At 36.5% G+C, this 72089-nt stretch overlaps 5 protein-coding genes across 5 annotated transcripts; 3 read left to right on the top strand and 2 right to left on the bottom strand.

Moving 5' to 3' along the window:
• The first annotated feature begins 17891 nt into the window (after positions 1–17891).
• On the top strand, positions 17892–18281 carry LOC113291623. Its single transcript, XM_026541135.1, has one exon. The coding sequence runs from the start codon at positions 17892–17894 to the stop codon at positions 18279–18281; it is 390 nt and encodes a 129-aa protein (XP_026396920.1).
• Positions 18282–18969: 688 nt separating this feature from the next.
• LOC113289693 (AT-rich interactive domain-containing protein 6-like) lies at positions 18970–24399 on the top strand. Its single transcript, XM_026539026.1, has 12 exons — positions 18970–20094; positions 20181–20220; positions 20742–20794; positions 20904–20949; positions 21694–21786; positions 21899–21997; positions 22096–22144; positions 22225–22324; positions 22734–22806; positions 22910–22960; positions 23478–23570; positions 23853–24399. The coding sequence occupies exons 1-12, from the start codon at positions 19256–19258 to the stop codon at positions 23955–23957; spliced, it is 1641 nt and encodes a 546-aa protein (XP_026394811.1). The 5' UTR covers positions 18970–19255; the 3' UTR covers positions 23958–24399.
• Positions 24400–24579: 180 nt separating this feature from the next.
• LOC113289692 (cellulose synthase-like protein D4) lies at positions 24580–29050 on the bottom strand. Its single transcript, XM_026539025.1, has 5 exons — positions 28259–29050; positions 27778–28173; positions 26404–27619; positions 25973–26313; positions 24580–25871 (listed from the first exon to the last, which is right to left on the bottom strand). Exons 1-5 carry the CDS (start codon positions 28714–28716, stop codon positions 24908–24910), a joined length of 3375 nt encoding a protein of 1124 aa, XP_026394810.1. The 5' UTR covers positions 28717–29050; the 3' UTR covers positions 24580–24907.
• Positions 29051–59281: 30231 nt separating this feature from the next.
• LOC113289691 (thioredoxin reductase NTRB-like) lies at positions 59282–62962 on the top strand. Its single transcript, XM_026539024.1, has 2 exons — positions 59282–60429; positions 62589–62962. Exons 1-2 carry the CDS (start codon positions 59394–59396, stop codon positions 62657–62659), a joined length of 1107 nt encoding a protein of 368 aa, XP_026394809.1. The 5' UTR covers positions 59282–59393; the 3' UTR covers positions 62660–62962.
• A 682-nt stretch (positions 62963–63644) lies between these two features.
• Positions 63645–65882, bottom strand: LOC113289690 (AT-hook motif nuclear-localized protein 25-like). Its single transcript, XM_026539023.1, has 2 exons — positions 65510–65882; positions 63645–65354 (listed from the first exon to the last, which is right to left on the bottom strand). The coding sequence occupies exon 2, from the start codon at positions 65078–65080 to the stop codon at positions 64106–64108; it is 975 nt and encodes a 324-aa protein (XP_026394808.1). The 5' UTR covers positions 65081–65354; positions 65510–65882; the 3' UTR covers positions 63645–64105.
• Between the last annotated feature and the right edge of the window lie 6207 nt (positions 65883–72089).

Raw genomic sequence — 72089 nt, 5'->3', positions numbered from 1 at the left:
CTGCACTGGTTCAGAAAAATGAACAGAAGGAGCACATCCTCATCTAAGGTTTCTTGCAAGACAACCGGATCTATCCAGAGCCTCCAGTTGGGCTTCATAAGAGTGTCTTGAAAAATAGATTCATCCGAAAAACGGGTTTCTAATATATGGATTTCCTCCTGAACAGTATCAGGCGGATCAGGTTGTGGAGTCTGAATAGACTCAAGCGATACCTCAGATGCACTAGGCTTGAGTCCCAAGTTAGGGACTTCCAATGGGGATACTTGACGATCACAAGAATCATTACTACCCCCAAACTTAGGGTTTTCACTACTCTCAGACAAACCTTTAATTATTGCTTGGATTTCCGGATCTTCCCAGTCCTTAAAATGCTCAAGAGATTCTTCTAGTTCTGTACCCCCAAACTTAGAATTTTCGGTTCCTCTACATAGACTAGTCACAATGTTCCTAATTTCTAGACCATCGGGTTCTTGAAAAAGGTCAATTGCTTTCTCTAAGTTATAATCAGGTGGTTCATCCTCTACTTGCTTCATAGCTGCTATGGTCCACTCTAAAACTTCCTTATTTTCTTGAAGCATGGTCTCTGGCCTATTCTCCTGATCACTATCCAAATCGGAAGTTATAGGCAAAATCTCAGATGGGCCTACAAATGCATAATTGGGGTCCAACTTAGGAGGATCTTTAGGCTCTTCGAAATAAGGGCTTAAGGTAGATTCGGTAGCTAGTAATGGTTCAAACCTAGATTTCCATCTATCGGTATCTAACATAGGAATAGAATCCAACAGAGCATTTACTTGTTCAATGTTGCTATCATCGTCGAAATCCATGCTAAAACGGGCTAGACAACTCTCTAATGGATCTTCCGATTCGGTGTTTGGTACAGACTTCGGAACTAAGGTTCCTATCATGTTGACCTCTTCAATGCACGTGTCATCTAGCTCAGAATGTAGCTTATTGACATTAAAAATATTCAACTCAATAGTCATATTACCAAAGATAGATTCATAATACCATTTCGACAGTTTATGATCGCATTAGACGTGGCTAAAAACGGGCGACCTAAAATCACTGGTATTTGGTTCTCTGGGTCAGGGACAGGTTGGGTATCTAGGATAATAAAATCCACTGGATAAATAAACTTGTCAACCTCTATGAGAACATCCTCGATCACACCACGAGGAACTTTAACGGACCTATCAGCTAACTGAAGTGTTACTGGGTAGGTTTCATCTCACCAAGTCCTAGCTTAAGGTACACATGGTACGGAAGTAAGTTCACACTGGCTCCTAAGTCAAGCAACGCTTTCTCAACACGGTATTTACCTATTGTACAAGCAATGGTAGGGGACCCTGGGTCTTTATACTTAGGAGTAGTGGTATTCTGAATAATAGAACTCACATGACTAGCTATGAAGGCTTTCTTCTGGACACTGAGCTTACGCTTTCGCGTACACAAGTCCTTAAGGAACTTGGCATAAGAGGGAATCTGCCTAATTGCATCTAATAATGGAAGGTTGATATTAACCTGCTTAAAACCTCCAATATATCATTAAAGTTGGACTCCCTCTTAGTCGGAACTAGCAGTTGGGGAAACGGGGCTCTGGGAACAAAGCCGGGCTCATCAGGACCCTTATTGGTCTCTTTGAGACTCTATCAGTCTCCTCATTTTCTGGCTCAGCAGGGTGAACTATAGCATGTTCACTATCAGGCATGGAAACCTTGTTGTCAACTTTCTTTCCACTCCTAGGGTTGTGACAGCATTCACATGATTGTACGATTTCTCTCCTCTAGGGTTAGGATCAGTATGACTAGGGAACCTTCCTTCTTCTCTCTCATTGATAAACTTAGCTATTTGGCCGACTTGAAGCTCTAATTTAGCAAAAGACTAGGCACTATTCTTAAAATTCTGTTTGGTTTCCTCTTGAAAATTACCCTGGCTTTTTACTAACATTTCCTGGCTTTGTGATAGCATCTCCTGGCTCTTCCTTAATATACTAAGGGTTTCCTCTAAGCTAGCTATTCTATTCTCAGATGGGTTCTGGGTCTGACCTGAAGAGTTCTTAGTATAACCAAAACCTGGGGGAGGCTGAGAATTGTTAGACTGGCCTTGATTCTGGCCCTTAGACCAAGAGAAATTAGGATGGTTTCTCCAACCAGGGTTGTAGGTCTCTGAGTAGGGGTCAAACTTCTGACGGTTTTCAAACCTAGCATTGTTATAGACAGTATGAGCTTGCTCTTCACTAACCTGACCTTCCCAGAATGAGTTATCAGGCTCTATTCCACAACTAGAGACTTGAGAGGCTCTATTAGGTTCAAGAAGGGACCTATTTTTAGACTGACCCATTTCTAAAGCTTCTAACCTTCTGGAAAAAGCAGCAAACTTAGCATCTGACGCAAAACTCGTATCTACCATATTGGTACTACTTCTATTGACCAAGAGTCTTTTAGGGGGTTCAACACAAGATTCCCACTGTTGGGATTTTTCAGCGATAGCTCCTAAGAAGGTAAAAGCATCATCAGCATTTTTACTAGTGAACTCACCAGCGCACATAGACTCAACCATGGCTTTGGTCGAATAGTCTAAACCATCATAAATAATCTGTACGAGTTTCATATTATCAAATCCATGGTGAGGACACTGAGATAGGAGATCATTGAATCGCTCTAAAAACCTATAAAGAGACTTTCCCTCTTGTTGCACACTAGCACTAATTTTCTGCCTAAAACAGCTGCAGTTTTATGCTTAGGGTAGAACATCATATAGAAGGCAGCGATAAGTTCCTGCCATGTTTCTATGGAATCATACGGTAGGTTGTTCAACCAGGTCTTGGATTTGTCTCTCAAAGAAAAGGGAAACATCTTAAGTTTCAAGACTTCATCGGTAAGGTCCTTTATCCTAATTGTTCCAAAAATTTCCTCAAAGTCCCTAATATGAAAATAAGGGTTCTCGTCATCCTTTCCTAAGAATATAGGGATCATCTGAAGAATACTAGGTTTTATCTCAAAATTAGCCGTAGTGGCTGGCAATTTAATGCATGAAGCTCGGTTGGTCCTAGTTGGGAACATGTAATCTTTCAAAGTTGCCATCGTTGGCAAAACTGGAGTACTAGGGGTACTTTCGTCACGAAGAGACAGATTCTCAAAACTGAAGTTTCCAAAAACAGGGCTCTCCAAAGAAGAGTCTTCGAGCTCCCTGCTTAAATCAGAAGAACTACTAGGTTTTTCGCTAATCAATCGACCTAGAGTATCTCTTTTCCAAGCCCTATTAACAAAATCGGGCATACACTAAAAAGAATTGAAAAGAAATAAAAATCCTAACAGGAAGGTTTTAGCAATCACACAGCAGGCTGACTCAACTTTACCACAGCAAACCTAAAGATTTCTAGCAAACAACAAGCATGATGGCTCCACTTAGATTGTTTCTAGACCAGCTTCTATTCCTTCGAAAGTGAATTCGTTACAGTTTAAGAAAACCCCTCTGGAATCAATCCGAGTTAAAGTAAGTTGAATTGAGGCGAGGGAAGCTCAGTGGAGCTTTGATACCCAAGGCCTCACCGCTATCACAAGGCGGCGCAGTCACGCATTCAACTCACAGAAACCATTATGAACTTCGAGATTGCTTAAAAGGTAACCAATATTTTTCGAATGATTGTCCTGTTAAGCTCGATACCCTATAGGTCTCTTTCTAATCAGATTTTAAAGCTTGGGTTCGCGTTAGGTTTTGTTCTCCTAAAGCGGGCAAGAAGGGAGCGGTGATGAAATCCGAACCCTTATCTTGTTTAGGCCAGGCCTTGCCCTTTACTAGGAATATAAAAACAGTCTGGTTCGTCCTCAAACAATTATCACCTTAAGGAATACAGTAACTGGCTTGCAGGGGATTCGCGAGTATTTCGATTAGACTTACCTCCCGTACCAGACGGGCGATGAACCGTTGAAGTCGACTCGGGCCACGACTCCTATGTCGTGTGCGAACCCGAGGGGCCGAGGTGATATTGTAATCACCGTCCTTCCCTGCACACAGTTTATATTTAAGGGTACCCTTCCGTAGGGTAAAAAAAATTAATGTCCCAAAATTAATGTCCAAAGTCCATAAAAAAAATACAAAAGAAAAGAAAGTCTAAAAAAAAAATTACAAAAATAAAAATGTCTCTCTTTTTTTCTCTCTTTTTATCAAAAAAATAAATAAAATTCTTCTTCTTTTGCTCCTTTTGCTTTGTCTTTTACTCCAAGTCTTTAAATGTCCACCAAAAACTTTGGCAAAAATTTCTTTCGCTCCAACTTCAAGAATCTGAAAGAAAAAGACAAAAAACCAGAAACGTAAAGAAGAACAAATAAATAATAAAAAAAAAATCTAAAAAAATGCTAACTAAACACAGGTCCGCGTCGGCGGCGCCAAAAATTTGATGGATTTCAAATAGTGATTGTAGTTGTAGAGATAGTGGTAAACAGGGTATTTTCAGACTTGTGAAGAAAACAATTTTCCTAGATTTAAATTAAACAGGCAAATAAATAAAATAGTTCAAACCTTTAGAGAACATACCAAGACTAGGATTCCACCATTGACCAATTAAATAGTAAACTCTAAATAATATTCATGCAATTCTATCTTTAAAAAATAATTCTAATATTTGCCTCAAATATATTTTTGAAGTAATAATTGTAATCACAAAGTATAAAACATCAAAAGTTTTTAAAACCCAGCATGCTTCATCAAAATAATTCACAACTATTCAATAAAAACTAATATTTCAAATTCAATTCCATGCAAATAATCAAATAATAATATTGCAATAAATAATAAAATTAGAATTATACCAATCAATATGGATCAATGGCTTCCTCTGTCGTCTCGGCTAATGGGTTTAGCTCCTCATCCCAAAAACATACTCACAAGATAAATTCATGGCTAAATAGATGTTTTTATTGATGATATGGTGTTTAACAGAATTTTTGCAACGCTGTATAAATGTTACAGCGTGACTGTTACAATGTTCGAAAAAAGACTGCCTGTAAACGATACTTCTGAACTGCAGCAAAATAACTACACAATTATGCTGCTGTAGGTACTATTGAAGAACGACGCTCCAGGAGCGTCTGTTCTTCGTTCTTCGTCTTCCTCCTCCTCCTTGAACAGCAGCAGCAGCAACAACAATCAATGGTATCTTCCTCGTTTCGGCTCTGAACTCTCTCCTATTTCTCTCCAAACTTTTCTAACCATCTTTATGACTTGAACCAACTCTTATATAGTCCTCTAATCCCGAAAAATCTCTACTGAATCCGCGACTTTTTTTTTTCTTCTCTGCGTTGTTGAGAGAATATCTCTCTTGTGATCTCCCTGTACGCGTTTGTTAGCTATAAACTTGCCACCAAACTCTTATCAAGACTTGAACAGGACCAAGTACAACAACCACTAGCGTGAAACTCTCCCAAATATTCCTCACAAAATCTTCAAACTCAACAGAAGCGTACGTGTCCTGTTTGGACTTTGATCACTTCTCCCAGCCATTCCAGCCCAATTGGTTGGGTCCAATCGATTGTAACAGACCTGCTGAGTCTTGTATAATCCATAAGTACCAAATACATCCATTGAATCTCCTAAAATCACGTAGAAATTCGATCTCCAAATATGCTCCTCGCTGCATGCATTTTCCCGCCAAAACTTGTATTTGAATTATGAAGATGACCTCCCCTTATCCAGTTCCGGTCTCCCTTTAGCAGATGCCTGGAAATGGGTCACCCCTTAGTAATTAGGTTACCCCTTATCCAAAGTGAGAGTCCGTATAGTAGTTTTCTCCCACGGACGCAAAAACCATTTTTTTAGCCAATTTCGCCGCAAAAGCTTATTTCTCCAAGAATACCTACAGGGACATAAAAAACAATAATAAATATAAAATCAAGCACTAATAATATATACAATTGAGATTATATAAGACACAAAAATGTGCCTATCAAAAGACACAAAACTAATTAAACCGTTACTTGGCTCATTTCAAGTTATATACAAATGGGGTGGAGCCAATCTTGTTACCAAAAGGCTAGATGGGCAGAGGAACCTTCATGCACCTTCTCCGGTCGATATTTGGGAAATGTACCAGAAGTACAATCATAGTGATGATGATACTCAGGTTTAGTTGAAAATTTTGACTCATTTTTCTTATGATTAAGGAAAGGATTTTTCCGACATCTGGAAGTTGTGACACGAATGGCCGAAACCTTTTTATCGGTATTACCCGAGTGATTAACCAGACTCGACTGTTTGTCATGAAAGACATAGTCGAATTTTTACCAGTACAAACCTTTCCCTCAATCAAAATTAGCCGTTCTAGCGATTTAAACATGTTTTCAAAAGCCATAAATTGATCTTTGTCAATTGGTCCATCACGATAGTATTACTCAAAAATATTGATAAGCAGTCTAGAGAGGTTCCATATCATTGAGCTTTTGTTCACACGTTTCCAACAACAAACCTTTCTGAAGAAATCTTTATTTTTTCCTTTAGATTGTTTTCTACCATCTAAGATTTCAAGTGTTTTAGATGATGTGAGATTATCTTGAGAGACCATAGGTCTTGAGAAAAATAAACTCTGAACAATCTATGAGGATTTCTGGTATGCGTTACAGATGTATAATATAAGTTTCCCAAAGAGATTTCCCATAGGAACAGTCCTTAGGATCAGACAACACACAAACTTATTAGGTTTATCGGGTTTACCTGCTCTGATACCAATTGAAAAGTGGGGGTCTAACAATCACGCCCAATATTTCGTTATGGACTAACTCCAATATAATTCCAAAAGAATCAACTAGACACTCAGACTCAATCAAGGAAATATATCCAAGAGTTATATCTCAATACAATCTGCAATCGAATAGATAGAGATCTGTGCGACTTATTGATATGAGAAATAATTTGAACGGTACCAAATACGAATGTTCAAGTATCAATCAATTTCAATCGACGACCAAAGGTTAGATTTACCAATTGATTGAACTACGCTTAACCTGTGATATTTCAATTATATAAACAAATATAATGCGGAAAAGAAATAACACAGACACTAGAAGTTTTGTTAACGAGGAAACCGCAAATGCAGAAAAACCCCGGGACTTAGTCCAAATATGAACACCACACTATATTAAGCCGCTACAGACACTAACCTACTACAAGTTAACTTCGGACTGGAATGTAGTTGAGCCCTAACCAAGTCTCATACCGATTAAGGTACAGTCGTTTTCCTTACGCCTCTGAATTCCAGCGGGACTCTACACACTTGATTCCCTTAGCTGATCTCACCCACAACTAACAGTTGCTAAGATCCAAAGTCGAAGACTTTATAAACAAATCTGTCTCCCACGAAACAGTCTTTTTTGATAGATAAATTTGTCTCCCAGAGAAATACCTACGAAGTTTTTGTTCCGTCTTTTGATAAATCAAGGTGAACAGGAACCAATTGATAATCCGATCTTATATTCCCTCGGAACAGCCTAGAAATATCAATCACCTCACAATAACTTAACTATATAGTAGTAGAACAAGTTATTGTGGAATCACAAAGAATGGGACGAAGAGCTTTGTGATTACTTTTTATATCTTACGTACCAGAGTTAAATCTCGAGCCAATCTTAGAGAAAACAGTACTCAATACGATATAACAAGTAAGATCGGAACACGCAACTACAGACAAAATAGTTGTGTCTGGCTTCAGAATCCCAATGAAGTCTTCAAGTTGTTAACCTATAACGGTTTTAGGAAAAATCTAGGTTAAAGGAGAATCGACTCTAGTACGCAACCAATATCACACAGCAGGTGTGGGGGATTAGGTTTCCCAATTGCTATAGTTCTCCTTTATATAGTCTTCAAATCAGGGTTTGATAGCTTAGAAACAAAGCAGTCAATATTCACCGTTAGATGAAATACTGATTTAAGATTCAATCTAAGTTGTTTAAAGCCAAAGAAATATCTCTCCACCGTTAGATGGTTTTATCTTGTTACACACAAATGAAATATACCTTCATTTAGATATCGGTAACCGTACCTAAATGTATATATTGAGTTGGCTCAACAATAGTTAACCGAAGTTAGCTATATGAACTTTTTTTTATTAACCACGTTCATCTAACACTTTTAGATCAAATGGTAATCAAATGAATCTAATTGTGTTACTCATAGAGTTGTTTAATTGTTTATATTCTCATAGAAGTATACAAGACACAAGTGAAACAAAATCGGGTTTGATTCAAAAGAATCAATTCATGAACATTAAGCCGCGGTTTGCAAAGATTACATTCCTTAATTTATAAATATATTTTTTCATGAGTATGAAATCGTACTTAGCCGATTTTAGAACTTAAACCAACTCAGTTTGCAAACGGGTATGCAAACTTAAGTTCTGGACTTTGGTCTTGTTCGAAAGTTTGCAAGCCGGTATGCATACTGTTGTTCCGGACCTAAATCAGGTAGAACCATATCGCATACTGGTATGCAAACTTGGTTCTCGGACTTTAACAGTTAAAACTATTCGCATGCTGGTATGCAAACTTGGTTTCCGGACCTTAATCATACCACAAAAATTTGCATACTGGTATGCATACTATGCTATATCCCAACAATGGTTAATTGTCCTAAACTCCAATTTCAATCATTAAAACATCCTTAGAAGACGACAATAGTTGTCTCACACAAACTATTAGATTATAAGTAATTTTCAAGTGATCGAATGATCAATACGAAATATTCTGAGTCGACATCAAATGACTGTCTCACACAAATCATGTAAGATGTGTCAAGGCAATTTTCACATGATCATCTTTTAACTTATTATTTAGTTTCCAAAATGAATTTTTTTCCCACTAAACTAGTCAAGAATAATGATGAACGTATCTAAAACAAAAAGCTCCCAACACATATTTCGAGAAAGATATAAGCGAGTTAAACTCAGCTCGAAATATCAAATGTGTATGATGTAAAAGTCTATATAGCTATACGACTTAGTATCAATAGAATATATAATAGAATAGACTTATGAGTGATAGATAAGTTTTAGTCTCCACATACCTTTTGTTGATGAAGTTCCTCCAAGCTCTCCTCAGTAGATCTTCGTCTTCAATCGATGGACGCTGTGAACTCTAAAGCTCCGCTATACATTTTATCCTAATCCGAGACATAGCTATAAGTAGACTAGAAATCAAGACTTACAGTTTTGATAACCTAAACTTGACAAACAAGCTTAAGATAGAAACTCTTGGGAGTTCGACCGAGCAGGCTCTAACAATCCTTATTACATCCTGCAAGAATGAAGGCATTATTTTTGGTGAACAAGGTGCCACTCTTAAACCCAATAGCAGTAGTGTTTCCAAAAGAATTTTAACGAAAAAGAATGGCCAAGATCTTGTCAGAACTTCCGAAGAGCCTTTGTAGGTCACTCTTTAGGGTGTCAATCTCTTTTTCTTTTATAGGTAGGGTTTCAATGAAATTCTCATTGAGTTTATCAAACTCTAGATCTTTCACACGAAGAGATGTTTCGAATATATTCAAGTTTTTCATCAGTCAAAGGTTTTCTAGGTGAATTTATTTACTTTTAGTCAAAAATTCAAGAATCTCCTTATCTGACTCGTCATCTGAATCTGAATAAGGATCTACAAGTATTTCTGTTGTTGGAGCTGAATTTTTTTTATAACGTTTAGGGAAGTGCTTATTAAGCATATAATCAAGGGAAATGATAAGAGTACCATTTCCTTGATAATATTTCTTACCAACGCATTCCTTTTTCACATGTCCAAAGCCACCAAATTTGAATCACTGAAGGGGATTTTCATCTTGTGGAGAAGATCAGTTATCCTGAAAATTGGATTTATACAACCGTTTTCCATATCATTTTTTTCTCCGTTTTTTGAGGAGTTTCCTGACCTATTCTATGATCATATACATAGTGGATTGGAGTATATTTTGTCGTGATTGTCACAATACTCTTTATACCAAGATAAGCCAACCTTTGGAAGAGGAGGACTCGATCCAGTTACGATTTCAAGTGCAAGAGCTTTCTCTTTAGCCGTGTGTTGCTCGTAATAAAATATCTTTAACTTTCCAACGAGACTGCTAATGGAAAGTGTTGGAAGATTACTTTCTTCAGTGATGGCATGTTTCTTTGGCTCGTATCGATCTAGCAAAGATCTCGTAATTTTATCACAATATCCCTGAAGGAAATAGTCTTGCCTAAAGCATGAGAAATATTCACTATCTCGGGTAACTTGTGATTAAATTCCTCAAACGAATCTTCGTCAGCCATATGAAGGTTTTCCTAGTCAAAAGTTAGGCGTTGAAGCCTTGCTTCCTTTTCCGATGTACTTCCTTCAAATACAATTTATAAGATATCCTTAGCTTGTTTCGACGTAGTGCACATAGATACATGATGTTGAAGGTCTTGGATTATGGCATAGATAATATCATTCAATCTATCATAATTATGCTTTGTAACACTAATTTAAGTATCGATATGAAGTTATGTCCTTAGCAATAATTGTTTCGCCTTCTTGAACTGTTGGAGGATTATACCTCTTAACGATAAGAACCCATGTTTGAAAATCAGAATCTTGAAGGAATGAGCACATAACTATATTCCACCGCAAATAATTTGTGCCATCAAAAGGCTGGTGGTACTTTAATATAAATTGAACTCATGTCCATAGATTCACATCCTCATATATGCATACTTGTTAGGTCTGACGATGTTTTCCTGCTCTCATACCAATTAAAAAAAAGAGGGTATCAAGTACACCACCAACTTTTTAGTTCGGCAACCTATATGGACAAAACCTAATAAAATTGCAAGTAGATCTAAATGAATGATATGTATATAGAGTTTTTATATTTCCATTCCACAATCAATATGTCTAGACTAATAAAGCCGTGAACCTGGCTGTGTAGAAGAGTTCTTGGACGATCTCACAAATCAATATCCAAGATCAATCTAGTCGTATCTAAATCAAGAGGATCCAAATTCTTGCAAGTTGAAACTTGTTATCTATCTTTCAAGGTGCGAATTCAACAAGAACAAGCCTCGTTATTTATCACAATTAATAAGGACTTAAACTACCTAGATTGGATACATAATACTTGTGCAATTCCTATTGCAATGATAAAACAATATAATGCGGGAAAGGAAAAACACAAGACACCAAAAGTTTTGTAACGAGGAAAATTGCACTTACAGAAAAACCACAGGGTCTCGTCCAGCTTTGAACACCAAACTGTATTAAGCCGCTACAGACACCAGCATACTATCGGAATTCATACTGAAATGTAGTTGAGACTGAATTAATTCTCCAAGAAATTCAGCAACAGTCGTGCTCTCTACGTCTCTTGAACCTTCCAAGTCTCTACTCAATTGATTCCCTTAGCTGACGTCCTTTACATCCTAAGATGAAAAAGCGGGGGTATAACAACCGCACCCAATAATTCGTTCGGCAATTTGTATGAACTAACTCCAATATAATTCCGAGAGCACCAGCTTATAAAGCGAGCTCAATCAATAAATATACCAAAGAGTTATATCTCAATTTCTCAATACAATTTGCAACCGAACATATAGAAATCTGTGAGTCCGATTGGTATGAGAAATAACTTGGACGGTACCAAATAACAATGCCCAAGTGTCAATAAATTTATATCAACAACCAAAGGTTGGATTTACCAATTTACTGAACTACGCACAACTTGTGATATTTCAATTATATAAACAAATATAATGCGGAAAAGAAATAACACAGACACTATAAGTTTTGTTAAGGAGGAAACTGCAAATGCATAAAAACCTCGGGACCTAGTCCATATTTGAACACCACACCGTGTTAAGCCGCTACAGACACTAGCATACTACAAGTTAACTTCAGAATGGAATGTAGTTGATCCCTAAGCAAGTCTCACACCGATTAAGGTACAGTCACGTTCCTTATGCCTCTGAATCCCAGCAAGACTCTACGCACTTGATTCCCTTAGCTCGTCTCACCCACAACTAAGAGTTGCTTCGACCCAAAGTCGAATGTTTATAAACAAATTTGTCTCGCACAGATAAGTCTATTATGATACATAAATCTATCTCCCACAAAAGTAACTATGAAGTTTTTGTTTCGTCTTTTTATAAATCAAGGTGAACATGAACCAATTGATAAGCCGGTCTTATATTCCCGAATAGCCTAGAAATATCAATCACCTCACAATAAATTAACTGTACGGTAGTAGAAAAAGTTATTGTGGAATCACAAAGAATGAGACGAAGAGCTGTCTCACACAAACTATTAGCTTATAAATAATTTTCAAGGGATTGAATGATCAATACGAAATGTTCTGAGTCGACATCAAATGATTGTCTCACACAAATCAAGTAAGATGTTTCAAGGCGATTTTCACATGATCATCTTTTGACTTATTATTTAGTTTCCAACAAATACATTGTTTCCAACTAAAACTCGTCAAGAATATGATGAACGTAGCTAAAGCAAAAAACTTCCAACACATATTTCGAAAAATAGATAACCGAGTTAAACTCAACTCGAAATATCAAATGTGTATAATATAAAAGTCTATATATCTATATGACTTAGTCTCATTAGGATATAGAATATAATATACTTTTGAGTGATAGATAAGTTTTAGTCTCCACATACCTTTTGTTAATGAAGTTCCTCCAAGCTCTCCTCAGTATATCTTCGTCTTCAATCGATGAACGCCGTGAATTCTAAAGCTCAACCACACATTCTATCCTAATCAGAGACATAGCTATAAGTAGACTAGAAATCAAGACTTATAGTTTTGATCACCTAAACTTGACAAACAAGCTTGAGATAGCAACGCCTGCGAGTTCAACCGAGCAATGCTCTAACATAAGAGTTAATTCAACCTAAGTGAAAACTTTAAACCATGATTTAATACTTAAGATTTAAACCATGATTCACAAACTCAGAGTGATTTAGTGAAAAAAGTTGTCTTAAAAGTGTTTATGAGAGTTGTAGCAATGCCAACAATATTTGTGAAATAGCTTGTGAACATCTTCTTAGTTCGATATTAGATAGGTATGTGAAGGGGTACGCATACCTAAAAACCAGTTCATGAACTCAGACTGCTAGGGTACGCGTACTGGGTATGTGTACCCTTAACCATCCACGAACGCAGGCCCTTGGATTACGCGTACTAGGTATGCGGACCTACCATGTTGTAGAACTCAGATGTCTAGGTACGCGTACAAGGTATACATACCTACCCCGTGTCCATAATCTCAGTAGTTCTGAAAACTCTTTTTAAACAATTTGAAACATTCTCAATAGCCATAGATAATAAATATCATTTTTCTTGGGCAATTTCCAAATGATTTTTTTGAAACAAAAATAATTATTGAAAAATAAATTGTTCTTAACCAAGTTTGTTAGGCATATTCCTATGCACCAAGGCAAAATTTTCTATTTGACGTACCAAGTGGCATGACAAATAAGTTATGCTACTATGGTAAAAGAGCGAAGCGATGGAATTCTAAGCGAGCGATATTGTCAATAGTGCTAGCGGTTAAGACTTTATCGCTAGATATAGTGATAATATCGCTCGATCTAATAACTAGCACCAACGACTTGTTTTATCTCGCCTGTAAATAGCTAATTTTCAAATCAAATTTTGACACCAAATTTTTTTCTCTCCAGTTCTCTCTTTCTCAGTCTATTTTTTCTTCAAAATTTCTCAAATGACAAAGTTCCAAACCAAACTTGATTCGGCAACGCAACTTGACTTTTCTGGAGTAGTACTTGAAGGTGTTGTTATGAAGATATGTGATATTTATAAAGAAATAAGTAAAAACATAGAAGTCTTCAAGTTTTGGATATTAACCAACTCAAACATGCAGCTAAGAAAAGGGAAAGAAGAGTTCAAGGTAAGGAAATCAAGGCAAAGAAAAGGCAAAGAAGAAGATAAACAAAGTAAACTCAGTTCATGAGCGCATTGATTGTAAGTTGTGTGAAATGAAGAAGATAAATAAGATGAACATTATCCCAGATTTTTACTTTTAAAGTCTATATTTGTACTTATTATTGTCTATTTTTATGCCTTGTAACTGACTATTAATGACTAATCCAAAGTTTATCAAAAAAACTCGTTTGTTTCTATGAATTCGAAATTTTGACTCGTATCATTGAAATTTAAGCTTGTATTTTATTCTTAATTCAATCTTACATTTTAATTAGACTTACATCTTAATTTTAAGTTTTTAACTAATAAAGTAAGAAAAATACTAAAACTTTTGCTTAGGCTTAAGTTGACTATTAAGAAACTAAAACATAAAAATTGGATTATATTTGGGCAACACTCTTAAAATCTCAAAACAACTTCCAAATTGGAAGTCTTTTCCGTTGATGTGACGATATTCCGCATGACACCTTTATTCAAGGTCCATCATGGTTTTACCGTCCCTCATGTTTCGACCCGCTTGCTGAACTAAAGCAACATACTTGATAATTTCCTTATTGATTGTATTGAAGCACTGACTCAACCCGTGGGAATCGTGATTGTCGAAATTCATTGATTCATTTTTAAATCTCTCAAATATATTTTTCCAAAATTTTTAGGCATGCAGTGCACCACCAATGATAGGATGATCAGTAAAAAAAAACATAATTCCTGAAAATACATTCCATCTTCCGCAATAGTAAATTTTTTACTCCATCTTCTGTTTTGATGCCTTTTAATTTGATTTTGCACATTGGCTCGGTTAAAAACTCTTTGATTCTCGGCAACATGTTCTTTTTCTATGAACTCAGCCATGCTCTTTGAAAAATTTGAAGAGTGATGAAAAGTATGGAACATGTGCGAGTTTAAGAAATTCTAGAGAGATTAGAAACTCTATTGTGATTTGAAATGATTTTGAAGTTTAGTATTTATAGAGGGGAAAATTCTAGCTGATGGGTCATGAACTGCTGAACGATGATCAAACTGACGAGCGCTAGAAAGACTGGCTCAAGATGAACTTTCTATCGCTCGCTGGAATGTCTGTCGCTTATGCCTAAGTGGTATATTTGACACTTTGACACATACGTTTGCCATTTTGCCATACCCATAGTGGATGCAAAAGTGGCAAACCATGTTGTTTGACATGTGCATAGGAATAGGCCTTAAGAATCTATGAACATTCATTGCTTGAAACATATTTCGAGAGATTTATCGAGACAAGATTGACTTGAAATTTCTTCTTTGCAATATGTAATCTACTAAAAAAATACGACATAGTGTGATAAAGATAAAATGGTAAATGCGGTGCGCAAATAGGATGGTTTATTCTTCACATACCTCTTTGTTCATGAAGTTCTCCAAATGTCTTCGTCTGATGTTTAGTCTTCAATCTTCGAGTGTTATTCAATGATGTCTGATACTCAACTACCATACTCTTATCCCAGTTCAAGACTTGAAGTTAATAGATTAGATCAATTACCATACTCAACTACCATACTCTTATCCCAGTCCAAAACTTGCGAGTTCGACCGAGCAGTGCTCTAACATCCCGTCTGACTTCCATCCGCTGCATGATTCGCCAAACCATCCGCTGTATGGTTTCGTTCCCTGTAGTTGCGGTGGATAACATATTAAAGAATTTGACGTATTCTTAGTTTGATTTCAACATTCATACCTGTTATATACCATGAAGGTTTAATATCAAAGTTTAGGAACCGAATCACATTTTCAGAGTCCGATTGGAATTGCATTTTTGATCATTATGTTGCCATTCCAGATGCAATCAACATGGCCTGAGTCTCAGCGATAAGCGATATGGTGATGCCTAATGGTTGTGTACTACTACCATAATTTTTGTAGTTGAATCCCTACATATGAAACCTGTACCTGCAAGTCCATGTTGTCCTCTAACCGCCCCATCCGTATTAATTTTTGATCCAATCTAAATTAGGAGAATTGACCAAATCCACCGAGATGGTTGTTGTTGATCTTGTGTTTCCTGTTGGGTTCACAGATGATGTCATACCAGGATGTACACATGGTATGACTTTTCTTGCCCAAGTGAATGTCTACTGAAATTCAAATGTTACCTGTCTAATGTTTTATGGATTTGGTTGTTTTTGAAGGTGTATTAGTTCATTTCTAACTATCATGTTTAGCCTGATATAGTTCACGGTTTAGAGGGGTATTTCGTGCGACCAAAATCTAGCGGTGACAACCTCTTTTCTTTAGGATTGATAAATAATGATAAATGTTTTCGAGATTTAACAAATTCTCTAGGTTAAACTCATAAATCAATTCATTTACGAGATTTTCGAGGTTCAAACAAAAAATGGGTCTTTCTAACCACTGGTTTAAACTCATAAATCAGTGTGTTTCTACTGTCTCTTATTATGTTCTTCTTAATGGTAGCCCCACTGTTTTTTTCAACTTGAAAGAGGTATGAGACAAGGGGACCCTCTTTCTCCTTACATGTACATTATATGCTATGAGGCTTTATCTTTTTACATTGATAATCTTCAAAAAAAGGGTATTTTAGAAGGTATCAAAGTATACAAAGATGCTCCAGAAATGACGCATCTGTTGTTTGCTGATGACTCTCTCTTGTTTTCTAAAGCCACTGATCAAAATTTTCTTGTCATTAAGGACTATCTTAAAAAATACTGTCTGGCCTCTGGGCAAGAAATAAATTTTGAAAAAACTGGCATTTTATTAAGTAGGAAAATTCCTGAACATAGGAAAGCTAGCCTGGCCATTATTTTGGAAATACAAAGCAGGGACTTGGGAGAAAAATATCTTGGCACTCCTAATGTGTTTCAAGCTTCAAAAATCCAGACTCACATGGGTATTCTCCAAGCTGTGGATGCCTGAATCTCCATCTGGCTTCATAAGCTCTTGTCCCAAGCTGCTAGAACTACTCTGATTAAGCATATTGGCCAAGCTATCCCCCTCTTTCAAATGGGAGCTTTTCTTATTCCTAAGCATCTTTGTAAACAAATGGATTCCCATCTCTGTAAATTTTTGGTGGGGTGAAACTCTAGACCCTAAAGATATGAAGTTGCATCTGCTTGGTTGAGACATTTTATGTTCCCCTAAGGATGAAGCTGGTTTGGGTTTTAGAAAGGCTGAATTAAACAATCTTGCTATGTTGGCTAGGAATGCCTGGAAAATCCTGGAAAATCCTAGTTGCCTTTTAGCTAGTGTCCTTAAGGCTAAATACTTCCATAGAACTGATTTCTTGAATGCCAAGTGTACTGATAAGTGCTCTTGGACTTGGAGGCGTTTACATGCCATAAAAGAACTCATTAAGCCTTTCATTTCTTGGATTGTAGGGGATGGTCAATTTATTGAGCCATGGTGTGATAAATGGATACCCTCTTTGGGTTCTGCCACACTCAACCCTACAGTCCCTCTTGTAACTAGTATCAAAGTTTCTTATTTTATTGATTCTCAAACTAGAAGTTGGGATGTTTCTCGACTTAACACCCAATTTGATAATGCTTCTGTTCAGAAGATTGTCACCATTCTCTTAAGCCAGCTTTGCACTCCTGATAGGAGGACTTGGGATCTTTCAAAAATGGCAAATTTACTTCTAAATCGGCCTACATGGGGCTTAGAAGTCTTAGGCCCTCTCCTTGTAAAAATCTTTGGAAGCGTATCTGGAAAATTAGAGTTCCTTATAGAATTCAAGTTTTACCTGGAAAGCAGCTAGAAATGCTCTGCCTGTCAGAACCATCTTACATACTAGATTGCCTATGCATAGTGTTGATTTCCCTAGATGTATTGATCCTCCTGAATCTATTATGCATGCCTTGGTCCTTTGTCTTTTTGCTAGTAGAGTCTGGTTTATCTCTGATTTTAACATAAACACCCAGTTCTTTCAACAAAAAACTTTCACTGAGTAGCTTATGTTTTGGTTAACTGAACCCGTGTCTAAGCTTTCTGATCATGATCAAAGTCTCTTTGTAGCTATCTTGTGGTCCATTTGGACTAGTAGAAACAATTTCATTTTCCAACATTTGAAAGAAAATCATACTACTGTCTTAGCTAGAGACAGAGCTATGCTCTTAACTAGGAAAATTGGCCTTACTGCTTCCACTACTACTTCTGTCAGTATTTGTGATCATTGGATACCCCCCTTTTTTGGATGGATTAAATGCAATACTGATGGTGCATTTGATGATACTTTTGGAGCAAATGGTGCAGGGTATGTGATGCGTGACTTCTCAAGAAAAGCTTCCTTTTGTGCCTCAATAGTCTTTCAGTCTGCTGAAGAAGTTGAAGCCAGAGCCATTTGAGCAGTCCTGAAGAAAGTTGTGGAGCAACAGTTAACACATATCATTATCGAAAATGATGCGAAATCCCTCATCGACCAATTTTCAGTTGGCAGTTTCGATGGAGATTCCCGTACGGATGCTTTATTTAAGGATATTAAGTTTTTCTCTTCTAAGTTAGTAGCTTGTATTTTTAGTTTTCAACTTCGAACTTGTAATTCTGGAGCTCATGAGCTAGCTGTCTGGGCTAAGAAAAACGATATCTCTATGTACTGATTTGTTCCTCATGTTTGGCTTCCACCAACAATTGAGGGGGATCATTAGCCTTTTTGAAGATTGTTGTTTAAAAAAAAAATAAAAAAAAAATAAAAATTCTCTACGCTCCACAGACCATGGCCGCTCCAGCTGTCTAGCATTCAACTAGAATTTTCCCCATCTTCCATCAAAAGTGTAGCCCCGTAAATGCTTTCTTTACTCTGGGGAATAGGTTTCCGTTTCCCCATCTTCTAAGTCCCACATGACCCACACCCTCGGTACAAAAACTCAGAACTAGCACACACATATGTAATGTAGCTGTCATTCATGTACCTTTACCCCAGAACTAGCGTGACCTGTGACCTTACATTTTCCTCAACGGCCTTAAATGTAATTATCATCTCTACTCTACACGTTAGCACTAAAAAACCGCGCCCTATTAAACCGTAAATAAACAAACGGTGTTTCTCATTCTGTTCTGTCTTCTCAATAACCTTTGTGTTTTTTGACAACACGATCTGAACCCCATTTCCCCTTCTCTGTTCTGTAGTTGTTTCCATCCAAACAAACAAAACCCCGTCCCTGTTGCTTTTTCAGTAGACGTACAGAACCAATTAATAACTCTCTTTTTTCCCCTCTAAAATCTACAGTATATTTCTCAAGCTCAAACATTTTTCTTTTAGGTTTTGAAAAAAAATTAGGGTTTGAGTTTCTTTCTAGGGTTTTGAGAGTGAGTGAGAGAAATGAGGAGGAAACATGAGGGGGATGATGATGATAATGCTACCTTGTCTGGAGATATAGAAGAGATGGTTGCTAATGGCGGTGGAGAAAAAGAAGAAGAGATGCAGGATGGTGGTGGTGATGATTATGTGACGGTGGCTGCTGAAAAAGAAGATGAAGACTTGATTAATGTTAGGATTACTCAAGAAAAAAAAGATGATGCTAAGATAAATGACCTACCCAATAGGGAGCAGGAGCAGGAGCAGGAAGAAGAAGAGATTAATCCAATCCATGTCCAAGGAAACCAAAAAGATGGAACTTTATCAGCTGCTAATCAAAACCCTAACGGTTGTGTTGGTGGTGCTGGTGAACAAGACAAATCTAATGCTAATTCGGAAGCAAAGGCTACTAAAGTTAAGACTGAGGTCACTAAAGATGATGACAATGTTTGTGCTGCTAACGGTGAAGATGATGTTGATAAGTTGGAGGAAGTTACTCCTGCTGTGAAAGAAAAGCGTGAAACCAAACCTGTTGTTTCTTATTTGAAGGCAGACGACGATGATTATGAAATTGAGGAGCTGGAAGAGGAAGAAAGTGAAGGGTCTGAGAGTGAGTCTGATAAAGAGGAATTAGTAAAGTTGAAAGAATCTTCATCAACATCATCTCTACATAAACAGCATCATCATATAGACCTAGTTGCAGTCCAAGAGCAGCCACAATTTCTGAATGAGGAAGGGGGCAGTGAATCCGGAAACGAGTTTGAACAAGCTGCTTTTGTGAAGGAATTGGAGAGGTTTTGCAAGGAATATCATTTTGATTTCAAGCCCCCTAAGTTCTATGGAGAACCGCTGAATCTCCTCAAGTAACTTTACCAAGCTCTCAAATTTTATTAATCTGAAGTTTTTGAATGAGGTGATTTTTTCTAATCTGTTGTTTTGGGTGTTTCAGGTTATACAGAGCTGTGGTTAAATTGGGAGGCTATGACCAGGTATATAGGATCCTAATGTTGTGTTTATTTTTCTTTTTATGAACATGGTTAATCTGATGACTGATTCTGTGTTTTTAAGCTTTATTTTGAACTTCATTAGCTACTATTTCAATGATATTATGTTTATAGGATGTTTTCTGAGAAGTATCTATAAGAATTCTAGAAAAGAAAAGGAAAAAAGTTTAAATATTTCTTTGGTCTCTTGATTATAAGCCGAGGCATTACTTAGATGAGGAACATCTAAACCCTTGTTGCCTACTATGGGTATTAAAACAAACTCGATTAAACTTTTTCATTTCCGATAAGTATGAGTGCAAATGCATCTTGTGGTTGTACCTATCTTGTGTGAACTACTTAAGATATGGATTATGCAATCAATACATCGCGCATATTAAGGTTGAAGTTCTTACCTTGTATGTGTACCTAACTCACATGAGATACAAATTATGCATTCCATAAATTGTATATATTGAGATTTATATCCAACTTGTATTCAACAAACTTGTGGGTTTCTTATGCAGGTTACCACGTCCAAGTTGTGGCGTCAAGTTGGAGAAAGCTTCAACCCTCCAAAGTAAGAAAATTCATGGGTGTCAGATTTTAAAGTAAACTCCATTCTTTTTTGTGCTTTTATCACGCCATAATGGCAATCAAAGTTTATTGAAACAAATTTGCTTCTGCAGGACTTGTACTACTGTGTCTTGGACATTTAGAATTTTCTATGAGAAGGTACATCTAATTTTTTTCTTATTCATACTTTTAGCATATAGGCAGTTTGCAGTGATAAATATATAAACGGGTTCCTTTTGTCTATGCCACCACTAATTTGGGTTATTGTTAACCATTGGGTGCATTATCCCCTACAGATGTTTACGAACCACTGTTACGGTGAATTCACTTAGAAGAAACTCGTTGATTGTCTGTCAATAAATCAAGAAATAAGGAATTAATAAGTATTGGTTCTGTTTATTTCCCTTTTAACCCTGTGGATATTACAAGGACATGATCCAACCCCTTTTGGCTTTTTTCCTTTATATCCGCAGTAGAAGAATGATATTGGGAGGCAAATAATGTTAATAATAGCATATGTAAGTGTGTGTGGGATAGAGTGAAGGTTGTGAGTGTAGGCGTGCCATGTGCATGTGTGGTTTATGTATAGTTAGTGACTGAGTTGAGTGAGTTAATATATGTACTCGAGAGGCTTCTGTAACAAACTATCTTTTCTTATAATTAAATACTGATTCAAATTGTATTGCACGTAGATTCTTAAATCTATCAGTTAAGAGTACATGGGGGAGTCTCTTAACATATTATATGCCAGTTGCAGTTTTTTTGACGTCATTTTAGAACGCTGTTGGCTATCTCATTCTGCACTTCCTCTTTTTTATGACTACGGTTGTTTTGTTTAATAAACTGATCACTTTTAAATTTTATTTGCACCTGCTCTGTTCCCTTAATTATTTCATGGTGCAGGCACTTCTTGAGTACGAAAAGCATAATATTCAATCTGGTGAATTACATTTTCCTGGTTCTTCCCCGGCAGACCCAAAGAGTGCTGGCAATATGGTAACATTTGGATAGCCTTCATAATATTTTGTTGTAAAATCATGTAATATTGCGTGTATTCTTTGTTTTTTATTTTTTGAGGTCTCATATTTTCTATACCATATAACTGCAGCGAATTGGTAGTCAAGTACTAGGATCAGGTAGGGCACGAAGGGATGCTGCTTCTCGTGCCATGCAGGGGTGGCATTCTCAGCGTCTTGGAAATGATGAGGTTAGTAAACCGTCAATAAGGTCAGGGGTACTGCATTGCTTGGTGATGATATAGCTATTGAGGCATCTACGTCAATACTAATTTGTTTGTTTGTGTAGGATAAGAACGCCATGTCTACACCAAAGCGTGAAAGTCAACTCAGAGCTGGTATGTCGCCTCAGATACGATTTTGAATCTCTTGACATCACTGTTTTGGAGTTTGAGACATTTTTTTCCTGCTGACTCAGGTCTACTTAAACGTAAAAAACCTGCTGACATGGATCACTATGTCAAGTCTGCACGTACAGTTTTTAAAGCAAATAACCAACAGGGAAGCTCACCTCAGAGGTGAGAACCAAAAACATTGTTCATTATCTCGGACTTGGCTGCTTGGGGATAAGATCCCTAGCCATTATTTTAGCATCATTACAAACTTGGTTTCTTTTCATTATTTGTTGTTAAGACAACTAGACAATCTAAAGTGTTTCTTGTTTCCTCATTGGCCATGGTTGGTGCCAGTCAGACCTCCACCACCAAGTGATTGATACATTGAATATTTGGACTTTATACAAGTCCAAAGTATAGTATGTTCATGCATAGGGATTTTTTAGGACTTTTGAATACAGCAGGAATACCAACCATTCGCCCAAGGGTAGTGAAGATTGAAGAAGCATAGAAACCACTCTTTCTGTTCATGTCAACACTTGTTTGCTTATCCTAGAACTAACTAAAAACATCAAAGTTTCTGTTTCCACAGAATGGACACAACGCCATCAGTTATTGATATTGGACACCCTGCTGATTGGGTAAAGGTGAATGTTCGAAGAACTGTAAGTATCCCCCCTTGCTTAACTGTATGGAACTATGGTGGATATCAGCTTTCTTTTTCTTCTTATCGACGTGTTAACGGAAGTGAAATGTGGTTTTTGGCAGAGAGACTGCTTTGAGGTGTACGCTTTAGTTCCTGGGCTTCTGCGGGAGGAGGTAAATTGACTTCCTTTATCTGTTTTCGTTATATTACTTGAATTGCTGTCTCAATATTGAATGTGGTTTTGAATTTTATCTGGGCACTAAATCCACACTTAGCTGTACACAAACAATTTAGTAATGGAAAATTGTTGATCATCGTGCTAATTGAGGGTTTGTGCCTGATGAAAGGATAATTTTCTAAAGCAAAAATTATCTTCATATTATTATTGTGCCCGGTTGCAGTTTTTACTATCTCTAATGAGTAAATATATCCTTTATTGGGGACTATATACCATCTATAGTGAGCAAATATAGCTTTCACTGGATGCGAAAGTGCCCTTGGATTTCCATATTTTGGGGCGAGTATCTTTCGGAATTCATCAGTTTATCTTAGCCCCATGCATCTGCACACACATAAACTTCTAAGAGATGGCAATAACCGTCCTACTCAAACAATCAATATTTGTGAACTCTTACTTGTTATAGATAGTACGTGTTATTTATGGTCTTTATGCTCTCTGTCTGAACACAGGTTCGTGTTCAGTCTGATCCATCTGGGCGTGTAGTCATATCTGGTCAGCCAGAGGAACCTGATAATCCCTGGGGTGTGACAGCGTTCAAAAAGGTATATGCATACTTAACTGATAATTTCTCCTGTATGATTTGTGGGCGACGGAGATAAGAGCTACCTCATTAGGTTTGAGTCGGGTCATTAATGCTACTAACTGCTGTACTAAACTGATTGGGAGAAATCCCGTGGATATTCCGTACAGAAATCCTGCCCTCGATTTAAGGATGTGGAACTCTGTGATCCATGGCATTTAGAGCTTTAAATCAAAGCACATTCCCAAAAGGGATTTCGCACGGTATTTTGTACTAACGAATGTCGGGTTTCTGTTTGTTGCAGGTGATTACTTTACCCTCGAGAATTGATCCGCATCAGACATCCGCCATTGTCACTTTGCACGGCCAGTTGTTTGTTCGTGTGCCGTTTGAACAGTTAGATTCTTAGGACATTACCGGTCTTCTATCCAACAACCTATCTCCAGAAATTTTTGGGAGCAGTAAATATTCAAAGGCAGCAACTAATTACAAGCTTCGGTTCGGTCTATAGTGCACTTTTTTCCCCGTACTTACTGTACAAGTGACTAAATACCAAACTTTAAGAGTCTAGTCGGCCTATGATGAAGGAAGATTGATTAATGTGTTTTGTTTATCCCCACCAAACATGTTTTAGCAAGGATAGGAGTTAATGTAGTAGGATGATGATCAGTGGTTGGTTGGGATTAATTTGTAGTTGTTGATGATGATAATAGGTGGTTGGTGAATTTGATTCAATTATGGATGGAGTTTGTTATTGGGTTTACAAAGTAGAATATATCGTATGATGGTAATCAGGTGGTTGTTTTGATGATATATTTTTACACGTTCAATTAAAATGGTTCCCTTCAGCATGTGCTGGTTGTTTGAGAACTCAAGGTATCGAATTTCTGCTATTCTTAATTTGTATATAGTGTTTGTTGCTAAGAATGATAATTGCGGTTCAACGAAAATTTTCTTGAGCTAAAAGCTTGCAAGTAGAGTTTGGGTTAGTTTAGGAAAGGAGGTTCTTCCTTCTTCCAACTGGGAGTATAAAGCTTTAAACTGCATTTCCTAGCTGAATCTTTACTAATAAGCAGTATTCTCTATTAAAAAAAAGTTCTCGAACCTCAACTTCAGTTTACATTTAAATGCCATAAATTTATTCACAGGCTTATGTTATGCATCTCTCAGCAATGTCCGCATTTTAATTCTTCCATGCAACTGGAGATGCAATTCCCTCTAATGAGAATTCATTTCTTGCACCCAATACATCAGTCCTCGATCCCTTTCAAAAGGTTCTCCACCATCTATCCATCCATCTTTCTTTGATCCCAGCTTTCAGACATATATCAGTCATGATGTTTTTCCTCAACAGCACTCTCATGGAAACTGAAAACCACCTGCTACAATTTGTGCTTTGCTTGCCTTTGGTGGATCAATGGCGATCCATAACAAAGATAACGTGATAGCAATCAGACCCGACCACACAAACACAATAGTTGGCGTCTTCCTTCTCCTGCCCATCAATCCCTTGGCAAAAGGATACTGATGAGCCAACACCCAGAAGCTAAAGAAACCTCCACCTACAAACTTACTCCATGAAGGGGTTGTGCTATAGATGGTTCTGCAAAATGCAACCACAATCCCAGTTATGTTCATCATTGCTATCACAATCGGTGGTATCATCAGTGACGTCCACTTCACTAGGTATAGATCAGCATAGATATCATCGACGTCCTCTCCAGCTGATTTAGACGTCAATGTGAAAGATATCTCAATCCCAGCAATGACCTTCAGTAGGCCTTGTACCACAGCAGCCAAGTGAGCGCTGGTTCCGGAGATGAGCCAGAACTGTTCATTCCTCCACCAATCCTCTAAGGCAACCCCAGACCATTTCACCTCTAGGAGGGCCAGAGAAATGAGACATATGGTTATAGTGAGCAAGTAAACCAGGAAAGTTACATTTAAGTTTGCAACTATGAATTGTCCAGAGAAGAGAGAAAGCGCAGGCAGAAAGCAGTATACGATGAGGAAGATAGAAGTGAATGGGTAGATTCCGACGTTCATGTAGGCGAGACGCTGGAGTAGCATGAGACGGCTGCTACCTAGCATGGCATTGTTGCGAGAGAAGAAGATCTCCACAGACCCAGTCGCCCACCGAAGGACCTGATGCAGACGGTCAGTGAGGTTGATGGGGGCAGAACCACGGAATGCATCTCTTTTGGTAATGCAGTAGATTGAGCGCCATCCTCTATTGTGCATGCGATAGCCTGTCACCACATCCTCGGTAACAGACCCATAGATCCAACCTACTCGACCACCCCACTCAGTCTTGTCCTCATACCTGCAAGCACCCAGTTATTGGCCACATGATCAACTTGATAGTTGATACACCTCAATATGTTATAGTAGCAGACAGGTGAGACTAGGGAGAAATATCCATACCAACAGGAGATCACAGATACTGCTTCAGCAACAGTAGTAGCATCCAAGGGTTCACGAGGTGCCCTAAGGATGCCAGGAGGGCGGCCATACTGGACGTCCTGATGATCAGCGAGGGGCCGGCCTTGAAACTCGGCTATGACTATAGATTCACAAACCATCGCAGAATTTCCGAATCGTTTAGGTAGTAGGTTAGCACTAAGAGTGGCATCAAAATCATTTGGTTTGAGTGCATGAGTCTCTGAGTCCGGAACTGTTTGCCTAATCTTTTCTACCTGTGGAGGATCAAACCCATACAATGCGAAACGCCTAAACATTGTCCCAGTTCCCACATAAACTGGCCCCTGTGAATTGACGCACATTATAGCGCATAAGTTACAAATACCAAGCTGAAGATGAAAGTTAAGTACAAAAAAAATATCATGACCAAATACCTGTAAACCATCAAGTGCACGCATGTTTCCATCAAAGAAAACAGTGTTGTGGTTGGCATAGCGGTCAGATGGATCAATTCCCTCGAACCTCTGAGGGAACTGAATGTAACAGATATTTTCACCTCCTTTGTCCATCATAAAACACATACCTTCACGTATGGCTTTGCAGTTGTAGATGTAGTGATCACAATCAAGATTGAGCATAAATGGGCCGTTTGACAGGACAGATGAGGACCTCACCAAAGCATTCATCGCACCTGCTTTCTTGTTATGGTCATAACCAGGTCGTTTCTCACGCGACATGTACACAAACATTGGAAGGCGTATATCAACTTCAGAGAAATCAATCGTCTGGTCTTCATCATCTGCAGATCCCATAAGCGGGTCACTACTAGGTGGCTTAAGCATCACTTGGAGAATCCCGGCATGGTCACCTTTACTATGATCCCTAGAAGAAACAGCCCAAGTTCCAGGCCAGTGAGTACCATCAGCCATCCACGTGGCTTTAAGAACCTTCAGAGGCTCCAAAGGGTCACCCCCTGTCTCCCTAATGTGTTTCAACATCTTCATTTCCTCTCTCGCATTAAACGCGTCAGACCTCCGTCTTATTGAATCTGGCAACCCATTTATTCTCACCTTAAACTCGTCATATTCTCTCTTTATCTTTCTCCTGTCCTTGACAAAATCAGACCTGCTTTTGTTCTTCGTAGGGTCACCCTTTAAACTGAAATAGCTATCTGGGTTCCTTGGTTCTATATCATGTTTCTTGCAGAAGGGAACCCACAGATTGGCGAAGCTACATGCTTCTGCCATGGCTTCGAACGTCAAGAGTGCGCCACCATCGTCAGATATGTAGCAAGCAAGCTTTTCTACGGGATAATCAGCAGCCAAGATCGATAGGATAGTATTGGCAGTGGTAAGAGGTGGTTCCTTTTCTGGATCTGCAGTAGAGACAAAGACATCAACACCAGGCAGGTCAGATCTTCCAGTTGGGTTCATAGGTGATGGCATGTCAAATTTCTCCCTTAAGGCAGCAAGATCAGTGGCATGGTTGACAGGGTGTATCTTTGGGATTTGGTCTAGGATCCATGAAAATGCGAACCATATCTCACACACAATCGACATTAACCAAAGCCACAGTGCATCCTCGTTTGGATGTTGAACACGCCATGTCAAGAAGAAACATAGAACCACTAGCCGAACCGCAATTAGTATCCTGTGCCATGAGTTAGTTAAGTATTAATAAACTGTTGTATACACATCAAGTGCAATGTCGTATAATCCTCTAGTCACATGACTAGCACCCATGGAGCAAGAACCAAACTAGAAGACATATCTGTATTATAAGTAGAAAACGAGTGAATAAGAACACACCTGTAAGGGATTATAATGGCAGGTGGTACAGGAATTACATGACTAAGAGGTCTCCATGGTCTATCCAGTAGTTCGTGCTCTTCTCCGTGGCCATCCAAATCCTCCTCATCATCGTCATCGTAGGATGAGAATGCCCTGTCATAGTTGTAACTCCCTTTGGTTTCTGACAACCAGGGGTTCTGATCAAATTCACCTCCTTTGCTACCCCTTGACATAGACTTATCTGGGTGCATCAGTGACATCCTTCTATCCATCTTTGAATTCACATTGTTAAGACCACCGCTCTGTTTGGTACTGCCGTCCATGTAGTCTTCTCTTTTGTATGACTCCTTGCAACCTGGGCATAAACCTTTAGCTTTTTGTGCATCCATGAAGCAATCTCTACAGATCTTGAACCTTCAAGAACATTACATGCATACTGCATTAACTTGAAAACCTGATCATACGTCAACGAATTATAACTAAGTAAAAACATATGTACCTGCATTCACAAGGCATGACATCAGCTCCTCTTTCGTCTTTCACGACCTTGCCGTCGCAAGCAGGCATCATGCATGCTGATCCCTTGGCTCCTGCCATTTGAGGATGTTTTACTTCTGAATCGATCACCTTGTCCATTAGATGAGCGCGTGTCACATTGTTGAACCCACCGGTAAACAAAGAATTCGAAACATACTGCTCTTCAGCCTTGCCAGCAACCGATGAAGCGTCCATTGGCTGATTATCAGGTGTAGAAGGTATATGAACCGTATAGTTGGTATAATCACCAGATATCTCTCCTGACATCTCTAAATCTTCCCTGTCAAGGTTCACATACCGTCCACTTGACGTTCGTCTGGCAAATTTCACCGCCCGACTACTTCCACTTTGAGACCCATCACCAATCGAACCGCCTCCCCTGACTCCCTTTTTTGATGGATTTTGTGATATGGAGTCCATTTTGTATGAGCACGAACACTTCTTTTATTACAATATAGAATTCGAATCATTCATTATTGATAATGAATGCAATGCCTTTTAAACAAAAAGGACCTGCAAGCGGAACAAAACAAAACAGAAATATGCAATGACGAATTGAAAAGAAAACTTTTGGTCTATAGATATGGTTTTGGTGTTATTGTTTGATGCATGGAAATGGAACCTGCAAATGCAGGTTTGAGCTTGTCATCATTGATGGAGGGAAAAAAGAACAAATTTGAGAAACAAATTCTTTTTTTGTTTGTTTGTTTTGAGTTTTTGTGATGGAAGAAGAAAAGGAGAGATCAGAGTATTGAGAGAATTTTGGATGGTGAATGAATGAGTCAATTTTTGTTTGGTTATTTCTGCATGTTTTTAGGAGGAAGAGAAGAAGAAAAAGGGCAGAGAGGTTGAGCGCAAGGTTTAAAAAAACGGGTCACTGCCACCGGACGTGGCCGTTATAATGCATTTTGAGGGATGTAGCGTTTTCGGGGCAAGAATGCATTATTTAGGAAAAGTATTTTTTATATGTTATATTTTAAAATAACGGACATCATAGCGGGTAACTAGAAAATAAAAACATATTAAAATATGAAATTCCTATCTAACGATTATACGAATCATCAAACTGCTAACAGATTCATCGATTTTTTTTTTGGCCTTTTATGTCTCCAGAAGATATCAAAATAGTAAAAATCGGTCCAGATGTTATGATATTCAAGTTCAGCAATTGGTCCTTTTTAAAAAAAATAATAGAGGAAGGACCATGGAACATCGATATGCATTTGCTTGTTGTGCACGACAACATTCCTGATATGGTTTACACTGAGAAACATTGAGGTTTTTAACAATTTTGGATTCAACTCAAATATTTGCTACTGGAACACATGAACATAACAGTTGTAACTAAGGTGTGAGAAGTTTTGGGTTAAGTAACCGGCATTGAACCAAAAGATGCCATTTCGGTAGGAAGTGATCCTGTTAAAGTCTGTGTTAACATTGATCTGTCATATCAGAGAAGTCAAAGCCATCACTAATACTGGAGTATTTAGATGGATCATATTCAGAGATAACCTAGCAACATATGTACTGCGTGTATGTCATCAACCACTCCAATTAATCCTATAGAGATGTTGCTGATTATCTAGCCAAAGCTCATGAGAAGCCATACTTCTTTGATAAAGTCAGTAATATCAGGAAAAATATCTCGACACTCTCAATTTCCACAACACTTGCAGCGAAGAAGACTCAAAAGAAATTCGTCAAGACTACAATTTTTGTACCCCTAAACATGGTGTTGCTATTAATCTGGATTTCTTGCTCAAAAATGATACTTCTGAAAATGCTGAGGATATTAGACTTGAAAAAACGCATGGAGATGATAATGAATTACCTTTCATTCCTTTTGAGTATTAGTCTTCACCTCCTAATAACGTTTTTGATAACAACACAGACTCTTCATCAACTCATAGAATCACAACTACAGATAAGCATCCCTATAACACAAAAACGAGATCCAAGTAATCACTATACTCTTCACTATTATTTTCTTTAAATTTCTGTTTTTAATTTACAAATATTTCTTAGATAACTTTTTTAGTCTTTCACTTAGTTTCTTTATAAGCATTGATTTACTCATTAAGTTTAAATTCCGCTTTGCATCTACTCCTCCGATCACTCTACATATTATCCATTGCATTGTTTTTGTTTCTTAGTTTACACCTATTTCTTTTTAATTCATCCCTTTAGTGTTTTAAACTTTGAATCCGTGCAGATTATATCTTGGAACATGCAAGGATTTAAATCCTCCTCTACCAGAAATCATCTTAGCGACTTAATTAGAGCTCAAAACCTTGATATTATTTTTGTGTGTGAAGTTAAATTAAGTCAAGTGAAAAATAAACCCCTCGTGAATCAGTTTCAATACCCAAATCATCCCTTCGTTGAACCATAATGTCTCTCTGGTGGTTCAATATTTATGTGAAAAAATGGTTTCTTAGGTGATGTAGTGGGAACTAGCAATAATATGTTTAATTTTCCCATTCAAACTGATCCTAGTAAGCCTGAAATTCTTCTCACTTGTATGTATGGTTTCTCTAACTACTCCAAAAAGAAAGAACGGTCCAATAGTCAACAAATTAGCAGAGCTAATAACTTCCATTGGATACTTTTAGGTGACCTGAATTTTTCACTTACTTGAAAATGGAAGTGGTGCTTCCTCTTCAAACGATGGGTGGGTAAATAGTATGGTTACTTCTTGTGGCATAGGAGACATTGGATTTGTAGTTAAAGATTATACTTGAATAAACAATAACCTTGGTACAGGTTCAAGAAGATCTAAAATAGACATGCTTTAGAAAATGGATATTGGAACATCAACTTCCCTAATTCTTCGAAAATAATTTGCGATTCCCAATTTTTATACTCCCATTGCTCCCGATGTTAGGTGACATCCTGGGCGGCCAACTCTTTTATTTTCCATTTCTTATAATTATTACCATATATTTTGATTTTCTTTCTTTTCTTTTCTCTCATCTTCTTCATCTTTGATTTGCAAACTAAAACTCCTCCTCCCATCTCTATACATATTCGATATTAGTTGTCAATCCTAATCATATCATCAGAACTTCATTTATTTTCTTCTTTAATTTTTAACCATATGTGCCAGTTCACCTAATTTTACTTTTTTATTAGCAATCAAACTGAATTATTTGTAGGGATAATCTATTGGGAAACTTAAATGAAATTTATGGCCGACGAAATCCTAATGTGCATTCTTTGGATAAACCCCTAACTTCACTTCATCTTTAATTGATATAGAGGAAATTTGGAGTTTAAATTTTAAGGACTATTGCATCCAAGATGTTAGTTCTTTTATTTTAAAGAAGGTTTCCATATTTCCAGTTCTTTTTCCTTTACTAAAGATGAATTTGCTTAACCAAAATCATCTTGGATTAGGATAATTATAAACTATGTTGCATCATGGATTCATCCGATAGCCTCGATAGGTCGTCATCAAATTTGATCATATCAACTCCTATAATTTTTAGGTTCTCCTTAATCTTTGAGAGGTTTTAGTACTACATAATTTTAATTAGGAGAAAAATAAATTATACTTTAGATATAAAAATAAATACATTTTGAAGTGATAGTGAGAAAGAGAGAACAACAATGGAAGAGAGAAGAAATTTTCTATTAACCATAGGAGAGAACCCCATTACATAGGTTTAGTGTTCTATTTATACAAGTAGAAGGGAAAACCCTAGTAGTCTAATGGACCGCACATCCCTATAACACTCCCCCTTGTGCGATTCAAAAGCGAAACTTCAAATGTGTTTCCTCGTTAAAAACCTTGACAAGGAAAACCCAGTGGGACAAAACCTTGAAGAAGGGAAAAGAGTACAACGTGTTGATAAAACTGGCCACTTCTCTTCGGAAAAACCTAAAATATAAAAACCCTGTGGGAAAAAGATAATTTCAATCGGAGAGTCATAAACCTAGCGTCGTTGTTGTCTCATTAAAAACCTTGCCGAGTAACAAAAAACCCATTGGGACAAAATAAAACTCGGTGAAGGGAAAAAGAGTTCAACAGACACTCGCTCCCCCTGATGTTGACATCATATCATTAGATACTCCCCCTGATGTCGACATCTCCCCCTGATTGCAGTCAAGGGAGTTCAGACAATTTCCTTAGTCCAATACTCTTTACGTGCTTTTCCAATAAGGACTTAGGAAGTGACTTAGTAAATAAGTCTGCCACATTCTCATCAGACGGTACTTTGTTGACTTAAATGTTTAAGAGACACTGTTGTTGCTGATTGTAAAAGAACTTTGGTGAAATATATTTTGTATTATCACCCTTGATATGTCCTTGCTTCATCTGTTCGATACTAGCTGCATTATCTTCATAAATGCATGTTGGCTCTTCAGTGGTGGAATTCAAACCTCGTCCCTCGAATATGTGTAATGATAGACTTTAACCATATGCACTCACGAACCGCTTCATGTAGGGCAATGATCTCTGAGTGGTTCGTGGAGGTAGCTACAAGAGTTTGCTTGGTCGATCTCCAGGATATCTCTGTGTTCCCTATGGTGAATACATAACCAGTTTGGGATCGAGCTTTATGTGGGTCAGAGAGGTACCCAGCATCAGCAAAACCAACCAAAACATTATTTGGGGTTTCAGTGTAGAGGGTTGATTTAGTAATCTTCCTTTCGTCCTCATAGGGATAAAATAGACCCATGTAAATGGTTCTTTTAAGGTATCTGAATATATTCTTTATAACATTCCAATGACGTTGCGTTGGCGCTGAGCTATATCTAGCTAACAAGTTCAATGAGAATGATATATCAGGTCGAGTACATTGTGCTAAGTACAATAATGCGCCTATTGCACTTAGGTAGGGAATTTCAGCTCCCAATACCTCTTCGCCATCTTCCTTTGGACGAAATGGATCCTTTTGTACATCTAAACTTCGACCAATCACGGTAGTGCTAGCAGGATGCACCTTGTCCATATTGAATTTCCTGAGTATCTTATGGACATATGCAGACTGGTGGATTATTATTCCACATGCTCGGTGTTCTAGCTCAAGTCCTAGACAAAACCGAGTTTTCCCAAGATCTTTCATCTCAAATTCAGATTTCAAGTAGCTCGCGGTTTCTCTTATTTCATCAAGAGTACCTATTATGTTCATATCATCAACATAAACAACTATAATTGCAAATCTGGAACTCGTTTTATTTGTAAATACGCAGGGGAATAACTCATTATTTGTATATCCCTTCCCAATCAAATAATCACTTAGACGGGTATACCACATCCGACAGTGTTTCAACTTAATCGAAAACGCACTCCGTGGTTTAGAGTTACTTGATTCGGGCAATGGAAGGCCATCAGGCACTTTCATGTATATCTATGAATCTAGATCCCCATAGAGATATGTTGTAACCACATCCATAAGTTGCATTTCAAGTCATCTGAAACTACCAAGCTAACTAAGTAGCAGAGCGTTATGACGTCCACTACGGGAGAGTACGTTTCCCCATAATCAATTCCAGGGTGTTGTGAGAAACCTTGCGTCACAAGGCGAGCCTTATACATCAAGACTTCATTCTTCTCATTACGCTTTCTGAAAAATACCCATTTATGTCCTACGAGCTTTACACCTAGTGGGTTAGCACTACCGCACCAAATACCCGTCTCTTTGCCAGTGAATTTAATTCTTCCTGGATTGCAAATTTCCATTTAGGCCAGTCTGCTCTTTTTTGACATTCTGCAATAGAGCGTGGTTCGATGTCATCATGCTCAATGATCTCTTGAGCAACAGTGTATGCAAATGCATCTTCAATCTGCGTGGAGGATCTTTCCATCAACACGTATGCACTCTCATAAACCATAGAGATTTCTTTGTTCTCTGGAATCATTTCAAACATCGGAGCATCCTCCAATATTGACTCATGGACATAACTGTAATCAGAGACAATTTCATGAGAGGGATTATCTGTATTGATGATTAATGGATCAGATTGTGCCTTACTCACTCTTTTCTTCCCTGGGTGAGTATCCATCGAACCAGGTGGTCTTCCCTTCTTCCTTTGGGGGGCCACGGCCTCAGATATACTTCCACCAAGTGTAGGTTTGACACCTCTATATAAGGTGCCTTTTCCCGTATCAGGGATTTCTAACCTTGCAGACACGTTTGCAGCTGGCATGTGTGATCTCGTCACTTTAGCAATATCAGTGAATGCATCAGGCATTGAGTTTGCCACATTCTGAAGATCAATAATTCTTTTCACTTCACTTTCACATTGTGAGGTGCAGGGATCAAGATGAGACAATGTGGGGGCACACCACGAAAATTTCTGTCGTTTCCTTATGAAATCCTTTCCATACCTCCCCCTAACAACGGGAAGGTTGCCTCATCAAAGTGACAGTCCGCAAATCTAGCGGTAAAGAGATCGCCTGTCAAAGGTTCCAAATAGCGGATAATTGTTGGGGATTCATATCCAACATAAATACTTAATCATCTTTGGGGAACCATCTTAGTACGTTGTGGGGCGTAATAGGCACGTATACAACACAACCAAAAATACGTAAATGTGAAATATCAAGCTCATATCCAGTTACCAACTGGTACGCAGAAAACTGTTGGCTAATAGTGGGTCTAAAGAGAATAAGTAATGCTGCATGCAATATGGCGTACCCCCAAGCAGTAATGGGCAGGTTGGAACGCATAACCAATGCCCTAGCTATCATCTGTAACCTATTGATGGTAGCTTCTACAATACCATTTTGAGTGTGTACATGAGATACGGGGTGCTCTACGTCAATTCCGATTGACATACAAAAATCATCAAATCCTTTATATGTAAATTCTCCAGCATTATATAGACTTGATTAGATAATCGGGGTGGTGAGCCCTCAAACCTATAATTTGTGCTAGGAGCTTTGCAAAGGCAACAATTCTTGTGGACAGTAATGAAACGTGTGACCAACGGGTCGAAGCATCTACCAGAACCATAAAATACATGAATCTTCCGCACTCTGGATGTATAGGTCCACAAATATCACCTTATATTCTTTGTAAAAATGGAATATTTTGTTTTGCATCTTTATGATAGGAGTGTCTCGCTCCTGTCTTTTCTAAAGAACAAGCTTTGCAAAATGAGTGGTGTGCTTTTGACAAAGTCCACGAAGTAGAATGAGATAGAGGTTGCACATTAGTTGCTTTAGATGGCAGTGGCTCGCAGACGTTGTTACTTTGCATTGTAACTGTCTTTTGTCTCATTTTAATTTTCATTCAAAAGAAAGGATGTCCGTGTGCGTTCTTTAAAACACGGATCATCATATCACGACCCGGGTGCCCCAAGCGGTCGTGCCAAAGCTTGTATAAGTCACTGTTCAACAATTCATCGTTGGTAACAATATGTGATTCGATAATCCGAATAGTAGTAGTGTACAAACCACTAGAGTAACTCATTAATTTCTCTAAAATGTGTTTTCTTCCACATGTATTAGAGATAATATTTATATACTCAATTCCATTTTCACAGTGAGTTTCCAAGTGATAACCATTTACACGGATATCTTTGAAGCTCAACAAGGTACGGTTAGCTCTTGGTGCATATAGAACTTCTGTGACTTTAATCATTGTGCCATTTGGAAACAAAAATTGAGCATTACCTCGCCGAATGATCACTTGTGATGATCCAATCATCGTAATCACAGAGGATTTATAAGGAATTAAGTCAACAAATAATTGCCTATTTCTTAAAATAGTGTGTGTGGTGCCACTATCAGCTAGGCACTCAATCTCTTCTGAGGATGACATTCCTTTTACGCAAACCAATGATTTGAACAAACAAAGGATAAATAAAGGTACCAAGATTAAACGCCGAAAGTGCTTTTCTTAAATTGATTCACCGATTTGATGTCAAAGAGGAGGAAGAAAAAAAAATATTCGTTGCAGGGTTAGAGCTCGTGCGAGATAACGTTTTGAAGTGATAGTGAGAAAGAGAGAACAACAATGTAAGAGAGAAGAACTTTTATATTAACCATAGGAGAGAACTCCATTACATAGGTTTAGTATTCTATTTATACAAGTAGAAGGGAAAACCCTAATAGTCTAATGGACCGCAGATCCATGGGCCATATGCCCTATAAAAATATAAAATATTTTTAGATCCCAATTTATAAAAAATAAAATAGTTATAAATAATGGGAAAAGTCCATGTGGCTGACACATTACATTGGGAGTAATGGGAGTACAAGAATTGGGAGTCACAAATCATTTTCGCTAATTCTTAATACTAGTAACTGATGCCATTATATCCAACTGTTTGAAACCATTTAAGTTTTCCCTACTTGGTTAAATGATGATTGTATTTTTTGTGTTTCTTTTATTGAGAATGCTTGGAATACTAGTGTTGCTGGCTCACCTGCTTTTCAGTTTGTTAAGAAATTACAAGCAACAAGAAAAAGATCTTTTTGAATGGAATAAAGTCCACTTTGGCAATCCTAACCAAAATGTTGATGACCTGTAAAAATAATTAAGTATTCTTTAAGAGAAACCTCCTAATGTAGAGAACCACAATGAGATAGTCAACAACAACAAAGAGCTAAGAAAGTGGCACAAGTGCAAGAATGATTTCGATCAAGAGAAATCTAGAGACCATTTCATCAAATACATGAACAACAACATCAAGGACTTTCACACTGATTCCATTCAAAACTATGACAATTAGTGGCTGCACACAAGGGAGGAAATAACTCAACACCTTACTTCTCGCTTCAAATATATAAGTACTTCTATTAACCCAAATTTGGATAAGGTACTGTTCTACCTTTTACGAACAATTATAACTGAGGAAAATAATGCACTGCTAATAAGAACTCTTTCTTGACACTCTTAAGAGTATAGAAAAATGGAGTGCATCAGGTTCAGAAGGTTTTCAGACAGGTTTTTACAAATGTCTGTGGAATATTGTTGGTGGGGATTTCTACATAATGGTGACAATATTTCTCCAATCAAAGCATATTCTCAAGAAGATTAAAAAAACTTACATCTCTTTCATTTCAAAGAAAAATAAGTCCATATGTGCAGTTGATTACAAACCCATTGGTCTGTGTAATACTTCTTATAAGATTATATTCAAGGTGATTGTTAATAGAATGAAACCAATCATGTAGAAAACTATATCTTCTTATCAAGCAACATATGTCTCTGGAAGGATAATTAGTGACAACACTGTTATTGATCAAGATATTATTCACTTCATGAAAAATAAAAGAGGGAAAATTGGTTGGATGGCTCTAAAACTAGACATGTCAAAAGCTTTTGACCGACTTGAATGAAAATTTCTAACAAAGATTCTTAAATACTTTGGGTCTTGTGAAGACTTCTTTGATCTGATTTATCAATGTATCATCATAACTTCCTTTCTGTAATGCTGAAAGGTTCTCCATGTAGATAATTTCTCCCTACCTCTTTATTCTTGCCATGGAATTTCTCTCTAGGCATCTCTCACTGCTGCTCAGCTGAACAACACCATTAAAGGTATTAAAGTGGGTGCTAATTCACCAGCCATTAATCATTTTTTTTTTTTGATGACTGCTTGATTTTCACTGAAGAAAATCTCTTTTCTGTCAATATTCTTTTGGAATTGCTTCATAATTTCAGCATTCAATCAGGGCAAGTAAGCAACTTTAATAAGTCTGCAATCCACTTCAGTAAGCACACTAAACCAGAAGTGGTAAAAACATTAACTCAAATTCTTGGAGTTAAGACTATGAACATAAAAGATCAATGGTTGCGCACCCGACTTGTTAGCAAATATTATTAATCCTTGTAGTGACTACATTGATCTTAATTTGATTTTCTTTTGAAAAAGAAAGTGTCTATAATTTCATTGTAAAGTGAATGATTATCTAGTTGGCCTTTTAGGTTCCAAAAGTTTTTGGAGATTTGTTTGCATATTTTCAATGTTTTTGGTTTTAACATACAATTTTTTTTTGTTCCAAAAGTAATCTATGGTTGATTGGGAAATATGAATGTTTATTTAGACTGCGTATTTTTTTATGTCAAAAGGAATATTTCATAATGAGTATATGTCCTTGAATACATCGGATAATACTTTACGAAACTTGAAGTTTTCGTATATGTGATAAAAAAAATTCCACCATGATCAGGGGGAGAGTATATACCACTAGATGTTGGGTTAATTAACTTGAACGTTATATCCATCTCTATTGTAGCATGATCCAATTGAAAAAGAGGCTGTCATTTTTTTTATAAGAGTTTACCTGTTGAAAGGCAAATACAATCACATATAACAATAAGTAGCGTTTTAGAATAGGATGCGGATAATGCTCCAACTGAGTCTATCAAAACAAGATCCACATTCTTATAGTTCATATCTCCTCAATGAAAGATGGAGAGATTATAATGTTCGTGATCGCTGGTACCATATGCATACACTTGAGAATTTTGTGGGATCATAGTAAGCTAAATATGTTGAATATTAATTTATAGTAGCTACTGTAATAATAAATGATAGTGGTCCCTCTCTACATAATGATATAGACATATATGATTTGTTGGCATACAATCCAAATTAGATTGTATTAATATCTCAATTAACTCAATTTTGAATCCGAGACTTACACCTTGAAATGTCTAAACCTATTAATTACAGGTTATTGTAGTTATAATGCGTTATACGAGAAATATGCGTGTTGTAAAAATGATTAGGGGGTTTTATTTTTGCTCAAACCTTAAGATTAGTTCAATGATTGTTCTCCTTATATATTGCATTTAGCGTGGTAGTCCTTGAAGGACTCATGTGATCGGGGAACTTATTCGAATTCGTAATCCTTAAAGGATTCAAGTTATATTCAGGCAGACACCAGACTCGATTGTGCCAGGTTTAACAATCCTTTATGTGTTTTTTAGAAATCTGGTATAAGAACATAAATCCGAGTTAATTAGTTGATGATTTCAACTTTATAGGTCTCTTGAGGAGTCCTTAAAATATTCAAAATCCACGTTTTAGAAGCATAAATTCTATTTTTTTCCTTTTTTCTTTCTTAAGTCTCCAGTTAAATTATGCTAGCTTAAACTCGTCTTTGAGATAGACTAAAGGTATTATTTTGATGCTTGTCTTCCGTGAAACTCATATAGTTTGGTTAGCATCCATATTTACGTCAAAAGTTGTACTCTTTTCACTTCGTTTCAGGTTTTGTCCCATGTGGTTTTCTTGAAAAGGTTTTAACGAGGCAATATCTTGTTGACGTTGATTTTTTTCTTCAAAATGTTGATATTTGTGCTCTTTTTCCTTCGTCCAAATCTTTTCCCATCAGGTTTTATTGGCAAGGTTTTAGTGAGGTAATTTAATTCTACATGGTTGACATCCAATGGGGGTTGTATAAATTTAGGTTATTTGATGGATAATCACCATTAGCTAGGTCATTTTGTTTGACCAAATCAACAAAACAAATCCTCAAGAATTTGGATGTCATTTTAATCTACATACCGTATGACCATAAATACTGTTTATCTCACTTATGGTAATTTATATACATCTTGGAACTTTGTTGAAGAAATAGCATCAAAAACTTCTGCGAATAATCTCTGAGAATCTAGCAACCCAATACACAAGTCTCAATGTATTTAACGAAGCATGAAGACACGAGAACACTACTGTTAGAAGACGAAAACAAAAGAAGACATCATCCACTAGAAAATTTCATCACAAAAGCATATCTTTTGCAATCAAGAATTTCTTTCATCGAAATCGAAAAGTCTCGCCTTACAAGCCAATAATTGATTGAAGTACTTGTCAGGAGGAGCGCCATCATCAAATTAAGGTGCATTCACTGGATTTATCAAGTTGTACTCTTTTTCCTTCGTTAAGGTTTTTCCCACTGGGTTTTATTTGTCAAGGTTTTAACGAGGCAACATATGAGTGTCCAACACTTTAGAAGTCGTGCATATTCGGGTTTTTCTCTTTTGAGTGTTCCTGCTATATTCATAGTGACTTAGACACAGTGGTCATCAGGGGGAGTGTTATATACTAATATTTAGTTACTAAGATGCCCTTGTATTTAAGATTAGGGTTTCTTCTATCCCTATATATTGAGATGTAAATCCTTGTAATTCTGCATACATCTAGTGAGAATTCTCTCTTATTCTCTTTCTATTTTTTTGTCTCCTTCTCTTTTTACAACATCCTTGTCCAATTTTACTATTTTTAGTTTTTGCACTCTTCTTATCCCTTTTATAAAATTTATAGCTTTCATATTAAGCTTTTTTCTTTGCATTTCATTATACTCATCTCAGAATTATTTTAGCCATTTTAGTGATCTCAATCAGCCCCCAAGTTAGCATTGCTCTCAGTCCTACTAATCATCATACAGTGAAGATAATTTCATGGAGTATTCAAGGATTCAAGTCCTCCTATACAAGAAATCATATTAGTGATCTCATCATATCTCAAAACCCTGACATAATTTAAGTAATGAGTAACTCTCTCCTTAATCAATTCAAATACCCAAATCAGGCTTACATTGAACCTATTGGGATATCTGGTGGTTTATTATTACTTAGGAAGAATTGATTCACTTGTGATGTTATAGGCTCTAGTAATAACATGTTTAATCTTGTGATTCAGTCTGACCCTAGTAAACCTGAGTACATACTGACTTGTATGTATACTCTAATTATACTAAGAAAAAAGAATAATGGGAATATAAACATAAAATTAGTAGAGATAATAATACTCCATGGATACTATTAGGTGACCTCAATTTCCATATAATAGATAATGATAGTGGCACCTCTTCCTCTACTGATGGTTGAGTCAATAATATATTTAATTCTTGTGGATTACGAGACATTGGGTTTGTGGGTAAAGACTATACCTGGACTAGTAAAAATTTAGGTACTAGTTCTAGAAGATCAAGAATAGACATGGCTCTAGGAAATGGGGATTGGAATGTACGCTTTCCTAACTCTAAACTCATGCATCTTACTCAAGTAGGAAGTGATCATATCTTGTCATGCTGGTAACTGATGTTACAACCCCAACTACTGGAAACCTTTTAAAATCTTCTTTACTTGGTTGAATGATGCTTTGTGTTTCTGTTATTATAAATGCTTGGAGAACTAGTGTTTCTGGATCACCTAGTTTTCAGCTAGTTAAGCTTCAAACTACAAGAAAAGAATTATTAATTTGGAATATAGAACATTTTGGTACTATAAACCAGGAAGTTGATAATTTTCAAAAGGAGTTGAATCTGCTTCAAGAACATCCTCACACAACCACAACAAAATCTTCTACATTAACAAGGAGTTACACAAATGTCACAAAACCAAAAATGAATTCTATCAACAGAAATCAAGAGATCATTTCATTAAAGACATGGACAATAACAACAAATACTTCCATACCAAGACCAACAAAAAGAAAGCTAGGAAAAATATTAATTTCATTCAAGACCATAACAATAATTGGTTACACATAAGAGAAGAGATTTCTCTACATCTCACTGATCATTTCAAAAAAATAAGTACTTATACCAATCCAGGTCTAGAAGAATTTTATACAATCTTATTCCTACAATCATTAATGAAGCTGAAAACATTCTTCTGAAAAAAACTCCTTCTTATCAAGAAATCTTTGACACTATTAAGAGCATGGAAAACTGGAGTGTTCCAGGCTCTGAAGGTTTCCAAGCAGGCTTGTATAAAATTCAGTAGAATATAGTGGGTGAAGATGTATGCATGATGGTGACAAGGTTTTTTGAATCTAAGCATATTCTAAAACAGATCGATCAATAAAACTTATATGTCTCTTATTCCTAAGAAGAATAAACCTATTTGCGCAGCTGATTACAGACCAGTTGGGCTTTGCAATGCTTCATATAAGATTATATCTAAAGTTCTTATTAATAGGATGAAGCCACTTATGGAGAAAACCATATCTCCCTTTCAAGCAGCTTATGTTTCTGGAAGACTTATCAGTGACAACGCTGTGATTGCTCAAGAAATCATTTACTCCATGAAGAAAATAAAGGCCAGACTTGTTGGATGGCTTTAAATATGGATATTTTAAAAGCTTTCGACAGACTTGAATGTAACTTTGTTATAAAGGTACTCAAATACTTTGTCTTCTGTGAGGATTTTGGATGATCTTATATGTCAATGCATCAATACTACCTCTCTCTCTGTTATGCTTAATGGACCTCAATGTGAAGAATTTCATCCTTTAAGAGGAATAAGACAAGGTGATCTTCTCTCAACTTATCTTTTTATTCTTGCCATGAAATTCCTTTTCATAAAATTCATATCAGCACAACAGAATAACACCATCAAAGGTATTACAATGGCTGCACGTTCCTCAACGATTTTGCAGATGATTGCTTGGTCTTCACTCAAGCAAGTCCCACTTCAGTCAATCATTTTCTAGATCTTCTATATATTTTCATTACTCAATCTGGTCAACTAATCAATTTTGAGAAATCTTCAGTTTATTTCAGCAAATATACCAAGCCAAAAATAGCTGAATCACTCGCCCATATTCTTGGAGTTAAAGCAATGACTTCTAAAGAAAGTTACCTAGGTTCTTTCTCATTTTTGATCACTCTAAACAGGAAGCCTTCAAAGCTCTAGAAGAAAATTTTCAGAAAAGGTATTCAACATGGTCTTCTATCTCTCTCTCTCTCAAGAAGGAAGATCAACTATGGTTAAGCATGTTCTTAATTTTGTTCCTATTTATTAAATGAGGACTTTTAAGATACCTACTCAACTCATTATCAAGCTTACCACTATTCAAAGGAAGTTCATTTGGGGTAACTCAAATATGGGTTCAAACCCTATAGGATGGCCTAAGTTTGCGAACCTCAAGACGTGGATGGATTTGCTTTTAGGGATCTAAAGATGCTTAATCTTGCATTATTCACTAAATTGGATTGGAGACTATGCACTGAAAAAGATTCTCTTTGGACTCAAATTATGGATAACAAGTGTTTTAAGGATGGAGACATTTGGCATCATAAGATAAAGGCAATTGTGGACAACAAGTATTTTAAGGATGGAGACATTCCGCATCATAAGATAAAGGCAAAAAAAATTTCATATATTTGGAATGGGATCAAAAAAGGTCTTAAGATTTTTCAACAAAACTTCTTCATAGAGGTCAAGAATGGTAAGAAGACTAAGATTTGGCTTGATAAATGGGTTCATGTTTGATTGGACCACCAATTACAGTGACTGACTTCTACATATTTTACCAAGAGGTGGAAGAGATTCTTATTCCAAATACCAACACTTGGAACATTGGTCTCCTAAATCAGCTCTTTGATCTAGATACTTCTCTCAAAATACAAAGTATATTCATGGATACTTCTAAAGAAGATGCCATGATATGGATGCCAGTAAAAGATGAAAAATTTCAGTCAAGAGTACTTACAAGATGCTAATTATGAGTAACAAGGATATTCAAATTAATGACAGGAAAATTCAAGCCTCGGTGTGAAAACCTTTATCGCAAAGTAACACAAATCACAAGATTAAGATTTTTGTTTGGAAATGCATCCATGGTATTCACTTAACTAGATCCAAAATTACTCTTTATAATGATTTTATTGAAACTAAGTGTGGGGTCTGCGGAAATAGTGTAGAAACAACAGAGCATCTTATTTTTGAACGTAATCATTCAAAAGAAGTTTGGAGAGGTGTTACTATCAACATTGAAGCTAACAAAGGTGGTTACAATAGTGTCTCGGAATGGGATGAAAGTTGGTTTTCTGGTAATATCAGAATTTTTTATGATTTAAAACGGCTATACACACTCATGATAGGGGCTTGGGTTCTTTAGAAATATAGATGTATTTCTGTCTTTCAAAGAGTATCTCTCAATCCTCTTAATTATGTGCGCGAAATTTATTTTCATTTAAATTCTCTTCATAATAATGACACACCTGCCCCTAGTATACAATTAAATGCAATATCTCGTTGGAAACCTCCTATGCAAAATACATTTAAATTCAATGTTGACGCTTCATTTGATTATGACACTAATCAACTTGGGACTGGCATTGTGCTCCATAATTATGCAGGTACTTGTGAAGGCATCAAAGGACACTATGCAGATGGAAATCTAAGTCCAGAAACTGGTGAATGCATGGCGATACGTGGAGATTTACCATGGGAAAAGGAGCTGCAACTACCCAAGATTCACATTGAAGCCAAACTGGTGATTCAATCAATAATGAAGAATTCTCTTCTTATTCAGCGGGAGGAAAAAAACATTCTTAAAGATATTAAACATTTAAGTTTAGGTTTTAATTATTGTAAGCTTTCTTTTGTGAGTAGAGATGATAATCAAGTGGTTGATGTTGTTGCTAAGTTTATAAGAGAATCAACGTCATCACCAGATTGTCCTAACAACGTTTCAGCGGAATTCTGTAGTTTTCTGGCAAGAGACCAAAACAACCCACCTCCTTGAGCAATAAAATTTTCATTCTATCAAAATAAAAAAATAATATATATATATATATATATATATAGTCGATTACCCTATTTATATTAGATATATATAAGAGGTGAAACCTAATTACCAATTTTTTTAGGATGAGTGGAACAATTTCAAAATTAGACTTATAAAGTCTGTATTTGGTTATTATCAATTTGAGATAATATTAGTCAATAACACTTACTAGTGTTTGATATTGTCATCCTACCTGTCGATGGAGGATACCAAAAATCGTTATCCATGTCCTACCCATTGATACAACGGGTTAGTTTTCATCCTACCTGCCATTTGATCACGCAGGCAGGGTAGGTGATATGAACTTAAACAATACCCATCAATAAATTTCATGACATTGAGAAAAAACAAGACCATAATCATGTAAAATTTCTAATTTCATATATTATCGTTCTTATAGTTTTGAGTGTTGATGTTGATGGTGCTCGAGTAAAAGTGATGAAATCGAGTTGAATGTTCCATTTCAAATTATAGTATTCAATCTTCATGATTCATACCATAATGTAAAGTCCTACAAGGTGTATCGAAGAACTAACATTTGACTATAAAGAAGAAATAAGTGAATGAGAACGATAAGTGAAACCAGAGTTAATTTTTTCTAATATTAAAGCAGCAAATCGTTGACTATAATGAGTAATAGGGATAGGATCACGATATAAGGAAATATTTGGGTGAATTAGAAGGTATGGTAAGGTGGATAGAACCTATTTTCTATATAAAAATAGAGTTTTTTCGAGCAACGTGGTTAATCAGAGCTTCTGATTGATTCAGGCCCCATCATTCTAAATTTCAGCTAATAGAATTTCGAGAAAATATTTTGGTCCCACGAAATATTATTTGGCCAATCATATTCTATAAATTATTTACCTAAAATTATAAAATTTAAATAATTTAAAAAAATTACCAAACAAACATAAAGAAAATATAACACTACCAAAAAATAGAATTTTTTTTTGTTAAAATTAACTATGAAGTATTCATCGTGATTTCATCATAAAATTAAATCGATCATAAAAATTTTAAAAAAAATGTCCAAAGTCCAGTGTCCAATTACACTTCTTATAACTTATAATAAAACTCACCCATTTACAATCCCAGACTACCGATAATTAAAATCCCTAATTTAAAATTGCAATTACCCGTCCAAATGATATGAAATTATCGAATTATTGATCAAATTTATATTAACAATACAAAGAAGAATACCTGATCTGTGAATGGTCGCCGTTACATAAGGGCATCTTCTTTCTTTGGGGCTTATAAAAGGCTTTGTTTATCCTGTAAAATTATAGAGAACACAAAACCATAAAGAGGAAATCATATTGATGGTGTTAGAACATAATAATCAAGCAAATAAGCAAACAAAAAAAAATAGTAATAAGATTGCGGAGAAAAAAATGATTCATGCCATTTTTTCTGAATATTATCATTGCATAAAAATAACAAAAAAAGAAATTCTTAATAATTTCCACCCATAAAAATATTAAAAGAAAATTAAAGAAATTTATATTTTCGGAAGCGTAGAAGTTATTTTGGAAAAATAACTCAACAAATAAATGTAGCAATTCGAAATATAGTGGACATACAAAAATATAACATATTGTTTTATGTTTTTGCATGTAAAAATGGCAAAAAATATTGGATGCATGATATTTACGGTAAAATACCTTTGGTAAAAAGTTAAAGGTAGACCCGTGATATTTTCATAATCTAAACTTTCCAAAAATAACACAACAGGTAAATGCAGCAGGCCGTAAAAATAAAACTCCTATACTATATTTTTAGACATTTTATTATTTTCTATTTAAACAAAATCTTTTTATTTTGGGTAATATATCTCTTTATATAAAGAATCGAGCATAAGCAAATCCCATCGTTTAACGCCGCTTCTCTCTTCTAATGGTGTTTTGTTTTTTTGTTTTTTCTTTTTCCTGATTTTGTTATCTGATCCCCGTATGTTGTTGTTTTGTAGGTATCCCTAAACGTTGATCGGTATTGTAAATGCTTAATGTCATTTGAATGGTAAATCTCCTCACTTCAAATGTTCTTTGGCTTTCCTTTTCCCCTTCATTAACCGATAGATAATGATTTCATGCAGAGTTCAACGAAGGAGATAAATTTTTATACAAAGTTTGTTTTGTAAATAAGATGGATGGCGACTTTAAAGTCATAAGAAAAATATTTTGGTGCACCATTGTATGCGCAGTACGTGGTCGTGATGAAATCATTTTTTAAAATGTTGTAACCGCAATTTTTGGTCGGGATGGAATCGTTTTTATTTTCTAGCTTCGATTAAAAAAGAAGGTAATATCAACATCATAACTTTTATTCTTCGTTTTTTGTTTTGTATAACACGTACAACTTACGGGTTTAACAAGGATTTGGAAAAGATCTTGATTCGCTTATCCTGGAAAATTTAGGACAAGGAAGTCAATTTCTTTAAATGAAGATCATCAGTCCATCGAGGAGGGAGAAAGTAAGTAATTAATAGTCCTTTTTTTTTCCTAACTATATGAGTTAATTATTGGTCAAAAACTTGAACAAATAAAAAAATTTCTCTCTAACTATTTGTATTATGTCGGAGTATATTTGTCCCTATATTTTTCCTGTAGTGGTATACTGGAAAAGGTAAGTGCTGAATGTTATACGGGAAAGCTGTCTCACTTGATGTTTTTTTGCTTATTAACATTTTTACTTTGAGTTACGGTCCTAAGTTAATTGTTCACTTTACAGATGACTGGCAAAGATAAGGATTTCAATTTTCAGATATATGACAACTTCTGATTTGTTGAATGAGTTGTCGAAAGACGGATATAAAGCGGATCATGATCTAGAGTTGAAGATTTTGATGACCGTTCAATAGAGAAATAAAAGGAAATCCCTCGAAAAGTTTGCATCCTTCCATAGTTTTGTTAGAATTTTTGTTCAATTTTCACTTAGTCACAGAAAAATACAAAATCCGATCATAATTAACGAAGACAGCTTGAACAATCAAACAAAAGCTAGAAAACATTTTTTCGATTGTATTCCTATACTTTTAAATGATTTGTGTTCATCTAAGTCAAGTTTAATCTCAATGACAAAGTCGATTATGTATTTTTTATGTAAATGAAGTGTTATATATCATACAAAAGTAGCTTTTGTTGATAAATCATCAAGCTCATTCTTCTCAATTTAAGAAATAAGTTTTTGTCTGCATTTCAAAGCAAAAAATATCAAGCTTAAATACCTATCCAATACTTGATGTCTTCTAGATTTGTTTTTTTTATGGCTTACTGTTTGTTGAACCACGGGTGTGGAAGAAAATCAGTTTTTGAGAATTCTTTTAAGTACCATTAATGGAGGAGCTCAGGCAGTAATTACTACCCGGACATTTCTGTCCACTGAGAATGAGTTTCTCAATGCAGTAATCGCAGCCTCATATGGAGATTTGGTAAGAAATAGATTCAAAAAATAGTACGTCGCTCATGCTGCTATTCTTTCTTTTCAAGACGACAAGATCAATGAAATAAATAAACGCATCGCGGCCCTATTTCCAGGAGAAGGACGTGAATACCTGAGAAGGGATTATGTATCTTTTACTGCTAATAATTACACTGAAATAGTGCAGTTGTATCATAAAGAATTTCTAAACAAGATTGAAAATGCGTACATGCCGCCTCATGAATTAAAATTAAAAATTGGACTGCCAATTATTCTCTTGAGTAGACTACCCAGGGACCAAGACATTGCTGCGGGCACAAGGTTGATTATAACAGAGCTACTAGAACATGAAATTGTTGCGGAAGTGTTAACATGAGCTGCAGTCGGGGAAGAAGTGGTGATAGGAAAAAGTGTGATGAAATCAAGGGACACCGTACCACTAACTAGATGTCAGTTTTCAGTGAAAATTGCCTTTGCAATGCACACTGACAAATGCAAGGCCCAAAGCTTACACAGTGTTGGGTTTTACTTGGAGGATGACAATCCGTCATACATTGGCTTTTCAAATACAGCTAAGGAACCATCAAAACAAAAATCAATATCATCAGAAAGAATGATTTACCAGATGGATACACCAAAACCATTGTCCATCAACACAATCCTGAAAATTTCGGGTCTATAGACCATATAGTTCTCCAAGCAGTGGCCTATGATGGGAATCATGAATAGAAGAAGGTTAGAATGATTTGGGTCCTTAATTAGAGTTTTTCTTTATGTTTAATTAGGAAAATGAGTTTTGCTTTTATTTTTCTTAGAAATAGATTTGTTTAGAAATCACAAACAATTCCAACTTTGTTGTAGTTTCCCTTTTAGTAAATGTTATGGTTCCCTTTTAGTAAATGTCATATTTATCCTTCTTTTATTCAGTTTTTTTCTTACACACTTAGACGCATCGCAATTGCCAAACAATAACGCATCTCAGGCGAACCTGGATTTCCCTGTTTTTTCAAGGACACACTTGCCTGCTTCTTTGACGAACCTGCATTTCCCTCATGTGCCTTCACAAACACATTCCTCCTAAGATTTGCTTCTCTATCTATATCTGCATCGTATACACAAAACTGAGCAAACGTTGGACTTATAATAGGAAAAAGAGATGAAGACTACAAAGAAAAAAAAATTACACCATGTTATCCTCTCTATATATAAACCAAATGTAAGCGATCTTTAACCCAAAAAATTCACATGATGAAACTAGAAAATCTTCGTAGTATAAACAGGTACGAGTATCACTACCTACACGCGGTAATCAAAAACAACAACAAAATATGGCAGAAAACAACAGATTCACAAAAGAAAGAACACAGAAGACTTGCAGAACAATATGAAAAGGAAAATTATGCTTATCTCTACCTTGAAGAACTTAACGACCAGAAAAAAAAGAAAAAGAAAGAAGAGACATACAAAGACGACAAAGAAACCATAGGCGAAAGGATGTGAATCTTCGATTTGATAAGAATGATATGGTTTTATTCAACCAACCAAAACAAGTTTAATAATCGGGAATACAACTAAGGCTCCATCAAAACCATAGACGACAAAGAATGTTTGCTTTTTTCGATCAATTCTTTGTTGGTTGATGAATCACCAATATTAAAATTTTATTATTATCAATAATTTTGACCCTTTTTTGTTCATTTTATTTTCTTGCACACTTACTGGGATTACTATGTTTTGTGATATATAATCTCTAAATAAAAAGAGCATTCAATATTCCACAAACAATAAACAGACCCGTGCATCGCACGGGTGATAAACTAATCATTCATAACAATTAGCTGATACTAAAAACTTTTAACCATAACCAACCTATGCATTTTGGCGGGTATGGACGTATATAGATTAACAACGTTGGAAATGGCCAAAATGGTTGATGTGAGCGGATTCTTATAGCCCTAAGTTAGATGTACCCGAAAAATGAGAACCATCAAGTGGCCTGATAGTTCTCATGATAAGGATTCGAACTTCGGAACTTGTAATTGCTAGTAGTATATAGGGTCACAGGTAACCCCAATACTAACACATCAAAAATGAGGTTTTTCTTCTTCTTTTTTTATAGCTGATGCCGAAGTTTTGGTCCAATCTCCCTGAACTTTAGATAGTGGAACTCGACACGGTGTTGGCCCAATTTAATCAAAAAAAATGCATGTGGTTTGTGGGATGTGAAGCCTTAGCTTTTAGTAGGAAAGCCGAAAGCTTGTTCTTTACCTAAACCGTGTTTGCTATCTTAAACGTTTTGGAAAGTTTTCCCATTTTAGAAGTAAAACAAGTGAACGACTTGGCAAAATTTACAAAATCTATATTTTTATATTATATGATAAAATTAGTAATGGCCTCCAAGTGGCAAGCAGATCATGAACTTGTATCTTTATCTTAAGTCCATTTTTCTCAAGGAAGAGAAAATTGAGGTTTGCAAAAGACAGAAAAGTAAAGAGGGGTTTGGTGGACAACCAAACTTGACTTAGAAACTATTTATTGCTGTTGATTTCTAATTATTTGATTCGATTCGATTGATTAGGAGATTGATTACAATTCAAGAAATATGGGATTGATTGTAAAATAATATTAATGAATCTTCATCATCCTTTTAATTTCATCCGAAGAAAGAACATTCAGACCACTCACTTTTAACATAAAAGTCTGACTTGACTTGGTTAATGTATATGTACTTGTGGCTTTACACAAATCACAAATTTCCAATGTTTATTGTCACTTAAAATGGACACAGAAAGGATACATGTATAATCGGCCTCTTTGCTTTCACATTAACAAAAATTGAGCAACAACTTATAATTGTTTATTTTATTTTTTTTAATTAACTAGTGTCAATAAAAAAATGAAAAGGACACGTTCTAAAATTCCTTAATCATGATTTGGCAATATTTCCAATTTTCTATTACGTACAAGAAGTCAATATCTATATTTGTCCATATATAAGCTTCGATTAGACTTCTAGACCTTTTGTTACTATTACTATCTCTATATTTTCAATCTTCTTCCTCCTCCTCCTCCACCTCAAGTATTCCTGCTTGAATACAACGCAGCTCTAATTAGAAACTGATATATTGTCACAGCATATGCATGGATAGTTTGAGTTACTATAGCAGGGTTGATGACCATCCACAACGAGATCATGTGAGGATGAACACCAATAACAAGCAGCACAAACCAAACTTCTACCACAGATTCTTCGCAACATTGAAGCCAAAAGGTTTTCGAGTAGGTAATTGCAGCAGCGGTGCGAGGACGCCGAGGACAAGAAGGTTTAGAATGAAGCGATTACGACTACGAGCAAGGATATTGTATTTCATTAAGCTTTTCAGGAAGTGGAATTGGATGAAGAAATACTCATCTTCTTGTGGACAAGTCTTGACGAGGATATGTAGTAAATCAAGAAGATCAACATCATCCAGTAGTACTGATCACGACCAGTTTGAGGATGATTACACTCATTATCGCAGTAGCACTTCTACTTCAACGAATTATGAGCACATACGATCGTCTCGTCGTTCAAATTCATTCTATGCTGAAGCCATCAATGATTGCTTGGAGTTCATCAAACTACAAACATCCACCACCATACACTAGCCACCTATAGCTAGATGGTTCTTGAAGATTCGATATTCAGTCGGCGGTATATATCTTGTTCAATTAGCGGTTGATTGAGCAAACAATTGCACATGAAGCGACATGTATGCATATGTTACGGGGTATGTACATGTCTGTCTACACAGGTTCAGTTTCTTGATCATATATTTTTTAAAAATTCATTACTTGGTAAATTGTATATTAAAACTACGTACTACTTTTTAAATTTCTGGTGGTTGTTGGTGTTGTTGGACGGTTTTCGACGCTCAGTTAGTTGGATCGTGTGTCATAGTTGGAGGTTTGTAGGAACCATTACTAGCGAGTTGTATTAATTAATGGAACTTTTGATTTTATGAAATGCTTCTGGCGGTCAGACATATACGGAAGAACGAATTTGTCTGCCTTTGATTTCTTAAGCTTGAGTTGTTCAAAGCCATCATTTTCCGATCCCATTTTTTCTACGGTTTTCTACTATTGTTTGTGTTGAATTCAAATTACTATTAAACTGAAAGAAAGCTAAACAACCACACCAATAACCGTATCAAGAAATGTCAAACTATAAAGAGAAACCGGACATCTATGTTCCCATTGTTTATATTTCGTATTCAAATACTTTTCTTCTTGTTTTTGACAAAAGAAAAGTATTTCATTTCAAAATAGAGATTACCGAGTTATGAGGAAGTCATGCTATGTTATGAAAGGCGCCCTAGGAGCTCTCCTAGGCGCTTTAGGAGTACGAGCCGTCCATAGAGTTTCCGGGCTATAAAACGCCCTAAGCGCCAAGATGTGTATATGTATTTTTTTTCCTTTTTAATTATTCCACGGGCACTTAGGAGCGCCTAAGCGCCATGCGAAGGGCTTGGCAACTCGTCTTGCCTAGCGCCTAACATAACATAGAAGTCAGTACAACATCTGACCATTCACGTGTTATATTGTTGAGCAACAACTTGTTTGATCTAGTTTACATAGCAAATCTGTCTCCAAGGGATCTTTCACAAAGTAACATCATATATTCTGAACTTTAGAACACCTGCCGATAAGCCACATGCATCCTTATTTAAGATGATCTCGGATATTCAGTATTCAAGACTAGGTGGAAGAACATTTTTTACTGTTTTTTAGCATCCCAAAATGTCCATCATGTACTTAGTCTTCAAGATTTGACACCATAATGCTTCTGAATTCTGTAAAAATATCCATGCTAACTTTGCCACTAAATCCCTTTTCAGATCTTTCAATGATTTTAAACCTATCCCACCCTTCTCCTTTAACGTTGTTAACCAGTTTCCTCTTAGAAAGTGCATATTCTTTTTCTCCTTAGTATGTCCCCATGAAAAATTACGGATTATTCAATTCAATTTTTTGATAACACCTTTGGAAAGCATCACTGTAGCCATATAGAATACTAGAACCATAGCAAGCGCAGTCTGAATGAGCGTTGTCCTACCCGCATAGGTCAAGTTATGTCGTTTCCAACCCGATATTTTTTTCTCTATCTTTTCTAACAGTTATTAATAGGAGCAGAAAATGTTCCCATGCTATAGAATCTTCACCCCTTTCTCATGACATCCCATTTTCCTAACACCGGCGGTTTTTTGTACCCCAACTTGTATCTCTTGCTGCACATTCTGCTAAAATATATAGACGATTTAGTGTAAATTACTTACTGACCTGAAAAATTGTAATACTGGTGGATAATAGTTTGCGCAGTTGAAATATGCTATTAGTTAATGTACCATACAACATTACATCCTCGGCGAACATAGTGTGAGTTACTGATGGAGGCTATCTATTAAGCTTGTAACCTGCATACAAACCTTGTCTTTCCATGCTATGCATGAGACTAGAAAGACCATGTGAGCAAATAATAAATAAGAAGCGATATAGGACATCCTTTCCTTATTCCCCGTTTTACGACAAAAAATCCATCTAGATGTCCATTTATCAATCCGGAGAAAGTTGCAGCAGATACACAGTTCATTATCAACTTATGGGTGTTACCAGCTATATCAGACTATGTAAGGAGGCATGACTTAAAAACCTCTAGTCCACCGTATTGTACGCTTTAGTCATATCTAGTTTGAGTGAAAATGATCCAACAATAAAAGTAGAATTATCCATGGAGTGAAGTAGTTCTTTCGCAATCACTACATTATCTAGAATCTGGCTACTTGCAGTGAAGGCTGATTAAGATTGATCAACTGGGTTGTTGAGCAAAGGTATTATTCTAGGTGTAAGTATTTTAGTGACTACTTTGTAAAGTACATTGCGAAGAGCAATATGTCTGTAGTCATTATGTGTTGAAGGGTGCTTAATCTGAAATTTGAACTCAGGGTAGGTACGCATACCTTAGATATCTGATGTCTCGGAACGTAGGTGGGTACACACACCCAATACAGGTACACTCCCATGAACACCTCTAAGACATCTTTGATCACCAAATCAATTTGTGTTTGTGTATCATGATTCAAGTCTTAAGTGTTCAAATGAACACGATTTTGCTTATAAGTTCATATGGCATACTTGCCATGAACTATCATTATACACAATGATCATAGTATATATTCTTCTATGTAATTTCTATACGAACTTCTCACATGCTTACATGAACTCCTAACAAGAGTTTCATCTAAACTGAGACAATATTTTCTCGATTCTCAAGTTATCTTAGCTTGAATTCAAAGCAGCCATTAGACTTGAAAGAATATAAATGGAGAGACTTAAACAACTAGGAACTTTAATCCTTGACACTTTTATGTCCTAGTTATATACTAAATTCGTCCTCTATTAACCTAGGTTTCCTCTGAGAAACTTAAGTTTATGACTTAGAGACTTCACTTAGGGATTCGTGAAGCCAGGTCTAACTATTTTTACCTTGATATTTCATGTATCCTGATATTGCTCTTTTCATTGTTGAGGTTCGTCAATCTCCTTCGGGAACGAGATAAATAGAAATCACAAAGTTCTATTCGTCTAAGACTTTGTGATTCCTCGAGATAGATATCTAAAACTCTTCTGGAGGTAGTTAATAATCCAGGCTTCTCGGCTGCAATGAGAATATGCAAACCAGGTTATAACATGAAAGATATATCACATAAATTAAGTGATTGTGATGATATGAATTAATATGATGATATTAAAGGTACAGTTTGATGATGTGAAACTAATTATATATGGGTTGGGTTATGGGTTGATGATGGTGTTGTTTTTGATTGGTTGATAATGATGTTGTTGACGGGTTAAAAACCCACAAGATGAATAGTGCTGATGGATGAGGTGATTAGATAAATATCAATGTTGGAAGACAACTAATTAATGCATGCATATGATGGTTATTAAAAAAAAAACCTTCAATACCATGCAATGAAATTAACCTCATGAGTACCGATGAAGCCCTATGTGTAGTTTTCGTCCTTGTTCAAGGATGTTGCCATATAGTTTCAGCAGAAACAAGCTCAAAAGCTCATGATCCATATAATCGATAAACTAAAGGATAATAGGTTTTTTTTAATTGTTTTCTGATTAATTACCAGTGAACTGGTAAGGCCTATAAATAGGTTACATTACTTGAAAAATAAGAAAACAACACTAATCCTGAAAATATTACTCTTAATAAATAAATACTTCGAGTGTATAAAACACCTAATGAAAAAGCGGGGGTCTAACAACCTCATCCAATATTTCACTTAGCAATTTGTATGGACTAACTCCAATATACTTACAAGAAAATCAATTAGACAGTTAGACTCAATCTTATAAAAAGTATATCAAGGAGTTATATCTCAATCTCTCAATTCAATTTGTAATCAAACAAATAATAATTTGCGAGCCCGATTGAATATAAGAGAGATAACTTGAACGGTACCAAAGACCAATGTTCAAGGATCAATCAATTTCAATCAATAACCAAAGGTTGGATTTACCAATTGATCGATTCAACACACAACCTGTGATATTTCAATTATATAACAGAATATAATGCGGAAAAGAAATAACACAGACACCAGAAGTTTTGTTAACGAGGAAACCTCAAATGCAGAAAAACCCCGGGATCTAGTCCAGATTGAACACCACATTGTATTAAGCCGCTACAGACACTAGCCTACTACAAACTAACTTCGATTTGGACTATAGTTGAACCCTAATCAATCTTACAATGATTCAAGGTACAGTTGCGCTCCTTACGTCTCTGATCCCAGCAGGATACTACGCACTTGATTCCCTTATCTGATCTCACCCACAACTAAGAGTTACTACGACGTCGAAGACTTTAATAAAAAAATCTGTCTCACACAGAAAAGTGTATAGGAATAAATTTTTCTCCCACAGAAATACCTATGAGTTTTGTTCCGTCTTTTTATAAATCAAGGTGAACATGAACCAATTGATATACCGGACTTATATTCCACAAGAACATCCTAGAAATATCAATCACCTCACAGTAATCTTAATCGACTAGCGAAAAAAAATATTGTGGAATCACAAATGATGAGATGAAGGTGTTTTTGACTACTTTTCTATCTTGCCTATCAGAGATATAAATCTCAAGCAAATCTTACGATTTCACTCAATCACGATAGAAACAGCAAGACGGGATCACACAACTACAGAGAAAATAGTTGGGTCTGGTTTCACAATCCCAATGAAGTCGTTAAGTCGTTAACCTACAGGGTATCGAGAGAAACCTAAGGTTAAAGGAGAATCAACTCTAGCTTATACAACTAGTATCACACAGGAGGTGTGGGGATTAGGTTTCCCAGTTGCTACAGTTCTCCTTTATATAGTCTATATATCAGGGTTTGCAATCTAAGTTACCTTGGTAACAAAGCATTCAATATTCACCGTTAGATGAAAACCTGATTAGATTCAAGCTAATATCTTTCAACCGTTAGATCGAACTTAGCTTTTTGTACACAAATGAAATGTAACTTCATTTAGGTTTGAATAACTGTACCTAAACATGTACACTTAGTTGGTTCAAAAATAGTTAACCAATGGTTAGCCATATGAGCATTTTCATATCAACCTTATTCATTTTCACCATAACTAGTTCAAATGACTCAAATGAACTAGTTAAAGAGTTGTACAATTGATTAGATCTTATAGAAGAATACAAGACTCAATCGAAGAAAAATCGGTTTTGATTCACTCGAATCGATTCATGAAAACTATAGCCACGGTTTGCAAAGATTGCATTCCTTAATATATAAATGCTTTAGTTCATGAACTGATTCTAGAAAGTAACCTACCTAAGTATGTATACGGGTACGCGTACTTAAGTAACCGGATTGAGTTTGGTTTCACTTTCAAACTCCAGCAGAAATTTACGGACGTGAACTTTCCGCCAGTATGCGTACGGGTATGCATACTCTCCCGGATTTCCAACAACCGCCAGTACGTGTACGGGTACACATACTTTGGGTTCCCGGTTTTAATGTGAAAATACACCATGTTTATATCCAAAGATGGTTGTGTGTTCTAAACTCTCATTTCAATCATTGAAACTTTCTTAGAGGATGTTATATAGTTATTCACAAACTATTTTTCATCAAAGCGATTTTCAAGTTATTGAAATAATCAACATGACTTTCGTCACGCGTAAAGATGAAGTTGGCCAAAGCGAAAGCTTACCAACACATAGTTCGAGAAATATATAAGTGACATAAACTCGGCTCGAAATAGCAAATGTGTATAATCGAAGTCTATATAGCAATGCGACTTTTGTCTCAAGATATGAGATATAATAGATAGATTTTTGAGTGATAGATAAGTTCAAGTCTCCACATACCTTTTTGTCTATGAAGTTCCACAATTTCCTTGAGTAGTTCTTCGTCTTTGCATGATGAAAGCCGTGGAGTCTAGAGCTCAACTACAATTACTATCCTAGTCTGACACTTAGCTATAAGTAGACTAGAAATCAAGCCTTATAGTTTTGACGATTAAACTTGACAAACAAGCTTGAGATAGCAACACTTGCGAGTTCGACCGAGCAATTTTCTAACACCTAGATAACTATTGTCTCTTAATAATAAACGCTTATTATTCGCTTTGTTCATCCATTGGGATTGAGTGCTCGTCGCGCGTTACATATGTTAGCCAAGGAGGCTTCCATAATCTTGATAAGCTTGACCAATATAAAGGAAAACATATGTCGAATATGTTTAAGTGACGCGTTGAGTTAACAACATAGATATGATCAATAAGCGTAGTATTATTATATTCCATAAAATTACATAGTATTATTTTTCTGATTGAAATTGAAATATATTATTGTCTATTTAAGGCTTTGAATACATAATAAAATTTAAATTATTAACCTGTTGATTAATAACTTTAAATTTATAAACCCATAAGTCTGATTAAATGTGAAAAATCGAGTGTTTCGACAATAATTACTAGATGATTATAGAGGTTACCAATTCCATGTGGGGTACCAACACATAAAAATAATAAAACTTCAATCATATAAAATATGGTAATTCCGGTGAAATTTAATAACCTCCAATATCAGTTTTAAAATGTTAAGATTACTTGAAAGGGATATATGTATATCCACAAAAATAAGGCGATTTACATATAACAAGTAAAAAGTAGAAGTACGGAAAAATATGATTCTTGTGAAAATGTATAAGAACTTATGAGCTCTTGTGATGTTCATCGATTTTTTATCATTGATTTCGGGTAGATCTTCAAAAAAACGAGTGTTGTTGATGCTGTTTTTAGGGTTTTCACGTTGTTTCGAGTTGAATCAAATACTTTTTGAATTTCCAATTTCGAAATCGTCTCTTTCTCTCTCCGTCCAATTTTAATCATATCTGATTATTATTTTTCAAAACTATCACCTAGTACATTTAATAGTTAAAAGGGCATTCACGGTAATATGAAAAACACGATATTCTGAATAAGTAGAATTTTGGACTAACCTGTAGAATTTTGGATTAAAACATCAGCGTATTTAAAAGTCAGGGCTAGAGAGCGTACTACACCTGAATGCATAGGATTTGACAGTCAAAAGCCCAAAAACTTGCGGACTAAATATTTAGTCCTGTTCATACTTTTGATAAGCTGGGTATCAAAGTACGTACCTAGACATAATCTGAATAACAAAGTACAAACATAGTATTAAAAAAAAAATGAATCAAAAATAATACGTTTACCGGGACCGTAATCCGGAAAAGAATTCGCAAGATACATCCTTGATCGGCCTCACGGATAAATAGCATCCCCTAGGTAACCCCTCAAGGTTGTGTCTTAAAGGATTTCTTCCCGAACACAACACCGGTGAACGTATGAAAGTGAAAGAAATGATTCCCTAGACCACTTAATAGTAGCTGCCGACTTGTTAATTTTTGTCTCGCTAGGCTAGCCCAATATGAACACAAATGAAATGAGACCCTCATACTGAATTCCACCATAAACCCTAGCTACTTGTCGTGTCAAGCTCAACGCCCCAAAATCACAAAGCAGACCTATAAAATAACCCAACAGCCGTTCACAAAAGAGAGACATACAATCACAAAGCAGAGAGAGAAAGGCAGATGCGAAGCTTCAAATCACTACTGAAGAAATTTCAAAGCTTCGCCGGACTAGCAACCCTAACATCAGCAGCAGCAGTTACTATCTCAACAACACCACCAAAAGTATCAGCGATGGCGGATGATTACCTGCTCAAAACAGCTCGTGTCTGCATCATTGGTAGTGGACCAGCAGCTCATACAGCAGCCATTTATGCAGCTAGGGCAGAACTCAAACCAGTCTTGTTTGAAGGTTGGATGGCAAATGATATTGCCCCAGGCGGTCAACTTACAACCACCACCGATGTGGAAAACTTTCCTGGTTTTCCTGATGGAATTCTAGGGTTTGAAATTATGGATCGTTGTAGGAATCAGTCGTTACGTTTCGGAACAGAAATCATTACTGAAACTGTTAACAAAGTTGATTTCTCTAAAACCCCTTTTGAAATCACTACTGATAAAACAACTTGTATAGCTGATGCTGTTATTATAGCTACCGGAGCTGTGGCTAAGAAACTGAAATTCACGGGATCTGAAGAGTACTGGAACCGTGGGATTTCGGCTTGTGCTGTTTGCGATGGAGCTGCGCCGATATTTAGGAATAAACCATTGGCTGTGATTGGTGGTGGTGATTCAGCCATGGAAGAGGCTAATTTTTTGACCAAGTATGGTAGTAAAGTTTATATAATACATCGTAGGGATGTATTTAGGGCATCGAAGATTATGCAGAATAGGGCGATGGCTAACCCTAAGATTGAAGTCATTTGGAATTCCGCTGTGGTAGAAGCGAAAGGTGGTGATGGGGGTAAAGGTAGTTTGGCGGGATTGAAAGTGAAGAATTTGGTTAGTGGAGAAACTACTGATTTGGATGTTTCAGGATTATTTTTTGCAATTGGACACGAGCCGGCTACCAAGTTCTTGGATGGGCAGTTGGAATTAGATTCAGATGGATATGTGGTGACGAAGCCTGGAACAACTCTGACTAGTGTTAAGGGAGTTTTTGCTGCTGGTGATGTTCAAGATAAGAAGTACAGGCAAGCTATTACTGCTGCTGGATCAGGTTAGTGCAAGTTACTCATTCTTTATTATACTTGCAATTGCAGTTGATAGATATTGGCATGAAAATAATCTATTTCTTGAGTTTTTGATTATAGATACCCAAATTGAAATTAGGAAATGGATAGTTATTTTGTATAACATTTTTGTGTTAGAGCTGTAGATATCAAATCGCACAAAGCCTATTTGTTGCTGCAGGGCTCTTTGATATGAACTTTGTTCTTATTAAGTTGTGCTAGGATTAGACTTCTTGTACCAATGTGAAGTTACTGGTATATGGACTTACCTGTAGAATTTAGCTGACCACTCGAATCGAACGGAATGAGAATAGAAATGGGAATTCCTCTATGTCATTGAGCTTTGCAGTGGACGGGCTAATTATAGATTTGTTTTATCCCTGTTCCTTGTCACTTGTCAGGGAAAATAGTTTCATGATTTTGAAACGATTCCTGTATCAAGTCACGACATTTACATGTCTTAATAATTAGATAGTAAATGACATGTAGAGCACCCTTGATTGATTCTTTAATCAATAAAAGCTTGCCAGTGGGTTGGCCTAACTTAGAGGCTTATGGCGTGTTTGGATGGTAGGAAGGGAATTCTATTCCCAGGAAATCCTATTCCCTAGAGAGGGGGAATCCTAAACCCACCGTCTCCCATGGGTTTTGAATTCCCTCACTTTTTGGGAATCTAATCCTAACCATTCTCTATTCCTACTTACCAAAAATGGGAATGGAATCAGTTTCCTGGGAATACAATTCAATTCCATGTTCGGTAAATAGGAACAGAGGGTGGTTCCCACAAAGTAAGGGAATTCAAAACCTATGGTGGGTTTAGGATTCCCTCTCTTTAGGGAATAGGATTCCCGGGAATAGAATTCCCTTCCCACCATCCAAACACGCCATTTGAGTTCCTAATCCATTCTTCCATCCACGGGAACCGTACCCTAAATATCTGTATGGCAAGAGGAAGGGAAATGGAAAATTCAACCTTTGGGATGAAACCAAGAGAAATGGAAATCTCTGAAAAACTCAACCTTAGGGATGCAACCACGATCAATCTAACAGTTATGTTACGGAACTATGGTCTGAGTGACTTTTTGTTCTGAAAAGAGAAAAAAGAGCATGATACTCTCTCATATGTTTTCTATCCACTTTATTTTTTTTATGGGTAAAACAGTGTTGTAATTTACTAAACTACTATTGGGCTGTAGTTATACCCCATTCTCGTAAGAGAATTTGTTCTTAGGTGTTTTGTTTTCAAGGGATTGGGAGGTTAGGAATCCCCTATTGGAACTCCTCGACTCCCTTATATTGGTGACTTAGAACTCCCTTTTTGGATGATCTAAGCTGGGTATCGTGGGAGAGGAATAGTAGAAGGAACCCATACATCAAAACAAATAATATTCACAGTAGAATGTCACGACACAATTTTAGCTTCTAAAACAAAAAACAAAGCAAAGAAATAAATAAATATTGAAGTATAAGACCGGGACACTACAAGAACAAAACATTTGTTAGGATTGTGCGTTTCCTTCTTCGATTGTATTTATCATAGTTCACCATAAGGATCCTTATACTTTTGGAATTTCCATTCTAATTGCGCTTAGAGGTATGGTTACGTAAGTGAGAGATTGGAGGAATGCCCTTAATATGGCTGCTTGGTTATTCAAATCACCATGATGACTCGATAGGCGACCTCTAAGCTCTAGTTCATTTTTGCTCAAACACCCACAGATTGCAAGGGAATGCTCATTGATTCGTTAAAACATCGACTGGTATAGGATCAGAATGGCCTCATTATGAGTTTGGTTTATAGTATTTTTCTGTTTTCCCATTTTTGCTTGAAAACATTATCCTATTTCCCTCTGCATGTGTGTCTGATTCTTTCATAAAGGAGCTGTTCTTCGTCTTAGTAAGAACCCAAATGGCCTTTATGCGTTTGGTTGCTAATAGTTTTTCCGTTGTTTCATTTTTTGCTTGAAAACATTATGCTGTTGCCCTATGCATGTGTGTCTAATTCTTTCATCATGGAACTGTTCTTAGTCTTAGTAAGATTGAGTTGTGTTAGTAACATTTTAATGGGAATTTTCGTCGTTTACATTACTGGGTTTGTTACTTGATGTTGAGGAAACTGTTCTTAAATTTTTGTTATTATGCGCAGGATGCATGGCAGCACTTGAAGCTGAACATTACCTGCAAGAGATTGGATCTCAGGAGGGTAAGAGCGATTGACTAGCTCTAGATTGTTCAAAGGAACCAAAAACCACTCCAATGAAGAAGTGCAGTCTGTAGTGTGGAAGAATAGAAAACAGCAGTAACTTCACCACCAAATCCATGTATGTGTGACCTCTCATCAATTCCGTCATTGTTTAGATTATTATTAACTCAGCTTGAAAGTTATTTTTAACTTCTGTCAAGCATTCACGTTGATTGAATTTGTCAATTCTATTTGGGTACTGTTGAAAATGAACTTGATGACCTGAAAAACTGCACTTATAATCAAAACTATATCCTGATTTTATCTGGTCGTATGTATTTGCATTCTATATGGGTACATTTTTTAAGATCATTAAGCACCAAAAGATTTGCAACGTTGACAAACATCAGAAACGGATACAATGCATGTATGTTACTAGATCTTTATCTCAAAAATTGTTCCCTAAAAAAGATTCATTATGTTAATGAAGGAAATGTTTGCTCTGGTAAAATATAACAGATCCAGACAGTTTAGAATAACCAGTCTAAATGGTTGATATTGCTCCTGGAGTTGATCCTGGTGGCCTGACTGTTTCTCTCACCATTCATTTTAAGTAGTGGAGTTCTCATACTAATGCAGAGTTCCGAAGGAATCTTCCATGTCGTGCTGTACAAATTTTATTTTTTGAAGTTACAAAATATTAAAGATTCCAAAGTTCCAACATTTTATCCTTAATTTTGATGCATTCATGCATAGTTTTCCAATATTTTGGAAAATGGGCAAGTTCTCTCGCTCACTTCTTCTGCCATTAGTGTCCTCTGGAGTTCAGACAGGAGCAAAAGGTAGTGATTAGTATAGTCATTCCCCACAAAAACTTGCATGAAGGGGGATTTTGAGTCTTTTTAAGACCCTCTCGAGTAAATGAGAAAATATTGGTACTAGTTCGATACCAACTACAAAGTGCAAGACTTACTACCAACTACAAAGTGCAAAACTAATTACTTCAAAAAGAAATGGGAATGCAAGAAACAAACAACAAACATCCGTAATTACCAACGCCAAGAAACTAGAATCCAAGAAAATTTGAAGGAAAGAAAAAGGAAAAGAAAGATGTCCGAAAAAAGAAAATCATGCCTGCGTATGGATCGAACAGCTTATACACACTGTCATGAATTTCATTTAGTTTGATTGAACCCTCCTAACGGTGACCTTGTTCAAACGTTTTGCATGCACCATCGATCCAACTCATGTTCCTGGTTCACCACGTTGTTGTACGTACCATCCATGATGGATAGGATTGGTCTCAGCTGCTTATATATGTATAGAGCTAGGAAACTCAAAATCCCTCCTAAGAATTTAAGCTTAATTTGCTTGATAAATAAACCTTTATTCGATCTCCAATCAATACATGATAGAAGATCTTAATTTCATTCAGTCCCATGCAACAGTACTAGCACTGTAACCACACTATATCATCATCATCAAAAGGGAGGCCTAGGAGCATTACCACCCCAATGGCCAGCAAATGCATCTCCAGCTGTTGTTGTTGCTGGTATCTGATAATTACTACTATTATTATTCATCAAATTCATTCCCAAATTATAATGACCACCCCCACTTCCGCTACCACGTCCACCACCTTCACCACTACCTTCACCGCCTATCAATTGCCCACCACCACCTGTGACACCTGAAGATTGAGAAGCAGCGGGCTGGACCTGGACAGCAGCAGGCGAGTCTTCAACTTCTAATGGTAACCGTTCAAATACAGCATTTGCAAACGATGCTGCCATTAACACCACTGGACCTGATGCCAACAATGGACCAGCGACACTTCCTCCCATTATCTGCCCTTGCCCACCGGACAGAAATATTGTCAAACCTCCAGCTCCTGGAGGTGCAGGAGGAGGAAGAACCGTTCCTGATAATGAAAGAATCTCAAATCTCCCGTGCAATGTAACAACACCTCCGGTGGGAGTTGCTGCTGGTTGACGCAACGTCACGTTCACAACTGTACCACCTCCGCTGAGAATACAGACACCTCGTCCCCGCCGTCTTGCATAATTCGTCACACACTCAACGATGTCAGCTCCGGATGATACTTCGAGGACATGCGATCCTAGAGCATTTGGACTGTCTCGAGTTACAAATATGGGAGGTTTCGGTTTATTCTTTGAGCCAGCTGGACGACCTCTAGGGCGACGGCTTGAAGTAGTCCCACCTCCACCACCACCACCAGAGCTAGTTGTGGCTGCTGCATCGTATTCGTGCTTCTCAATCTGATGATGAAGATGATGTTGATGATCTTGTTCGGGAGAACCGTCTTTATTGGATTCTGGAATATTGTGGCCTGCTTGCTGTGATAATCTGCTTTGTAAGTCTAAGTCAGGCCTGAGGAGCTGATGAACATAGCGATGAGATCCCGCTGGATTACCGGTGGGTTCAAAACCCGCCATTCCCCCATCTACCCTCTCCCACCACTTGCTTGCCAGCTTTAACTATTTGTGTTTCCTTCTGCTATATATTTGATAGATGATCTGCTTGATCCTTAGGATCACTGCCGGCCACTACTCCTTCTAGCTATATAAATGATGAACTCCAGAAACTACTTAATCCTTTGACTTGCGTCCTTAAGCTTGTCTTAAATTTCAATCTTTATATATTTATCTTTGAGAAACAATCTAGCTAGCTATATGATTGGAATCTTTCAAGAAACTCACATAAATCCAGCTTCAATGGCAACCGACAACCCAAAAACTCTACTTAGAATATATTAGAGATCCAACACATAACAAATAATACATAAGATGATAACTATATAATAAGTTTCTAATGAAAACCTAGCTGAAACCGATCGATATATGAGGTAATATGTATAAGTCTACCTGTTGCCGTCTTCTGCTTCGGAAAAAATATTAAGATTCGATCTTTCTTTGTTTCGATGCTGCAGATGACACGAAATAAAGAAGTAGCTAGTACTCAAAGAAATCTATCACCAAGATCTCATCTCTCTCAAACACACATTAATGAGTAACAAAAGAGCTATATATATACACACAACTCTTCTTCAACAAGTAGTACTAGTGAAGTTAACTTGTATACAAGTTCAAGATTGGTACTACACACTCCACGATCTATCAACAGTTAATTGTTTTTCGCTGAAATATAATATGTGATGATCATAAAACCGATTCCCTCGAGAGAAGGAACAATATTAATTATATCCGGTTTTTTGAAAGAGAGAGATATCAAATCAAGGACTATATATGATCAGCTTAGAGCGTCCACAATGGACGACTAAACCCAAATATAGCGTCCAGTTGATAGGCGTAGTGGGACGGACGATCGATTAAAATTTGATCAAAGACTAAAATCCAGACCAAATTTGGTCTGTGACCAAGACCAAACCCAAATATAGTCGGGCGTTTATATAGTCCACGCCCCATAACCAGACAGACGTATACTCTACGCCCCACACCAGGCGTTGATATATTCTACGCCCCACACCAGGCGTTGGTATAATGTCCGCCCTTTTTTTTTTTTTTTAATCTTTTGTGTGGGGCGGGCTTAATACCTCCGCCCCACTCTTTACAAAATTCAAATTCATGGGGCGGGCATAATACCTCCGCCCCACTTTTTTTCTTTTTTCTTTTTATTTTTTTTTTCTCCTTCGGGCGAACGTATACTCTACGCCCCACACCAGGCGTTGATATATTCTACGCCCCACTCCAGGCGTTGGTATAATGTCCGTCTGACCAAATTTAGTTTTTCCACCGTAGGGTCACACACCAGATTAAACCCAAAATTTGATCTTTTTTTTCCTCTTTGGTCTTTAGTTATACTCGCACCACTGCAGTTGCTCTTAGAAAATATATATGATATCGATGAAGATTAGAAAATATAGTTAGATAGAGAGAGAGAAAGAAAAGATTAGAAGAAGACATAAAAAAGCTTATTACAACTCCAAAGGCCAAGGCATATGGGAGGAGAACACTACAAGTTAATTAAATAATTAAAGTAATAATTATCTAGTTAAGGTTTTGATGATGATGATGATTAATAATATTTAGTATTAATCTCATATCTGAATACTAACTGTTAGTATTACTATTATACTACTTAAGTACGCTCCAATTATATTAGTAGTTTGTTAAAAAGTAATTTAAGAAAAGCAAGCTAGCTAGCTAGCACTTAAACCTGAAGATGCGCAAAAGAGAGGAACCACTATATGGACGGTAGCTAGCCAATAGATAATCACTGTACATTACATGAATTTAGACTCCTTTTAGTAGTTTTTATCCAAAGGATGTACTGGATTGTGTTGTGCCATTTCCAACAAGAGTCACTGCTATATATCCGAGGGGCTGAACCAATAATAAAGCCAACGATGATTACTAATTAGTGAGATTTCTGACTAATTAAGTACAGATAAGATGAAATGATCAAGCAAACTGGAAGTTTGGTTTTCCTGTGGTGTTCACGTACCATTTAGATCTTTAGATTCATTTTATCCAAGGAACTTGTTTGTCATCTAGGAGTTCTGGGCTCAATTCACCGGCATAGGAAATATAATTGGTGTCCCAAGTGTTTTTCGGCTTCATGACATGGTGGTTGGCATCTCCACCGGTATCATATACTTTTGGACGGAGAAAATTGACCAAGAAATAGACCGCTGCAAGTGCCAGCGGGATCGATGTGTAGATAACTCCGAGTCCGACTCTAGGAGCAGGTCTGGATTAGATGCAAACCGAGCTGGTATATACGCGTACAATTAGAAAACCTATGAGCAGATATCATTCAAATCAATCATCATTCAGCTCAATATGCAATTCGGCTCGCCACTGTAGGGGTGTGACCTTTTAGTATGATTCGAAAACAACATTTGATTGGTGGGTCTGCATCCACCATGTCTTGCACGTGCAATTGTACTTTGAATATTATGATAACCACGTCCTCCTCCGTCAGCGTGCGGGTCAAACCAACTTATCCAGGTGTCAGACAGGTGTAATGTGTCGGGACTTAGGAACTTGGTCAATCTTATCCTCCTCCCCTCTCTAAAATTCATCATCACCATCAGGTCCAGTTATGTACCATTAGAGCGTCCATAGTGGGAGAGTAAATCCAAATATTTGGTCTTTTGAACAGACGTAGTGGAACGTACTATCGATCAAATTTTGATCAACGACTAAAATCCAGAGTATATTTGGTCTGGGACCAAGACTAAACCCAAATATAGTCGAGCGTTGGTATATTTCACGCCCCACCACCAGGCGGACATATAGTGCACGTCCCACATCAGACGGACGTATATTCCACGCCCCACATCAGGCGTTGGTATAGTCTACGCTCCACATGGGACGTACGTATATCCACGCCCCATTTTTTTTTTATTATTATTTTGTATGGGGCGGGCATTATACCCCCGCCCCATTCTTTGTTTTCAAAACCATTTTAGTGGGGCGGGCTTTATACCTCCGCCCCACTTCTTTCATTTTTTTTTTTTAGGATCTACCCAATCAGGCGTTGGTATAGTCTACGCCCCACACCAGGCGAACGTATAATGTACGTCTGACCAAATTTAGTCTTTCCACCGTAGCGTCACAGACCATACTAAACCCAAAATTTGATCTTTTTTTCCCTCTTTGGTCTTTGGTTATACTCGCACCACTGCAGTAGCTCTTAGGTCTTTACGATACACCGGCCATAACACACACTAGTCAGGGCCTCAAACCCCATGGTTAGATAGAAAGTAGAGATCGGTGACATATCAGAGTTACCCAAATTGCAGTATGAGAGCAAGTCTTATGGTGAAATTCATCCATCTTCCATTTTCCGCGCCACCTCACCACTTGGAACTGTGGATGGAAGCGCAAGTGTAATGATGGAATAGTAAAAACGCTATTCTTAATAGCACTAAAAAAACGCTATTAAGAATAGCACTGAGTGCTATTCTTAATAGCGTTTTTTTCTCGGCTGTTAGATTTCAATAACTCATTTTAAATCTATGGATAAAAAAAACGCTATTCCTAATAGCACTGAGTGCTATTCTTAATAGCGTTTTTTTAGTGCTATTCTTAATAGTGTTTCTTGTCTTCTACTGCGCTATTCTTATTGGCGTTCACATGGATTCCACAGACCCTTCCACGAAACCGTGGAACTCTGCTTGGATTTTCTGTGGAAGACCCCAACTTGGAAGCCACTAGACTTGACATTTCATGGTTTTTCCACACTTGGAATAGGTTGGATTCCACCATAAGACTTGCTCTGAGAGTTCCACAAAAGTCTACCTAAGGTTGTTATAAAGAATACCCGATTCCATATGGGGTCATGGTTCCAAGTAAAAACAAAACATCAATGAAATGTAATTTGGTATCTCAACATGAATGAAATGTAATTTGGTATCTCCGCGAATAAACCCCGATATCAATCTTGAAAAGTTAAGATTATTTGATTCAAAGAGGATAGGTATATATGGGAAGTGATGCACCTACTGTCACATATATCCTGTAAGAAATCCCGACAGGAGACCGTTTGGGGAATCCCTCTAACATGAGGATTTGTAATGGATAAAAGTGCGGCCGCTACATTATCTCAATCGGGATTTTGTCAGAATATCCCGTCGGTAAATCTAGCATTTTCTATGTATGTATCAACAAGAATAAGATTATTTCACACTAGTAAAAGTTAGATATAAAATCACTAGTTTAATCAGGAATATTAGGATCACTGATCGAAGAAGGTGTTTTTTGTTTTCCACCTTACATTCGTAGATGACATACCTATTTTGTATGTGGTACTCTAGATGACATAACTGTGCAAAATCTATCGAAGATCTTAAACATTCATGCAGCATGGTCTGGCCAGAATGCTAATATGAAGAAATTCGCAGTTTACTTCAGTAAAGGTGTGTTTAATTGGGAAGTTTTCATTGATGAGTATATGCCTATCTCACTGAACTTTATATTTTAGAAACCCAGACGCAATAGAGGGAGCCTCCTTGTGCAAATGAGATAAAAATCAACTTTGACGGAGCTGTAGGTCCTAGAGGTTATTTTTGCAGGGGTATTGATAACTTGTGCATCCCTGCACAAGTTAACAAGGGTATAAACGATTTCTTATTTCTTGTTTTCACAAATTTCTATTGTACCTCGGGAGAATACGTGTTGCATTAAAAATATATATTAAGCTCCAGAAATACCCTTTTAGTTTTATAATAAAGTAAATATATTTTATCTAGTCTCTTCGTCTTCGTCGTCTGTTCTTCTTCTGTTGTATTTTCTCTAACCTTCTATTCAAGAAACAAAATTGAAACATGATAGAATCAGATTCTGGAGATTAAGGAATATGCAACTGATTTTTTTGTTAAATATGTAAGATGTTAGAATATAGGTTATTGTATTTAGGGTTTATGTATGTAGGTTTTTGTATTTAGGGGTTAGCAAATTGGATCTGTGTTTGAAGAAAATAAAATTTGGATCACATATTAAAAAATTTGAAGTAGAATTTTATTTTGCTGTTATTGAAATTGTGATCGAAGTATAGTTGATGATGCTAATCAAATCCATTGATGTATAAGTTTCATGTTTTTGGATTATAATGCTAGTGGTGATCAAGATTTATGCAAAGACTTTTTAAACTCAAGAATCTATTAATCTTATATCCCAAAATGATCTGATAAATCACCAATCTATTGGATCTAAACAATGGGATTTTCTGTTGGTTCTTCTGGAATTGATTGACCTAAAGATGTTCCTGTGGAAGGGTAAAACGAAAGATGTTGATAATGATTTGTGGTTGGAAGATGTCAATAACAATGAATCAGTGATGTGCTCCATGTAATTAAATTAATTAATTTTTATCAGAAGGCTAAAACAGGATGAAGTGTTTTCTATGATATCAAATTTGCTTAATCAAGAATTATTATATTTCCGAAAAATATTTAGTAATACAAGGAAAGAATAGTAATGTTTTAATGCTATTAACTTGTGAATGGGTGCACAAGTTAACAAAACCCTTTTTGCAGTGTTGTTGCCGGAAACAGTAAGACTGGTTTTCAAGGATGTCAGAACAAAGTTCTTGAATTCATTACGGTTGTGGAAGCTGAGGCTTATGAAGCGTAAATTGCGGTCGATCTGGCTATTAAGATAGGATTTAGGGACATTATGCTAGAAGGAGACTCTTTAATCTTTATCAACACCCTCAATCATAATCATCAACCATTCCCATGACGCGTTCGAAATTTAGTCAAAAGAATAAGAGAGGATATGGGTAAGTTTAGTTCTATGGAATTTCACTTGGTTAAAAAGGAGGTCAATAATGTGGCTCACTCCTTAGCAGCTTATGCACTTTCAAACCAATCTTCAAATGAGTGGTTATCTTCCCTCTTGTTTATATTGCTCATCTCATTGAGAGTGGAACTTCTTTCCTCTTGTAATTTTATTTGTTTCTTACCATAAAAAAAGGGGGTCTACTAACTGAATAATTGGACAAATATGTCTCTTATACTTAAGAGATATTATAATGTGAAGATATGTAGAAACTTGCAGTATCTCAGAATAAAACGAGACAATATGAATAAAACTTTAATCTTATATTGTTTAGTATTTAGACTCTAGAGTCCTCTCCTTTAAAGCAATCCATATTTTTGAATTTTTTATAACAATTTAGTGCAAATATTTACGATTTGGTCTAAAATGAAAGATAATAAAAAAAATTATGTGTAAAAGTATATGCGAAATAATTTAAACGAAATACGTTTCCGAATCACTGTTTACGATTTTGTAAACTTGCATGTGTCACTGTAGTACAATGATAAAATTGTTGGGAGGTGATATTCTCGACCTAAGTTCTAAAGTCGGCAACATCGTGTGGGTGGTTGGTTGGGCGTGTGTGTGTGGAGGTGAGGGTGGTTTTTTTCCCCGTATGCCTAGCCTAGTTACCTGGGCTTGTAAGTAGCAGTTCTCTTTATATATGTATATATATTATATATATGTTAATATTTAAGCCTATCAAGTTCCTTTCAAGGATCTATGACTTGTAACATCAACAACATTGATACCAAGACTAATAATACTACCAAGAGATCATTCGTTAACAACCATTGTTGTTAAATTTTTTATGTCTCAGTTAGTTGCTTGAAAAGCTAATTTTTTTATCATTGCGAGTTGAATATTGCGTACATCGGGCGTAGTTTCACTTCTGAGGGAAGTAGGAGAGATCATAAATTTTATCAAGCTATTGAAAATGAATAAAATATTATCCACTGCCTGGACGTTATTAGCACTTATAACTTAGCCATATTCATCTAACACTTCTAGATCAAATAGGATGATCAATCAATCATGATAGATAATCAACTGAATCGAAATGTGTTTCAAGAGAGTTGTTCAAATGTTCATCATCTCATAGAAATATGTATATGAACCATTTGAAACAAAAATCGGTTAGTTTGTAATTGTACAAAGT

The sequence above is a fragment of the Papaver somniferum genome, chromosome 6 (genome assembly GCF_003573695.1).
Source record: "Papaver somniferum cultivar HN1 chromosome 6, ASM357369v1, whole genome shotgun sequence".
NCBI lineage: Eukaryota > Viridiplantae > Streptophyta > Magnoliopsida > Ranunculales > Papaveraceae > Papaver > Papaver somniferum.
Note: the sequence above shows the minus strand (reverse complement) of the source record. Positions and strands in the feature narration are given on the sequence as shown.

Bases quoted from the DNA above. Each gene is read 5' to 3' on its own strand.
- LOC113291623 (XM_026541135.1), top strand. From the start codon at position 17,892: ATGTTTTGGTTAACTGAACCCGTGTCTAAGCTTTCTGATCATGATCAA.
- LOC113289693 (XM_026539026.1), top strand. From the start codon at position 19,256: ATGAGGAGGAAACATGAGGGGGATGATGATGATAATGCTACCTTGTCT. The intron at 21,787-21,898 runs GTAACATTTGGA...ATATAACTGCAG, and splicing joins CAAAGAGTGCTGGCAATATG to CGAATTGGTAGTCAAGTACT. The intron at 22,807-22,909 runs GTAAGTATCCCC...GGTTTTTGGCAG, and splicing joins AGGTGAATGTTCGAAGAACT to AGAGACTGCTTTGAGGTGTA.
- LOC113289692 (XM_026539025.1), bottom strand. From the start codon at position 28,716: ATGGACTCCATATCACAAAATCCATCAAAAAAGGGAGTCAGGGGAGGC. The intron at 26,314-26,403 runs GTATTTGGTCAT...GTCAATTCACAG, and splicing joins GTGCACTTGATGGTTTACAG to GGGCCAGTTTATGTGGGAAC. The intron at 25,872-25,972 runs GTATGGATATTT...GGGTGCTTGCAG, and splicing joins GTATCTGTGATCTCCTGTTG to GTATGAGGACAAGACTGAGT.
- LOC113289691 (XM_026539024.1), top strand. From the start codon at position 59,394: ATGCGAAGCTTCAAATCACTACTGAAGAAATTTCAAAGCTTCGCCGGA. The intron at 60,430-62,588 runs GTTAGTGCAAGT...TATTATGCGCAG, and splicing joins TATTACTGCTGCTGGATCAG to GATGCATGGCAGCACTTGAA.
- LOC113289690 (XM_026539023.1), bottom strand. From the start codon at position 65,080: ATGGCGGGTTTTGAACCCACCGGTAATCCAGCGGGATCTCATCGCTAT.